The 69925-nt window shown below is 52.5% G+C and overlaps 3 protein-coding genes across 3 annotated transcripts in view; 1 reads left to right on the top strand and 2 right to left on the bottom strand.

Moving 5' to 3' along the window:
* LOC144930623 (RING finger protein 112-like) overlaps window positions 1-4573 on the bottom strand; it is a 19208-nt gene extending 14635 nt beyond the window's left edge. The window contains exons 1-3 of the mRNA XM_078853079.1: window positions 4382-4573; window positions 3385-3676; window positions 135-350 (exon numbers count right to left, since the gene is read on the bottom strand). Of these exons, the coding sequence (XP_078709205.1) occupies window positions 135-350; window positions 3385-3633 (465 nt within the window). The 5' untranslated portion in view covers window positions 3634-3676; window positions 4382-4573. The remainder of the gene's footprint in view (window positions 1-134; window positions 351-3384; window positions 3677-4381) is intronic.
* Window positions 4574-34186: 29613 nt separating this feature from the next.
* LOC144930591 (RING finger protein 112-like) lies at window positions 34187-53823 on the top strand. The gene is made up of 14 exons (XM_078853028.1): window positions 34187-34435; window positions 39796-40011; window positions 40395-40532; window positions 40799-40903; window positions 41119-41169; window positions 42266-42322; window positions 42511-42597; window positions 43569-43698; window positions 43853-43983; window positions 44190-44243; window positions 51414-51488; window positions 52362-52634; window positions 52920-53084; window positions 53614-53823. Exons 1-14 carry the CDS (start codon window positions 34187-34189, stop codon window positions 53821-53823), a joined length of 1941 nt encoding a protein of 646 aa, XP_078709154.1.
* A 14000-nt stretch (window positions 53824-67823) lies between these two features.
* The window catches only part of LOC144930622 (RING finger protein 112-like), a 19220-nt gene continuing 17118 nt past the window's right edge, over window positions 67824-69925 (bottom strand). Inside the window, exon 14 of the mRNA XM_078853078.1 lies at window positions 67824-69925. This exon is cut by the window's right edge and continues 319 nt beyond it. Within this exon, the coding sequence (XP_078709204.1) occupies window positions 69681-69925 (245 nt within the window). The 3' untranslated portion in view covers window positions 67824-69680.

The following is a 69925-nucleotide window of genomic DNA, read 5'->3' as shown; positions in this document are numbered from 1 at the left end:
TACCAGGCAGACAGGCTGACCGACATGCAATGAGGTGTGTGTACTCCCACACACGTGCAACTCTGAGCCCTCCAGCAGGAGGCAGGATGGGGCTGCTCACACCCCATCTCACTCCTGTTCCCGTTCACACCCACCGGGCTCCGGAGCCGGCGCAGCAGGTAGTTCAGCAGGAAGGATTTGCCCCGGCGCTGCCCCCCGACGATGGACACTACGCAGACGGGGGCGTCCCCCGCCCCACCCTGCTCCAGGCAGCGGCTCAGGGCCTTCTTGTCCAGGATCAGGTTCTCTTCCTCATCCAGACGCGCCAGCTGCACCGGGCGCCCCAGCTCCAGCTGAGACCCCGGCCCCTGCTGCAGGGAGAGAGCAGGGTCAGATCTGCGACCCCACCCCTGAGCCAGCCAGTCCCCTGCTCCCTGCTGGATCAGAGCCCTGTGCCCCATTCTACCCCCTGAGCCAGCCAGTCCCCTGCCCTGGGGCTGGATCAGGGGCAGCACTCCCTGGAGGGGATCTTCAGTGGGATTCTACCTGTCCCTGGAGAAGAGCGAAGGTGAGACAAGACGCTGATGATCAACAAGTGGCTCAGGCAGTGGGGCTAAGGTGGGCGTGGGGATGTTCGGCCACGGGGAGGCGTTCACGGACAGAGGACTGGTCTCCTGGGACGGACGCCACCTGAACAGGGTGGGGGATAGACTTCCGGGGTGGAGGTTGGCACAGCTGATGAAAAGGGCTTTAAACTAGGAACTCTGGGAGATGCTCATGGAACCTCCAGGCCTGATTCTCACACCGAGCGGGAGGCAGGAGGAGAGGGTAGGAGCAACGGAGAAAGGAACGACAGAGGGCAGGAGAAGAGATGAGAAGAGGAACGATAGTGCCAAGAGCACCGACGCTGAGAGTCAGGTGGCCGATACCGGCAGCAAAGCCAAGTGGAAGCAGTGAGGTGTCTGCCCAGCAACGCGATGAGCCCGGGTGACAAAAGGGAAGGAACTAAAACTATGGGTATGGGACAGGAAACCAGACACATGGTGCAATAGCAGCCATGACCGGGGTACAGGGAAGAAAGACAAAAGGCAGAGGTTGCGGAGTAGCGTTGTGTGTTAATGAAGAGGTGGAGTGGAAAGAAATGAGAAGGGATGAAATGGGTGAAACAGAATCTTTTTGGGTCAAGATCACTGTGGGGAAGAAAGGTACCAGGGGCTCCCCTGGGAGAGTGTCTTGGGTCTGCTACAGACCCCCAGGATCTGGTTTGGATATGGATGGAGACCCCTTTCATAGCTTGAATGAAATAAATACCACTGGGAATTGTGTGATCATGGGAGACTTTAATTTTTGTGACAGAGATTGGAGAAGTGCTGCTCATCATGGCAGGGCCCAGATAATCCTGGAGGTGAGACAGCTGAGAGGTTTTTTCATCAGTGACCAAAGCAACAAGAGGTGATGCCAGTTTAGATTTAGTATCGGTAAGTAGCGAGGACCGCACTGAAGAACTGGCTGTAGAGGACAGCCTTGGTTCAAGTGGCCATGAGCTAATTCCATTTAACTAAATGGAAGGATAAACGAAAACAGGTCGGCAGCTGAAGATCCTGGATTGCAAAAAATTAAGGGAATTAGGCAGGGAAGTGACCTGGCCTGCACATCTGGATGTGGACAGGGTTTGTCAAAGATGCAGGAACTCTCTGCAGTCTGCATCCAGGAAAAAGCCCATAGGGAAGGGTTGCTGAGCAAACTGGGTGAACCAGGATTTCAAAGAGGTGATTAAGAGAAAGCAGAAAGCCTCTGAGGAATGGAAACTGGGAGGAATCCATGTCGGGATAAAATGAGAACTGCCAAAGGCCAAGCAGAATTTGAACTTGCAAAAAATTTAAAACCAACAGGAAAACGTTCTTTAGCCTCATAAAGAAAAAGAAAACAAGGAAAGAAGAAGTGGGACCACTAAGCGCTGAGGATGGGGTGGAGATAAAAGATACAGGCTGCATGGGCCAACACCTAAAGATATGGGCATGGCCTCAGTTTTTAAGAAGCATAAGGAGAAGCTTGTGGCCAGATAGCTAATGAGAACAAGAATACGGGAGTAGAAATTGTCACTGAATTGGTTGAAATGGAAACCAGAGTCAAACAACTTAATGGGAGCAAACTGGGGGGCCTGGATCATTTCCATCCTCGAATATTAAGGAAATTAGCACATGAAATTGCAAGCCCAATAGCAAGGATTTCTAATTAATCTGCAAAAGTCAAGGGTAATATCTAGGGTCCTACCAAATTCACAGCCATGAAAAATGCCTCCCAGATGGTGAAATCTGGTCTTCACCTGGGAAATCTGTTATTTTGTGTGCTTTTACCCTAAACTATACAGATTTCATGGGCAAAACAGCATTTCCCAAATTGGGAGTCCTAACCCAAAAGGGAGTTGCAGGGGGAGGAGCGGGGTCTCAAGGTTATTTTCGGTGGGTCACAGTATTGCCACCCTTAATTCTGCACTGCCTCCAGACCCGGGCGGCTGGAGAGCGGTGGCTGGTGGCTGGGATCCCAGCTCTGAAGGCGGCATCCCGCCAGCAGCAGCGTGGAAGTAGGGGTGGAAATACCGTACCAGGCCACCCTTATTCTGCGCTGCTGCTGGCGGTGGCTCTGCCTTCAGAGCTGGGATCCTGGCCAGCAGCCGCCGCTCTCCAGCCACCCGGCTCTGGAGGCTTCTCGACTGAGTTTGGTAAGTTTATGGAGGGGATGGTCTGATGAGACTGCCTACCATGGCATGTAGCCCAAATGCGAGTGCCAGTAGCAAATATCCCACAACGGGCGGTGATGGGACACTAGATGGGAAGGGCTCTGTGTTACTAGAGACACCCAGGTGTCCGGCTGGTGGGTCTTGCCCACATGCTGAGGGTCTAACTGATCGTCATAGTTGAGGTTGGGAAGGAATTTCCCCCAGCTCAGACTGGCAGAGACCTGGGGGGGTTTCGCCTTCCTCTGCAGCATGGGGCACGGGTCATTTGCAGGTTTGATCTAGTATAAATGGTGGAGTCTCTGTAACTTGAAGTCCTTTAACCACGACTGGATGATGTCAGTGACTAGCCAGAGGTTCTGGGTCTATTACAGGAGAGGGTGAGTGAGGTTCTGTGCCCTGCAGCTTGCAGGAGGTCAGACTAGATGATCATGATGGTCCCTTCTGGCCTACAAGTCTGAGTCTGTGTGTCCCCTTCCCCACCCCCTGAGCCAGCCAGTCCCCACTCTGGGGCCAGATCAGGACTGGCTCCCTCTAAAGGGGACAGGCCCTACGTCCCATTCCCTGCTCCCCTGAGCCAGGCAGTCCCTGCCCTGGGGCTGGATTGGGCCCAGAATCCCCTACAAGAGAAAGCTCCTTTTCCCCTTATCCGGCCCGTCTGGTCTCACCGGCTCCGGCTCTTCCTGCTGAGGCTTGGTGATTTTCTCCACCAGGTTTCTGACACGTGTGTCTGGGATCATCCTGTCCCTGGAGAAGGGAGCCCGGCACTCCGGGCAGCGGTGCCCCTGGGCTGAGATCTGGCTCCAGTGAGTCGAGAGGCAGCCCCGGCAGAAGTTGTGGCCGCACTCGATGGAGACGGGGTCGCTGAACACGTTCCAGCAGATGGAGCAGGTGACGTCCTCCCAGAGTTGCTCCATCCCCCTGACCCCACAGGCCTGGGGAGATCCACTGGGTCAAGAGCTAGCACATGGGAACACCGGGGCTAAGACGCTACCGCAGAGGGGCTGGGAGCCAGGACTCCTGGGCTCTACTGTTAGTTTTCACCACTTGGCTGGGTAAGTTTCCATTCGGCTGTTGTGCACTGGCCACTCCCATTTTGGGGCAGGGCTGGCAAGTGTCTCTCTGCTTCTGGGGTTTTGGGATTCCTGGGGGCCCTGGGAGTTCAGGGAATGATACAGCCATTGCTGCCCCCCCACCTCCCAGTTCAGCCCGCTAGAAGCAACGACCCGCCAGGATGTGGGTTCAGCTGTGGGGTGAGATTGTACGAGCCAGCCAAGGGGCCTCGGAAACGCCAGCTGCAGTTGGTCCAGTTCTTATTAGAGGGGGGCTGTTTTGGGCCTCCTGAATCCGCCCCCAACCCCTGCTTACAGGGCACTGGGGCTTCTGGATAAATGGCATCTGGCCAGAGCAAACCATGCCAGTGCCCCTGATGTCTGACCCACAGCCTCTGCTAGCCCAGCCCTGCCCCCCCACCCCAGCTCTGCCGGTGCCCCTCACTCCCGACCTGCAGCCCCCTGCTAGCCCAGCCCTGCCCCCCAGCTCTGCCGGTGCCCCTCACTCCCGACCCCTAGCCCCCTGTGAGCCCAGCCCTGCCGGTGCCCCTCACTCCCGACCCGCAGCCCCCACCTAGCCCAGCCCTGGGCTCCCTCTTGCCCTGTAGCTCACCCTGGTGAGCAGACTCCAGCGCAGACCCTGCGGTTAATTCAATTTCTCCGGTTGTCTCTGGGTGTCCCCCACCACCTCCCTGGCTCTCTGCGTGTCTGGCTCTGCACAGAGCCCGGCTGGCCGCTGTCTGCTCAGTTCCACTTTCACTCTCTAGTTTTGTAACCCGGAGCCATGAGCGAGGCCGGGCTCTTGGGGCGGCTCCCTAGACCGGTTTGGTTCTGCAGGCCCCCAGTAGCACTGGACGGCGAATGGATCTGAGTCCTGGCACCAGTTCCCTTGACCCAGAGGGGAAAATGGGCACAGTTCAAGGAACAAGGGGCCCCACCCAAAGGGCCCCGGGAGACTAGAAACAACCATCTATGGGGCTGGAAGGAAAGTTCACAGTCTGCTCCTCACATGTCCCAGGCCTCCTGCCCAGGCCCTGGTTGCGCTGCAGTCTTACCACGGGTCAGACCTTTGCTCTGGTGGCGCCCACACGCCCTCAGGCTTAGGCACCCGCCAGCAGCCCCCCAGCAGCTCCTCTCCCTCCTCCCAGCGCCTCCTGCCTCCCAGCAGCTCCCCCTGCCACGGATCAGCTGTTCCGTGGCACTGGGGGGAGGCACGAGGGCCCAGCGCACTCAGGGGAGGGGCAGGAAGAAGGGGCAGGGGCAGAGCAGGAGTGGGAAAAAGCAGGGCAGGGATGGGACATTGGGGGAAGGGGTGGAGTGGGGGTGGGGCATGGGCAGAGCCCCCCTTGGCAGATTAGAAATTCGGCACCTATGCCCTCAGGCTCTAGGGGGGCAGGAACCCTTCTCCCCAGCATTGGTCCGCCTGGTGAGTTCATGTCCTCCGAGTATGGCCAGTGAGGCCCCTCATCAGGCGACGTCTCCCTGCCCAGCCCCCCACCACCCCGCTCTCCCCAGCCACTCACCAGGCTCAGCTGCAGTGTTACATGGGGCACGGCCAGCGTCCGGTATCCCGACTCTGGCCCCACGGCTCCTCCTGCAGGTCGACCCAGTATCCCTGGTCTCCGCTGTCCCAGCTCCCAGCTCTGCACAGCCACAGCTCAGCCTCCAGCCCAGCTCAGGCTGCTGCTTTCCCCTTAACTCTGCCCTCTTCTGGCTCAGGCAGCTCCAGCTCACACAGAGAACAGGCCTCTGGGCTCCTGACTCCCTCATTGGCCCGCCTGCCCTGTCAATCAGGCTGAGTGGGAGCTTTGGCCTCTCCCCATTGGTACTTTCTCTTCAATCCTTCCCCTTTCTTTTGGGACAGGGACAGCTAAAACCCTCACTAAGTTTGGCACATGGGCCGAGCCTGGGCACATTCCCTGGACTCTTGCCCAGGGCCTCTCCCCTCAGCACTGGTGTATCGGGGGTTGACCTGGGGAAGGGGAAATTGGTGACACCCCCAGAACTCCTTACACAGCTGGAACCACCCACTGGAGACCCCCAAACAAGGCGCTACTCACAGCACCTTGCACCTGTCCTCACTGCCCGGCTCCAAGCTCAGATGAGCTGCAAAACAGGCAGTGAGGGGGCGGGGCAGAAATTTCCCATCCAAGTGGTTTCTGGACTGGAAACCGGGATTTTTCCAGACTGTGACATTTGCCTCCCGAACGTATCAGAAAACAGTGACCGTTGGAACGACGAGTCGACGTCCCGGCACGTGTCTGTTGGGAAAAGCCACCGTGGCAAGGCCTGGCACAGTTTGGCAGAATCCAATTTTTACTTGTCTTATAATTCTGATGGATTTTGAAGCATATTTTAATTAATATAATCTGGTCATTGGGAAGTTTAGACTTGAAATTAGATGAAGGTTTTTAACCATCAGAGGAGTGAAGTTCTGGAATAGCCTTCCAAGGGAAGCAGTGGGGGCAAAAGACCTATCTGGCTTTAAGATTAAACTCAATAAGTGTATGGAGGAGATGGTATGATGGGATAACATGATTTTGGTAATTAATTGATCTTTAAATATTCATGGTAAATAGGCCCAATGGCCTGCGATGGGATGTTAGATGGGGTGGGATCTGAGTTACTACAGAAAATTCTTTCCTGGGTATCTGGCTGGTGAATCTTGCCCATGTGCTCAGGGTTCAGCTGATCGCTATATTTGGGGTCGGGAAGGAATTTTCCTCCAGGGCAGATTGGAAGAAGCCCTGGAGGTTTTTCACCTTCCTCTGTAGCATGGGGCACGGGTCACTTGCTGGAGGATTCTCTGCTCCTTGAAGTCTTTAAACCACGATTTGAGGACTTCAATAGCTCAGACATAGGTGAGAGATTTTTTGTAGGAGTGGGTGGGTGAGATTCTTTGGCCTGCGTTGTGCAGGAGGTCAGACTAGATGATCAGAATGGTCCCTTCTCACCTTAATATCTATGAATCTATATTTTCTCTCAGTTTTTACTGATTTACATTTTCACAGTTGTGAGCCCTCACGGTGTGGTGTTATGTGCGGCTGTTCCCCAGCTGCTCTATCCGAGAGGTGGCTGCAGCTCAGTGCTGGGTGAGCCATCCCTGTGCAACATTATTCATGGCTGCACCCCACCTGCCCTGCCCCAGAAGTGGCTGCATCTCCGCCCCGGGAGCTGGGTGACTGTTACTCAGCACTGGGAGAGTTGAATATTTGCTGAGGGTTTTTGTTTCAGTTCCAGAAATCCCACGTTTCTGAGAAGAGGCAGCTGCTGGGGTGTGGTCTCCGGAGGGAGAAGTAGTGGTGACTCCCTGAAGGTGTCGAGCTGACGAGGAGCTTTCTCTCCGCTAGGGCTCTGGCCAAACTGTTTAGGTCCAGGGGAGTCACAACTCCAGCACTTCCAGTGCCCATTACAGCACATGCGTTTCCACCAGACCCGGCCAAAGGGCCCGTGAGGGGAGCCGAGGAATGAAGGGTCCCTGCCCAGAGTGGGATTCTCAGAGCAGCTCTGCCGACCTGGCGCTCCTTAGGGACACGCTGGCAATGACGTCTGGGCAGGGAAGGGCTAACAACTCATTCTGGCTTCATCTGCCGCTGGTCCGGATGCCCCACACTGAGCTCCCTGGCTCGCTCTGCATGGGACTGTTACCCCAGGGCGACGCCAGGGAATCGTGTCTCCCTGTGTTTAATGTGCTTTCAATGCAGGCTGGACCACTCCTTAAACTCCCCTGGGTTTGCAGAGAGCCTGGCGCATCAGCTCTGAGAGGGGAGCAAGCTGGCCCCAATCCAGAACGTGGTGCTAACTCTGATCCCCGCTAAGGGCATCTCACTTCTCAACATCCCAATGTCTTCGCTGTGGATCCCAGGCATCGAGGCCAGAGGGCAGCGATCACACTAGGAAGAGCTGCAGAGCCATCGGTGAGAGCTGTCAGGTTTAGATGTTGTTTATCAGTAGCTGGCTGTGACACCCTCCGCCGCGTCTGTTTCCTGTCTCCCGCAGGTGGAAACCGAAAGCAGTGTGGGAACTGCTCTTTCCAAGAAACAAGCGGGTTAGCAGAATTCATACTGGCTGCAAAACTAGAGAGCAAGCAAAGCCCTCAAAAAGCCCTGCCCCGTTGCAATGTTTCTCAGGGGACGTACAACCAGCACTGAGCGGATGCTGGCGTGCAGTGGCTGGGTGACAGCTGCAGAGTCACACGGCGGTTTTCTCAGTGAGGACCTTGCTGTCACGAGAGGTTGTTCTGAAGCTGACAGCTGTAGAGGGCTCCAGGAGCATTTCCTTTTTTGGGCTTTTCCCTGCTATTGGGTACGAAACTGCTCCAGTTCACTGGTCACTTGACCAGTATCCTGCTCCTTTTTCTCCTTCAAGGGCAATCAGAGCAGGAATGTCTGCCTGTGTCTGCAGAGAGCACAAAACCGCAGCTCAGAGAGGTGTGAACTGCACCCAGTGTAACTGACACAGCGTCACTGCCTGAGTCTGCAGAGAGCCTGAGCCCATCGCTCGGAGAGGTGGGATCTGCCTGTGACACTGCGAGTTTACCCAAGGTGTCCAGGGTGAACCACTATCCCCTGCTCACAGTGTGGGAGAGAGGAGCCTGGGGCCAGTTGGGGGAAATTCACCGTTAACTCCCAGATACTGACAGCACTTACTCTCCGCTCTGGGCTCCCCAAGCCCTGCGCTTTCCCCTGCCACACACCCCTCTCTGTTGCACTAACGTGCCCCATCTCTCATCCTCTGGACACCTGCAGTGCCCCACGATCCGCTGACTCCCAGCGGCGCCCCCCACAGGTGATGGGCGTTGCCTCAGTTCCACGCTCTCCTTCACACCCGACACTTAGACGTGGCCACAGTAAAACCAAACGGAGGTTTATTTCACAGAGCTGGAGACAGAGACTCAAAAGAGTCCAAGAGAAGGGCTGGAAACACCAGGTTACTGACAAACATAAACTTCAATGCTAGCCTGCCTGTATTACCCAGCTCCTTTCCTGTCTAATAAGGGATCCCGATGCCCGTGGCCTGGCTGGCCAGGGAAGAGGGGCTGGTACCCACCTCTCATGGGACCCTCCTACGGGCAGAGCATCACCTGCGACCATGACAGATCCCATCTTGGGCCCCTTTTTCTTCTCTTATACAGGCTCAGACTGCTCAGGTCCAGGGCATTCACTTCAGCTCAGCCCCAAGAGTCCTGATTCAGAGTCTTTCCCTGGGTGCTTTTTCCTTTGTCCATGCGCAGGCCTGAGGCTGGTCCTGACTGTAAATGTGGGGCCGGGCCGGGTGGGAAGGTGTCGATTGTTCTCACTCTTGTCTGGGAAGCTGTAGCCACTCTGGGCGCCTTTGCCAGGCAAGTCTGCACCCACTTGCCAGCGCTGAGGTTTGAAGGGATGAACTTTGCTGGGGGCAGGAGAGAAAAGGGAAGGGCCGGGTTGAACTGGGGACGTATATTTACGGTTTAAGGCCTTCCACCGCTGTGTACCTCAGGCTGCATCAGTCACAGTCCCAAACAAATGGGACCCTGAACACAGTTTGTTCTGCCCCCCACCCTCACCTCCCCTCATGTCTCCCCAACTTCCTTGTCCACAGTTTGGGGTTCCAGGAGGTCAGGAAAGTCAGGGTCTCTGGTCTGTTGGCAGCACTGGGGCTCTACCCCCTGCCCTGTGATAGTGGTTCCCGCAGCTAGGACAGGGAGGCGTCACCAGTCGCTCGGCTGCTGTGAGTTCCTCTGCTCCCGCTGTAGTACGTGCAACGGCTCTCCCGCAGCTCCTCCCGCACCAGACACTGTGAGCTAAGGCTGAATCCAGCTGCTCCTTTGCTCTGCTGCCTCTCAGTTACCCAGACTGCCACTGGGCTGGCCCATCGGCTATTCCCGGGCTGCACAACTGGCTCCCCTGGTGACATGTGACTTGCCCAGGTGGCTACAAACCCCATCTTCTTGCTGTGACTTTGCAAAGAAGAACAAAGGCCCACAAGAGAGAGAATATAAAGGGCCTTGGAAGCCCCTCCATTTGGTCTGCAGCTGGCTCAAGAGACGGACTCTCCACCCCAAGGAGATGCCTGAAAGAAATTGGAACAAAGGACAGTAACCACGGGGGGTGTGAGTGATTGCTGGATGGAGTCCAGTCTGTGAAAAAAACTTATCGGAACATCTCCAGGGTGAGAATTCATCTATGATCAGTTTCTTAAATGTATTGGCTTAGACTTGCGTATTTGCTTTATTTTACTTGGTGACTTACTTTGTTTTGTCTGTTCTTACTTGGAACTACTTAAATCCTACTTTTTATATTTAATAAAAACACTTTTGCTTATTAATTAACCCAGAGTAAGTAATTAATACCCGGGGGAGCAAACAGCTGGGCAGATCTCTCTATCAGTGTTATAGAGGGTGGACAATTTATGAGTTTACCCTGTATAAGCTTTATACAGGGTAAAACTGATTAATTTGGGGGTTGGATCCCATTGGGAACTGGGTATCTGGGGGCTGGAGACAGGAGTACCTGCTTAGTGGTTTTCAGTTAAAGCCTGCAGTTTTGGGGGATGTGGTTCAGCCCTGGGTCTGTGTTTGCAGCACGCCAGCGTGTCTGGCTCAACAGGGCAGGGTTCAGAAGTCCCAAGGTGTAACAGGGAAAACGGGCTCGGAGGCAGTCTCAGCACCTCAGGTGACAGTCCCAAGAGGGTCTCTGTGACCCAACCTGTCACAATCTCCCCCTCCTCCATACAGTCACGGTCGATGTAGTTAGGCCGACGCACTGTCAGTGTAGATGCTGCGTTGCTTGCGATCCACTGTTGTGAGCCTTCCCACAATGCCCTGCACTGTCAGTTCAATCGATACAGACGCTATGAGGATGCGCATCGCCGGCACAAGGAGCAAAGTCTATCCAGGCACAAGCGAAGCAATTACTGCGGTGACTCTAGGCCAACATAAGTTAGGTCGACTTCATTTGGTCGTGTAGACACGGCCATCGTCTTGCTTTCTCTACATCTGTAGCTCTGTGCTGTGCTAGCGTTAAGCACAGCGTGGGTTCTGAGCTGGAGTTGTTCCAGCTACTGTGTAGCCTCCCCGTGGGACAGCACACCTGGTACTTCTGTGCCTGTCCAGTGGATCGGGGCTGGACGCTCCAGGGGGACACTTGGAGGATGCAGGGGTCAGTGGATGCCGAATCCTAACCCAGATATGGCCTGCGGGGCCCGGGCAGGCAGTGCTTGTCGGACCAGAAGCAGGTGGTTTCGGGGAGCTGATGCACACTAGCCCCAGACAAAAATGCTTCACGTGGAGGGCAGGGAGAGGAGAACCTTACGGCTAGAAAGCTTTTCCTAATGTTCAACATAAATTTCCCACACTGCCAGCTAAGCCGGTGCCTTCTTGTGCTGCCTATGGAGACTGTTCCATCTCCGTCCTTTTATAACAACCTAGCACATATTTGAAGCCTATTCTTATGTCCTGCCTCAGCCTCCTTGTCTCTAGGTTCTTTCAATCTTTCCTCGTAGGTCAGGTTTTCTAAAGCTCTGATAATTTTTGTTGCTCTCCTCTGGACTCTCTCCAATTCGTCCACTTCTCCTTAAAGTGCAGCACCCAGAATTCGACACAACACTCCAGCTGAGGCCTCCCCACTGCCGAGTAGAGCGGGACAAACATCTCCTGTGTCTCACATACGACTCTCCTGTTAACACAGCCCAGAATGACATTAGGGGATTTTGCAACTGCATCACACTCTTGACTCAAATTCAATTTGTGACCCACTGGAACCCCAGATCCTTTCCAGCCGTATGACCCCCTAACCAGTTGCTCCCCAGTTTGTAGCCATGCATTTGATTTTTCCCTCCAAATGCAGCACTTGGCTCTTGTCTTTATGGAATTTTTTCTCATTCATTTTGGACCAATTCTCTAATGTGTCAAACTCACCTTGAATTAAAATCCTGCCCTCCACGTAGCTAAGAAGAAACCAGCCACCACTGACAGCTGGAAACAATCCTAGCAAGGACCCTGCCCATGTGAGACTTTGTGTCAGTTGACTTGTCAGCATCTGCACGATTGTCCCAGTGAGGAAGATGATCTCACGGGCATATTTGTGTGACGCTGTCACTATCTGGAGAGCATGAGAATGGGTGTGGTATAAACCGTGAGCTAACTAGTTAGATCTTTGTATGTACTGTGCCCTGTCCAGCTATCCAGCCATGTCCCATCTATAATCCCTGTCTCTAGCTATCCCTATCAGCTCTGTCTCGATCTCTATATCTTTTCTCTCTGTCGCATTATAAGCGAGGGTGGTAGAGAGGCTACCAGTCAGGGCTGCCCGACACTTTCCATTTTAAGACCCTGTTTTCAGTTGCCTATAACTTTGCCAAACTAACCATTTGGGGTGAAATTTCCCAGGTCGGGTGTCTGCCTCCAGCTGAAGTTTTGGGGAAAGTTTCCCTAAAATCATAGAATCATAGAATCATAGAATATTAGGGTTGGAAGGGACCTCAGGAGGTCATCTAGTCCAACCCCCTGCTCAAAAGCAGGACCCATCCCCAATTAAATCATCCCAGCCAGGGCTTTGTCAAGCCTGACCTTAAAAACTTCTAAGGAAGGAGATTCCACCACCTCCCTAGGCAACGCATTCCAGTGTTTCACCACTCTCCTAGTGAAAAAGATTTCCTAATATCCAACCTAAACCTCCCCCACTGCAACTTGAGACCATTACTCCTTGTCCTGTCCTCTTCCACCACTGAGAATAGTCTAGAACCATCCTCTCTGGAACCACCTCTCAGGTAGTTGAAAGCAGCTATCAAATCCCCCCTCATTCTTCTCTTCCACAGACTAAACAATCCCAGTTCCCTCAGCCTCTCCTCATAAGTCATGTGTTCCAGACCCCTAATCATTTTTGTTGCCCTTCGCTGGACTCTTTCCAATTTATCCACATCCTTCTTGTAGTGTGGGGCCCAAAACTGGACATAGGACTCCAGATGAGGCCTCATCAACGTCGAATAGAGGGGGATGATCACGTCCCTCGATCTGCTCGCTATGCCCCTACTTATACATCCCAAAATGCCATTGGCCTTCTTGGCAACAAGGGCACACTGCTGACTCATATCCAGCTTCTCGTCCACTGTCACCCCTAGGTCCTTTTCCGCAAAACTGCTGCCTAGCCATTCGTTCCCTAGTCTGTAGCTGTGCATTGGGTTCTTCTGTCCTAAGTGCAGAACCCTGCACTTATCCTTATTGAACCTCATCAGATTTCTTTTGGCCCAATCCTCCAATTTGTCTAGGTCCCTCTGGATCCTATCCCTGCCCTCCAGCGTATCTACCACTCCTCCCAGTTTAGTATCATCTGCAAATTTGCTGAGAGTGCAATCCACACCATCCTCCAGATCATTTATGAAGATATTGAACAAAACCGGCCCCAGGACCGACCCCTGGGGCACTCCACTTGACACCGGCTGCCAACTAGACATGAAGCCATTGATCACTACCCATTGAGCCCGACAATCTAGCCAACTTTCTACCCACCTTATAGTGCATTCATCCAGTCCATACTTCTTTAACTTGCTGACAAGCATACTGTGGGAGACCATGTCAAAAGCTTTGCTAAAGTCAAGATACTATACATCCCCTGCTTTCCCTTCATCCACAGAACCAGTAATCTCATCATAGAAGGCGATTAGATTAGTCAGGCATGACCTTCCCTTGGTGAATCCATGCTGACTGTTCCTGATCACTTTCCTCTCTTGTAAGTGCTTCAGATTGATTCTTTAAGGACCTGCTCCATGATTTTTCCAGGGACTGAAGTGACGCTGACTGGCCTGTAGTTCCCAGGATCCTCCTTCTTCCCTTTTTTAAAGATTGGCACTACATTAGCCTTTCTCCAGTCATCCGGGACTTCCCCCATTCGCCACGAGTTTTCAAAGATGGCCAATGGCCAATGGCCAGTTTTCAAAGATGGCCAATGGCTCTGCAATCACAGCCGCCAGTTCCTTTAGCACTCTCGGATGCAACTCGTCCGGCCCCATGGACTTGTGCACGTCCAGCTTTTCTAAATAGTCCCTAACCACCTCTTTCTCCACAGAGGGCTGGCCATCTATTCCCCATGCTGTGATGCCCAGCGCAGCAGTCTGGGAGCTGACCTTGTTCGTGAAGACAGAGGCAAAAAAAGCATTGAGTACATTAGCTTTTTCCACATCCTCCGTCACTAGGTTGCCTCCCTCATTCAGTAAGGGGCCCACACTTTCCTTGACTTTCTTCTTGTTGCCAACATACCTGAAGAAACCCTTCTTGTTACTCTTAACATCTCTTGCTAGCTGCAACTCCAGGTGTTATTTGGCCTTCCTGATTTCACTCCTGCATACCCGAGCAATGTTTTTATACTCATCCCTGGTCATTTGTCCAATCTTCCACTTCTTGTAAGCTTCTTTTTTATGCTTAAGATCCGCTAGGATTTCACCGTTAAGCCAAGCTGATCGCCTGCCATATTTACTATACTTTCAACACATTGGGATGGTTTGTCCTTGTAACCTCAACAGGGATTCCTTGCAATACAGCCAGCTCTCCTGGACTCCTTTCCCCTTCATGTTAGTCCCCCAGGGGATCCTACCCATCCGTTCCCTGAGGGAGTCGAAGTCTGCTTTCCTGAAGTCCAGGGTCCGTATCCTGCTGCTTACCTTTCTTCCCTGTGTCAGGATCCTGAACTCAACCAACTCATGGTCAGCGGTAGCTGAGAATAAGGCTAGGAGGAGAAAATACATTGTTTTGCCCTGTGTCTTGGTTACAGGGCTCTCACTACTTCTCTGAGACTGCCTCTGGGTGCACCCCGTCATGGGCCATTATTAGCACAGACAGACACACAGCCTACCCCTCCTTTCACTGGCTGGGAGGGACAGTTCTGGGTTTCCACTCAGCAAAAGGGCCTGGCACTTTGCTCTAGCTCTTCACACAGGTGGATCCCAGCCAATCCCCCATGGCGTGGTCATTCACCTCCTCGGGAACCTGCCCCCCCGTATCTTGGCTGACACGTCCAGCATCACATCCCTGGGAACCTGCCTATTCAAAGGTCTTTCTGGGACCTTTTGCCCAGGAAGATCCCAAAGCCCTTTATGGAGTGAGGGGAGCTGCTGGTATCTGGAGATTAGGCAGGGGACTTGGTGGGCAACCGTTAGGAGAAGGCAAAAGAGGGATCCCTCCATGGGGTTCCCCACCTGGACATGTGGGGTACAGGGCTGGCTGTGCCTCACTGCATCTATGCAGGGGTCGTCCCTGTTACCTCTCCTGTGGTGGAGTCATGCCCTTGGCCTGCTTCCAGACCGATCACTCATGGATCCATTGTTTGTGTCCTAGCAGGACTGAAAACGTGCTGTCCTGCCCTTACGAGTGGTATCCAGTGACCAAACAAGCGAAGCATTGTTTATTTAGCAGCAGAAATGTGGCATTAGAGAAAAAGTTGTTAAAATAACAGCCTGTATGTATGTCTGTCTACCTAGAATCCTACCATTTCCTGATGTTAGCCCCGGTAGGTCGGGCTTCTCCAGCAGGCTCCTGTGCCCGGATCCAGTTGCCCTCCCATTGCTCTTCCACCCGCCCCAAGACTTGGGCCACATTTAACTCCTTCTGGGGTTCTTTTTTCTCCTGAATTCACAGGAATTGGCCATTCCCAGTGAAAACAATTTTGTAGGTTGGAAGGAGACAAGAACTGGGGGGAGGGATCGCTCAGTGGTTTGAGCATTGGCCTGCTAAACCCAGGGTTGTGAGCTCAATCCTTGAGGGGGCCATTTAGGGATCTGGGGCAAAAATTGGCGATTGGTCCTGCTTTGAGCAGGGGGTTAGACTAGATGACCTCCTGAGGTCCCTTCCAACCCTGAGATTCTATGAAAATCTAATAACTCTGCCATTGTTCCTTTAACATTAGAGCTGGCTGAAACTTTTGGAGACAAACTCCCGCCCCAATCCCCACCCATTAAAAAAGGCAGATTGAGCCCCAACTTCTGTTTTTGAAAGTAAAAGTTGAGACTTTACAGTTGGGTAGAAAATAGGGACAACGTGGCTGGAGGGTAACAGAGGCCTGTCTGGTTTCAAAGTAGCAGCCGTGTTAGTCTGTTTCCATGAAAAGAAAAGGAGGACACCTTATTAGAGCATAAGTGATGAAGTGAGCCGTAGCTCACGAAAGCGTATGCTCTATTAAATTTGTTAGTCTCTAAGGTGCCACAAGTCCTCCTTTTCTTTTTACAGAGGCCTGTCTGAGTCTGCAGAAAGCCTGAGATGGGAAAATACCATATACCTCTTGACAGAGGGTGTAAACTTCTAGGCCCACTACTCTGCAGGGTCCTGCGAGCCCCACCCCAGCAGTGCCTCTATGTAGCACAACAGAGGATGAACCCAGTCAATGCTGTGAATGAACTAGGGAACCCCACTGCTGTCACCAATGCCCCCTCCAGAGAAAGGAGCGGGGCAAGATGCATCATGCTCCTTTCACTTCTAATGTTGTTGTGGCCACAATATGCGGGTGTTGCCATAGGCTGGTCCACGTGCCTACAGCTCCAAAGGGCTGGATTGTGAAGCCTGGAGTGGGAAGGAACCTCTCAGTAATGCCAATTTCTCTGCCACTCTAGAGGGATTCTGGGGGGCCGCTGATATGTGACCACAATGGGGCCTGGTTCCTGATGGGGGTTGTGAGTTGGGAGGATGGCTGTGGCCAGCCCAATAGTCTGGGTGTCTATGTTGAGACGGTGCCCTATGCTGAATTTGTATGGGGATATGTGGGCTCTGGGGGTCCAAGCCATGAGCCTGGAGTCCTGAACCTTGTTAGGATAAAGATATTCAGGCCTGTCTGCAAAGGCCTGTACTTTAAGAATTTAGGAGTATTCTTATCACTTGGCTAGTTCTAGAGGTATAAAAGAAAGAATCAAAATCACTGTCTGCTGGTGTAAGGGCCTTCTCTTACTGTGACAGTCTGAGGCCCTGTTCTTAGGCTCAGGCCTTTGGCTAAGCAGCAGAGGCAGCCATAAGCTGGGAAGCGACCGGTCACATCCTCACATTCCAAACTAGTCACATTGAAATAAGGTGCTATTGAGCTGTTAGGCACTATCAGGACAGAACTGTATTCCTATCACCTCCAGAGAAAGGGAAGTGCCTAGAAAATGTAAAAGGAAACTTAGTTTGATAGCATCCTGTCTGGCAAGAACTCACTTCTCAATAGCTGGGATGTGAAATCCTCACTTCTGTATTGTCTTGTCATTATAGTTCCCACTTTGCCATTGTTTGTCTGTATAATCTCTGTCTGGTTCTGTGATTGTTCCTGTCTGCTGTATAATTAATTTTGCTGGGTGTAAACTAATTAAGGTGGTGGGATATAATTGGTAACATAATCATGTTACAATATGTTAGGATTGGTTAGTTAAATTTCAGGAAAATGATTGGTTAAGGTATAGCTAAGCAGAACTCAAGTTTTACTATATAATCTGTAGTCAATGAGGGTGTGGGTGTGGGAGATGGGAACAGGGAATGGGGGTAAGGAAATTGCAATCATGTTTTGCTAAAGGGGGAAATGGGAACAGGGAATGGGAGTAAGGAAGTTGGAATCATGTTTTGCTAAAGGGGGAAATGGGAACAGGGAATGGGAGTAAGGAAGTTGGAATCATGTTTGGCTAAGGGTAGGAATGGGAACAGGGACACAGGTGTAAGGCTCTGTGGTGTCAGAGCTGGGAAGGAGGATACTAAGGAAGGAAACTGGAATCATGCTTGCTGGAAGTTCACCCCAATAAACATCGAATTGTTTGCACCTTTGGACTTCGGGTATTGTTGCTCTCTGTTCATGCGAGAAGGACCAGGGAAGTAAGTGGGTGAAGGAATAAGCCCCCTAACAAACCTCAGGGATGAATGATGCCAGAACCTCCTTCAGCACGTTCATTCTTCTCTTCATCACTCTCCATATGTCACTGTGACCCCCCTTACATCTGTCCCTCTTCCATTCATCCAATAATGAAACTCCATTGTCTGGGGGCAGCGTGACATGACTACAGGAGAGGATCTGAGATCTACCAGCAATGCCCACAAGCCTGAGTCTGCAGAGAGCCTGAGCCAATTGCTCTGAGAAGGAGGAGCTGCTCTGTCATAAATATAAAGGGAAGGGAAAACCCCTTTAAAATCCCTCCTGGCCAGAGGAAAAATCCTCTTATCTGTAAAGGGTTAAGAAGCTAAAGGTAACCTCGCTGGCACCTGACCAAAATGACCAATGAGGAGACAAGATACTTTCAAAAGCTGGGAGGAGGGAGAAAAACAAAGGGTCTGTGGCTGTCTGTATGCTGCTTTGGCCGGGGACAGAACAGGAATGAAGTCTTAGAACTTTTAATAAGTAATCTAGCTAGGTATGTGTTAGATTATGATTTCTTTAAATGGCTGAGAAAAGAGCTGTGCTGAATAGAATGACTATTTCTGTCTGTGTGTCTTTTTTGTAACTTAAGGTTTTGCCTAGAGGGATTCTCTATGTTTTGAATCTAATTACCCTGTAAGGTATCTACCATCCTGATTGTACAGAGGTGATTCCTTTACTTCTATTAAAAGTCTTCTTGTAAGAAAACTGAATGGTTTTCCATTGTTCTAAGATCCAAGGGTTTGGGTCTCTGGTCACCTATGCAAATTGGTGAGGATTTTTACCAAACCTTCCCAGGAAGTGGGATGCAAGGGTTGGGAAGATTTTGGGGGGAAAGACGTGTCCAAACTACGTTACCCAGTAAACCCAGATAGAGTTTGGTGGTGGCAGTGGAAGTCCAAGGGCAAAGGGTAAAATAGTTTGTACCTTGGGGAAGTTTTAACCTAAGCTGGTAAAAGTAAGCTTAGGAGCGCCTGCACTCTGCCATCCCACAGCTAATGCCAAGCCGCGGAGCCCGTGGGAGGCTGTGGCCGTGGCAGGACTGGCCCTAGCGGGAGGAGGCACCGGCTGCTGCGGGGCAGGTCACGGTTGCTACCAGGAGGAGACAGAATTTGCAAGGCCGATTTATTGACGATCTTCAGAGCACAAGTCCTGAGATCAGAGTAACGACAGGGCCCTTCCCCGTCGACTTCCCAGTCACCCAAGGGGGCGCTGCAGAGCTGCAGGAAGGGCTGGATATAACCCCCTGCCCCCTGCCCTCCCCACCCCTGTAGCACCCCTGTTCTTCCATCCACCAGCCTCTCCCAGCCACGTCCCGCAGACCCCAGCAACGTGGGGCCCACACCCAGTGCTAAGGGGGGGGGGTCTATACACACCCCAGCTGGTGGGGGGCTGCCAGCTCTGCTTTCTCTGCAGCTCATGCTCAGGAGGGGGGTGCTGCTCCCATGCTATCTGTGCTGGGGGGGTTGGCAATGGGGCAGGTCACAGGCCCGTCAGCAGGAGCCCAGCAAAATGGGCACCTAGGCTCCCTGCTCTAACCCACCAGACCCCACTCCCCTCCCAGAGCTGGGGATAAAACCCGTTTCCCTCTCATGCCATGTCGTGCTGCAGTGCTGGGGCAGAGCTACCATCCTTGTTAGGTTTGTTTTCTCTGGCATTAAGCTCAGGTTAAGTTTAACCCTCTCAGTTCAGCAGGCCCAGAGCTCAGAGAGTCTCCCCCCATCCTAGGGTGATTTGTGAGATGTCCCAGAATGCACTGCTGCGGGGCGAGCTGCTTTCTCTATCAATGAGATGCGGAGGAAGATCAAATTAGAACATCACCCACGCGAGCCTTTTTTGAGAGTGGGGGAGGAAGGGCCAATATTTGCAAACAGAACAATGGGCCAGATAGTTTCTAGGAGCACCAGGGCTGCCCCCCTAAGCCAAGAAGCCTACCTGGCAGGGGCCACTAGGGTCACCTCTGGACCCAGGGCATAGCATGTCATTTTTGATCCAATGGCTGCATTTCCCAAAGCGTTCTCTGCAGGTCGGCACAGTGATGAGAGGAACCTGCAGCTCCTGAAGGGTCTTGGGCGGCTTCAGTGTATCTGGAAGGAGAGAGCCGGGGATGGAGCATAGTGGGAGGCCGAGGGAGCTGGAAAGGACAGGGGGGAGCTGGGAAAAATCTCTCCCAGTGTAACGGACTGGCCAAGCGCGTGAGCTACATCGCCGTCTAGGGGCTGCAACTCACAATGCACAGAAACGTCACAGATTCTTTGTGTGTGTGTGTGTGCTCTTGTGGCTACACAGCCCTGTGTGTTCAGAGCTCCAGGGAAGGCCTCTCCGACTCTGGAGGCATCAGCCACCCCCGGGAATAGGGGCTGAATAGCAGCCCCCTCAATCGCCCCTTAGATCCATCACACTCCCATCCCCCCTCACCATCACAGCCCCATCCAATGCGGCCCCAGCCCATGACCCAGACTTTTCCCCTGCTGGGAATGGGGTGGAGAGGCCCGGTAGGGCGATGGGGCGGATGGTGTCCGTGAAGGTGACAGGTTCCGTCAGCTGCACGAGGGCGATGTCGGCGACAGACGTCTTCTGGTTGTAGTCGCGGTGGACGACGATGCGACGCATGGGAGAGGCGCTCCCGGTTGGGAGGGAGAGCTGGTACTCTCCCAGGTGCATGCGATATGCAGAGTCAGGGAAAGAGCTGGGAGAGGAGGGGCAGAAAATACCGATCAACACCCCCTTCTGGCCCGGGCCCCTCCCTCACTCCACCTCTTCCCCTAAACCCCCACCCATCTCTTCCACCCCCTCCCACGAGCGACACCAGAAGCTGGTGGGATGGAGCAGAACGGGGTGGGGTCGGCTGCGGCTGGGTCGCTCGCTTTTGCCAGCACCAGGCGCTCCGCTAACCCCCCAGGCCAACCTGGACCTCACATCCAGAAGCACGGGGCCCCTCAAAGCACAGGGCACGGGGAAGTTGCCCCACTCTATCCTATGGATGGGATGGCTCTGACTAACGTAAGGTAGCTCACATCGACCTGACTCTGGAAGTGTCTTCCCTAACCTTTTGCTGCTGCCGATGTAAGGGCCCCACTGCGCCAACTTAATAACTCCACCTCCACGAGCGGCCTAGAGACAAGGTCGATGTAATTAGTTTGATACATGTCAATGGTGACACTGCGCTGCTTACGTCAACTGTTAATGGCTTTCACGAGCCTTCCCACAATGCCCCACACTGACAGTACAATCGATACAAGCCCTGCTGATAAGGACACGCACCGCCGACACAAGGAGCAAAGCGTAGCCACGCACAAGCGATGTAATTACTGCGGTGGCTGTATGCTGACGTAGGTTAACGTCAGTGATGCTGATGTCTTATCAGACCTGTATGTTTGCCTGAGATAGACTTTTTTGCCCTTTTGACTTTTGATACTTTTATATACTTACTAATGTAAGCGGAGTCTGAATGAGCTCTCCCCTGACATCTAGCGGTCAGCTGTGTGAAAGGACTTCAGGAGCTGATCTCATTTGCATGGACACACCCACCCTGCCTAAGTGCTCAGCATGATGGGATTGCTTGCCCAAATGATCACTTGTGTCTGGTGTTGGATCCCCAGTCTCCTTGTTATTGGGGCAGGAGTAATAAAGGGTTGTGTTACCCTTGTTGTGTGAACCGAGGGCAGCAGAACTGTACCTGGCATACCCTGATAGAAGGACTCACCCTCAACTGAATGGCACTTGCTAGGCTGGGGACATGGGTTCCAAAGTGCCATAAGAAGAAAGAGTTGGTGGTAGGTACTTGTACTTGGGTCTGGTAGACACACTATTTGACCTTTCTCTTTCCATGATATAATAAAAGACATAATTTAGACTCTATTGAGAGCCTTGTTACATGCTGCAGAGCTAAAATCACTGATAACCAGGTCTAAATAATAAACCTTCTTTGAGTCAGTGTCTCTATTGTAAGAGACTGCCCAGTGTACACTAGGAGTGAGGCTCCCTGACTAAGCTAAAATCACTGAAATTTGTGTGAAGTGGGGGACCCTGAAGACATCTTGGTGAGCGGCCAGCAGCGAAGTTGGCAGAGAGGGGTGTTAATTGGCCATTGGGGCAACTAGCGAGTGCTTGAGCAGCAGAGTGTTTGAGGTGCCTCCTTCTCCCCCCACTTCCATCCAGGGTGGGAGGTGAACTCGGCGGCTGAACCTCTGAACTCTGGGACTGCACTGGCCAAGGACAGCAACTGTGAGTGGGGTGCAGAGAAGGGACGGGCACGTTAAAGGGACTTTTGGGTTGCTGGACTTAAGAACCTGAGGGGAAAAGGACAGTGCCCAACTTACTTGGGGGTGGGTCTTTTGCTCATGGTTTATGTTTATGAATCCTAGTTGCAATGTTTCCACAAATTAATGCAGAGTTAAATCCCTCCTTTTATTAAAAGGTTTTACTACACTCAGGCCCTGTGCTTACGAGAGGGGAAGTATTGCCTCTCAGAGACACCCAGGGGGTGGTGTGTAATTGTCCCAGGTTACTGGGTGGGGGCTTGAGCCAGTTTTGTGTTGTATTGTTGAAAAGGAACCTCTAGCTATTAAACCAGGCCCTTGTCCTGCTGGCTCTACCTGGCAGAAGGGTGACACGAATCTGTGTGAACAAAGAACCAAGACGCTGTGTGTTGCTTCTGCCTAACTAGTTGGGGGGTTTAGCACAATGAGAAAAGATAAGAAACAGAGTTAAAGTGTTACCAGGTATGGTGGGAGTGGAACTTCCCCAGGCCACTGGCTAAAGTGACCTCACTCCGTTCAGTCTCAAAGGGGGCAGAGATGTGACGAAGTGGGGATTTTCCCTTGTTATGTTGTATGTGAGTCTTACTGTTGAGCCGATGAGAGTTTTACTGTTTTGCATGAATATGGTGTGTGGCTCAGTTTCCCTGTGTGCTGCACCAGTTCCTCGGTGGTGGGAATAGAGGTGTGTGACTTTGGCTGAGACCTCTGGGGCAGGTGAGGCTGCTCCAGCGGCCTGCACCTATGCTGTGACCAGTGCCCTTCGTAACCTGAGACCCATGAGGGGGATGCAACCAGGTGATGACCAGGAAGTGAGGCAAAGACAAGGAGGAGGAGCAACGGGCGTGTTGGAGGTTGGGTCGCTGGAAGCTGGAAGTCTGTTTGGGGGGACTGGAAGATGGGGAGTCCAGGCTGCCTGGTCCAGGACTCCCCAAGATGGATTTGGCTGAAAGTCACTGATGTCTGTGCCACAAGTCCTCCTTTTCTTTTTGCGAATACAGACTAACATGGCTGTTACTCTGAAACCTGTGATATCAAGGTCTGTTCTATGCTGTGTTCCTGTCAACTTATAAACTTTTACCAGCTGGCTGAGAGTCTCTTTTGACTGTGGAGTTGGAGTGCAGGGCCCTCTGTCTTTCCCAGATCCCCGCCCGGGCAGATTCATTGCAGGAAGTGCACAGCATGGAAGGGGATGCTGAATGCTCTGAGGTCAGACCCAGGAAGGTCAAAGCTGTGTAAGCTTCTTGCCCTGGCACAGGATGCTCAGAGAGAGGAGGCATGCTTTCCCAGAGTCCTGACTGGCTTTGTATGGAGTAGTTCCAGAGCATTGGTCCAGTGACTCCATGAAAGTGGTTTGTCAGACAGAGCCCAGAAAACATAACCCTCTGGTCTCCCAGAGGATATGAACCGCCTTTGGGTTACGGGGTCCCACAATTAGGGTGTAATGTTACCATGTGTAATCATAATGGTACATCCATAAAGGAAAATCCCTGAGCTTGCCGTTATGTACATAGAATCATAGGACTGGGAGGGACCTCGAGAGGTCATCTTGTCCAGTCCCTGCACTCATGGGAAGACTATTCTCTAGACCATCCCTGACAGGTGTTTGTCTAATCTGCTCTAAAAAATCTCCAATGGTGGAGATTCTACAACCTCCCTAGGCAATTGATGCCAGTAGTTAATCACCCTTAGAGCTAGGAAGTGTTTCCTAATGTCCAACCTAAACCTCCCTTGCTGCAATTTAAGCCCACTTGTCCTATCCTCAGAGGTTATCAGTCTGGGCATAAAGTCTCCCCTGGGATGTTGGGTCGATGACATTTAACCACTTTGCAGAATGTAACCTACAGGTAATATGAATACCAAGCTAAAAAAAAAATACAAATTTAAGCTGGCCACAGCCAGGAGCTGGAAATACTCCCTGATGGGTGAATGTATGGAATCCTCTGTGGAAGCAAGTGCAACCCGCACTCTCCAATGTGTCCTTTCAGACCATTACATGGGTGGTGCACCCCAAAGAACGGTGGGTGGACTGAGTACATCCCAACTGCAGCACATACACAGAAGGGTTAAAGCAGTAATTTAGTTGGTGGGTGAGGGGACACACATGGAGTCGTCACCAGAGAAGGGATTCGCGGGCAGCAGGAAACACAGGGTTGGGTGCATGGACCCTGGGGGACAGCTGGGTACCCAAATAACTGATAAGCCAAAATGTGAAACTTCAACAACAAATCAATGAACTACTGGCTCAGCAAGTGTCTGCAATGGTGACAGGATGGAGAAGGGCAGCAGAGGTGAACTGGCAGTTAACTCAATGGACAGGAAACCTGGTAATGTGGGTGGGGGATGGTTTCAGAAGGCTAACCTGGAGGGAGGTGTATATGCTCAGCTAGCAATGTTAATGAATGTCATGAGGGACACATGGGCGGGACGATGTCCTTCAGCTTTAAATCGTGAAGCTAGTCCATAGTTATCCACACTTGCCCGACACACCCATCTGCATGGAAAATAACATCCTCCACCTGTGGGTTTAGCACCTGGGTAATAGTCACCATGATACTTTGGAACAGGACGGTAACAAAGGTGGTCCCCAGGAGCCCTGTGGGAGTAAGGAGAAAGGGATTAGCTCACTGGGAACCATTGGGGGATAGAGAGGGAGGGTTGAATGGTGTAAGTTGGACAATAATCAAGTAGAGCAATGTATGTCCATGAAAGATATTTGGATGTGCCCCTCCTCAGTGGCCACAGAAGAGGAGGATCAGTGGCCTGTTGCAAAAGGGGAGTGATTAGGGTGTTGTAGATGGGGTATGATGTGTTTTGCTGGGAATGTACACGATCCTGTAATATAACACTAGGGGACACAATTATACCAGCACATGATGAAATTACACACATCTACACACTGCCATCAGTGCATGAAAAGGGGTGGCTTTTGAGAGTGCTTGTGGTGATAATGTCGTATTCAGGCCTGTATATTTGCCTGAGATAGAGTTTTGCGTCTTGTTTGCCCATTTGACTTTTCATATTTTTATATCCTTCCTGATATGTGTGTGAACAAAGACACTGTGTGTTGCTTCTGCCCAACCAGATGGGTTTGCTAGTACAATGAGAAAAGATAAGGAATAGCGTTAAAGCATTGCTGGGTTTCGTGGGAGTTTAATATACGAGTGTACACTTGCAGGACAGTCCTGCCTCAACTCCTTTCCGGAGATAAGGTCAATCTACCAGTTGGGAGGGGCGAGTGGGATGGGAGGGGTGGGGTGGCATAAGAAACACTAAAAGCCAAACAAATGCCTAGCCTTGTCCAGTACACAACCTCACTCCTTACCTCTCCCATGGGATACAAAAAAGGTGGTACCAAAGCCCCCAGACTCAAGACCCTCCAGAACAGAATATGACCACAAATTGTAAGGGGGTGGGACCCAGGGCCTGCGCTACAGGTATAATTAAGCCTGCTAAGAAGGCGGAGGTGGGGAAAAAGGAGACAAGGGAAAAAGGCTCTGTCAGCAAGCAGAGCTATTGATATGCTTGCTTGATTAACCCCAATAAACATTGCCTTGCCTGCACTTCAGATGTTGAAATGCCAATCATGATCGTGGGAAACCCAGCCTACCCCTTCCTACCATGGCTCATGAAACTGTACACAAGCAGCCTGGAAAGCAGTAAGGAGCAGTTCAGCCATGGGCTGAACAAGCGCAGAATGGTGATGGAATGTGCCTTTGGACATTTAAAAGGTCGTGTGCGTTGTTTGCTTCCGAGGTTAGACCTCAGTGAAAGCAATATCTCCATTATTATTTCTGCCTGCTGTACGCTCCATAATATCTGTGAAACAAAGGAAGAAAAGTTTCTGCCAGGGTGTGGGGTTGCAGCAGATCACCTGGCAGCCGATTTTGAGCAGCCAGATACCAGGGGAAGAAGAAGAGCCCACCGAGCAGCTCTGCATCTCTGTGAGGCTTTGAAAACCAGTGTCAGCAATGAGCCAGAATAAGGTGACACTTATCTGTGTTGTTCCTTACCAATCTGTCTCATTCAGTGCATTTTCTCCCTTGTTGACTCCACCCCCACAAACCACCATGTGTGGAATGAATAAAGAGCTTTTTTCCCCCTCAGTCTATTTTGTTTTATTATGGACACAAACATACAGACAGCAAAGAAAAGTAAGAGAGTCTTGAGCAAAAGGGCTGATAACACTATGAATCAGTGACCTGTCCTCTTCATTATTTACCACGTCCCCAAATTTTGTGTCATCAGCAAACTTTCTCAGGGATGATTTTATGTTTTCTTCCAGATCATTGATAAAAATGTTAAATACTGTAGGGCCCAAACCAGATCCTTGTGGGATGCCACCTGAAATAGCCCAGCTCAATGATAATTCCCCTTTTACAGTTACATTTTGAGGCTTAACAGTAGCCCAATTTTTAATCCATTTAATGTGTGCCATGAGAATTTTTTAATCAGAATGTCATGTGGTATATTCATTACTATCACCTTCCCCTTTCTTCCAAATGTTAGATATTATTTTTATTATTATTTTTACAGGTGCCTTCACTTCCCCTCTAAACCGGGTCAGTTTGTTAACTAGTACAACCTTCTTCCTCAGTTGTGGTATTGTGGCTTTTTGGGAATCTAGTTAGGTCTTCTTAAACGATTCCCAATCATCATTCACATTTTTCTGATTAAATTTTTCTTCCCAGTTGATTTGGCTCATAATTTGTTTTAGCTTTGTGAAATTGGTCCTATTAAAACACTATTACTGTTCTGGACTTTATTCCGCTCGCACATTAGAAATGTGATCAAGTCATCAATAACCATTAACGTTTAGTTCTTGCGATCCATTCCTCTTTATCTGTTAGGACAAAGTCTAACATAGAATTCACCCATGCTGGCCACAACACTTTTTGAGTTAGGAAATCGTCTTCTGTTATGTTCAGACATTCCAAGGATGTTTTAGTCCTGGCAGTGGGAGACCTCCAGCATATGTCACTCACATTGAAGTCCCCCATGATCACACAGTGTTTTTTCCTACACATTCCTTCCCCATAAGGAAGCAGTTGTCCTGTTCCCTCGTGTGCTTTGGTGGCTGTAGAAGATGCCAACTAGTACCCTATCTTGTGCTTTTATCTATAAGGACTTTAATCCGTAAACATTCAAAATCATTTTCTTCTGAGTCATGAGTGATGCAGAAACAGATAATGCCATATTAAAGGTAGAGTGCTCCTCCCCCGCCCCTTTTCCCCATTTGCTTCTTCCTCAGTTGATTTTAGCATTACTATTGTGTCATTCATTCCAACGGCTTTCAGATAGAATTATAAATGAACAATTCCAATTCCTCTTGTTTATTATGCAGGCTCCTAGCATTGGGTCACAGGCAATTAAAGAATTTCTTCTCTTCAAGTCCTTTGGTTTCTTGTCCTTTGTTCTGAACATCTCAGTTTCAGAGCTAGCGGAGTGCTCTTGTCGTCCCTCTTTTTACCTTCCCTGTTTGCTAGTAGTTTAACCCCCCTCCTGACACTTCTAGCCAGTCTGTCCCAGAGCAGATTGGTCCCCCTTCTGCAGAGATGGAGGCCATCCAAACTGAATAGCCCCCTGTCACTATAGACGGTGGACCAATGTTCCACAAAACCAAACCCCTCCACCCTACACCACTTTCCTAGCCAGTGGTTCTGTTGTCTGCTTGTCCCTTTGTAGAATCTTCTTCCAATTCTTCTGAGAATTGATTCTCCAACAAGCATTGTCCATCTTGCTTGGACGGTTGGAGGACTCTTTGTGGGTGAGCTTGATTTCTTTACAGTTTGGGCCAAGCTGCCATTTGATACATCTCTCCATTTCCTCAGACCAGCTGGATCTTCAGAGGGATCTTCCCTAGTTTCAACATAGATGACCTAGAATTGATTGAAACTTCCAGCAGTGTGCAATTTCTCCCAGTTCTCTTCTCTGTGGTGGCCACAGCCTGCCCATCCTCATCTATCTCCAACGGTGTAGAAAGCCACCAAGACCTCCTGCCTGTGGTGGTTATGAGTCACCAGGCCTCTTCTCTGATTTCCTCTCTCTCAGATTCCTTGGTGGCCAGCTCCTTTCTTCCTTGAACCTGGGCTACTGGTGTTTCCCGAACACGGCTGTCTAGCTGCTCCTCAGTTTCTCTGACTCTTAGCATCTCAGTTTGTCCCTCAAATCCAAGATTCGTGTCCTCCAGCCACCAGCATGGACTCCATGCACATGTAAGCTGGGGATTTGTCCCAATGTAGTAGGGGGATTTCTCTACGTACACACATCCTGGCTGAACTGAGTGACGAAAGGATCTGTGTCCCTGACCAAAATCACTTCACCCTGATCCCTGCCCACCCTTGACTTTCCCTTTGGGCACCAGGTGAACAGGACTCGCATCACACAGGGAGATCTCAGCCCAGAAGATCCTGGGAGTTTATCTCAATCTCTCCATGGGCAACTCTGGCCAGGGACAAGGGTGCCCCTACTCCAGGACATTCCTAATTCACCCTTTCAACCCATAATCACTGCAGTTCACTTCAACATGGACAAAACATACTTACCGCTAAACCGTTTCTTTGGGGCTTGCAGGGTAAACCCCACGATGAAATGGCTTGGGTGAGGTTCAGTGAAGCAGTCTGTAAAGTGCAATGAACTTTACAGTTAAAACAAATTTATGAGTCTGGTTTCTTTTTCTGGGGGCTGGATGTGCTGCTCGGACATTGCTGGGGGGCACCCCCAGTCTACGGAGGCGGTGAAGCTGTGTGACTTAACCTGGAGGAAAAGTGAGACCGCCCAAGGGGGTCTGGTACGCTGACAGGTTCTTCCTAGAGATGGTTCCAAAACTGGGGCCAGAGCACAGATACTGGGGCTCCGTGACACGGCTGTCCTGGCAGGACCTCCCCCTGCACCCCAGCTGTGGCCTTTAGTGCCCTCTTGACCAGCCACATCCCCCTCAGAGGTGCAGAGCCATGGAGAATGAACTGCAGGGGACGATTCCACCCCCCGGAGGGTGGGACAGACAGGAACAGGCATGGGCAGTGTGCGCTGAGCAGGGGCTGGGTTTGCAACGTAGCCCAGTCAATCCCCAGTCAGGTGACGCAATGTCCAGCACCTGCAACGTGATGTGTAAAGGGGTACAGAGGAAGAGGTTTGCTGTGTGTGACGAAGTGGGAATGTTCTTAATGTTTTCTCTGAATACTGTGTGGGTGCCTCAGTTTCCCCCGGGCATTTCTTAAGTATCTAGGTGGTGGGATAAGGGGGTGTGATTGTTGCAGAGCCCTGGAGGGCAGATGTGAGGCCGTCTGCACAGAGACCCTGTCTCCTGGCGACTGATGGCCTGGCCCTTCCCCCCTGCAAGGTGCCAACTGAAGGTATTGGAGAACAAAGAGATCAGGTGGCCTCCTGGCCCGGGACAGAGAGAAAGGCCGGAGGAGGAGATGGAGAGGGTTGTCAGTTTCGAGATGGCTGGGGGGACGGGGGGAGGCCCAGAACCTGGGTGTGGGCTCCCCGCCCCCCAAGATGGACCTGACGGAGTGGTCCTGTTCTCTGCACCTACAAGCTCTGTTTGGGACTGTGTTCCTGTCGTCTAATAAACCTTCTGTGCTCCTGGCTGGCTGAGAGTCCCGGGGAATCGCAGGAAGTGGGGGTGCAGGGCCCTGACTCCCCCACACTCGCTGACACTGGGTGACCTGGGATGTCTCTGCATCTAAAGAAAAGCTCATGCTCTGTTCCTGACATGGAAATGGAGATAAATGGAAGGGGGCTGTTGTTCCCTCACGGAAGCTCAGGAGAAAGGGGCAGGGCTGAAGAGAACTCAGGATCCCGAGACTGACAGTCCCCAGGGCCAATGGGGTGATGCAAATGCTCCCGGTGAGCCTGATGGACAGGGCAGCAGGCCAATGAGGGAGTCAGGAGCCCAGGGACCCCTCCTCCGAGTGAGCTGGGGCTGCCTGGGGCAGAGAAGGGCAGAGTTAAGGGGACAGCAGCAGCCGAAGCTGGGCTGAGGGCAGTGCTGGGGAGCTGGAGCTGGGGCAGGGCAGACCAGCCGTGCTGGCAAGGAGCCAGGGCTGAGCTACAGCGGGAGCCGTGGGCCCAGAGCTGGGATCGGGGGGCAGAGCCATGCGACACCACACCAGAGCCAAGCAGCTGAGGAGAGCGAGGGGGGAAGGGAGCAGAAGGCCCGACTCGGGGGTGGGGGGCGTGACCCAGATCGGGGGCTGATGCTGGGGAGAAGGGTCCTGCCACCTGCAGCCTGCGGGGGTGTAGCCGGGGCCAGAGCCGTGTCTGACCCCGGTGTCACCGCAGTGCAGGAAGAGCGGGGAGGCCTGGGATGGGTGAGGAACAGACGCTGACCTTTCCTTACGCCCCAGAGACAGATGTGTGTGGTGTCCCCATGCCCACAGGGCGGGGCCCCTTGCTCCTTTAACCTGTCTCACTTTACCTGCTTTTCCTTATTGTTTCTTGCTGTTTTAATAAATTGTATTTGGTCTGAACTTACTGCAGGGACAGTGGGCCAGGGAAGTGGCTTTTGTGGAGCGAGCACCCTGGAGTGGGGACACCCTGGCCCTTGCCCTAAGTGACCGTGACAAGATTGGGGGTCGAGCCCCCCAGGACCTCTGGGCCCAGCTCTGTGGGGTTACGAGAACACTGGCGCGTGGGAGAGGGGAAGGGGAGCCCTCGAGGGCAGGCAGGCCTCCGGTTGAAGGGATATAGGGTGAGGACTAGGATCCTTTCCCTGTCCGATTCCACCGGGGCCCTGCAGAAGCCAGGAAAGTTCTCCCCAATCGTGGGACCATTCCCCCGCTTACACAAGCGCCCCCTTGGCAAAGGGCTCTAGGGAAAGCCCTCAGTCATGCCCACGGCATCCAGTGACCAAACCCAGACGCTGAAAATGAAACTGAGTGGGGAGTGGCCAGCCCGTCACTCTGCAGAGAGACACGCAGAGAGCCAGGGAGGCAGAGGGGAAAAGTCAGAGACAAACGGAGAATTAACCTCGGAGTCTGTGCTCGCGTCTGTTCACCAGGGTGAGATACAGGAACAGAGCTGGCTGAGGGGGAGCCCAGGGGTGGGCTAGCAGGGGGCTGTGGGTCAGGAGTGGGGGGCACCGGCAGAGGTTGGGGGGAGCCCGGGGCTGAGCTAGCAGGGGGCTGTGGGTCAGGAGTGAGGGGCACCGGCAGAGGTTGGGGGGAGCCCGGGGCTGAGCTAGCAGGGGGCTGTGGGTCAGGAGTGAGGGGCACCGGCAGAGGTTGGGGGGAGCCCGGGGCTGGGCTAGCAGGGGGCTGCGGGTCGGGAGTGAGGAGCACCGGCAGAGGTTGGGGGGAGCCCAGGGCTGGGCTAGCAGGGGGCCGTGGGTCGGGAGTGAGGGGCACCGGCAGAGGTTGGGGGTAGCCCAGGGCTGGGCTAGCAGGGGGCTGTGGGTCGGGAGTGAGGGGCACCGGCAGAGGTTGGGGGGAGCCCAGGGCTGGGCTAGCAGGGGGCCGTGGGTCGGGAGTGAGGGGCACCGGCAGAGGTTGGGGGGAGCCCAGGGCTGGGCTAGCAGGGGGCCGTGGGTCGGGAGTGAGGGGCACCGGCAGAGGTTGGGGGTAGCCCAGGGCTGGGCTAGCAGGGGGCTGTGGGTCGGGAGTGAGGGGCACCGGCAGAGGTTGGGGGGAGCCCAGGGCTGGGCTAGCAGGGGGCCGTGGGTCGGGAGTGAGGGGCACCGGCAGAGGTTGGGGGGAGCCCAGGGCTGGGCTGGCAGGGGGCTGTGGGTCAGGAGTGAGGGGCACCGGCAGAGGTTGGGGGGAGCCCGGGGCTGGGCTAGCGGGGGGCTGTGGGTCGGGAGTGACGGGCACCGGCAGAGGTTGGGGGGAGCCCAGGGCTGGGCTGGCAGGGGGCTGTGGGTCGGGAGTGAGGGGCACCGGCAGAGGTTGGGGGGAGCCCGGGGCTGGGCTAGCAGGGGGCTGTGGGTCAGGAGTGACGGGCACCGGCAGAGGTTGGGGGGAGCCCGGGGCTGGGCTAGCGGGGGGCTGTGGGTCGGGAGTGAGGGGCACCGGCAGAGGTTGGGGGGAGCCCAGGGCTGGGCTAGCGGGGGGCTGTGGGTCAGGAGTGAGGGGCACCGGGAGAGGTTGGGGGGAGCCCAGGGCTGAGCTAGCAGGGGGCTGTGGGTCGGGAGTGAGGGGCACCGGCAGAGGTTGGGGGGAGCCCAGGGCTGGGCTAGCAGGGGGCTGTGGGTCAGGAGTGAGGGGCACCGGCAGAGGTTGGGGGGAGCCCAGGGCTGGGCTAGCAGGGGGCTGTGGGTCAGGAGTGAGGGGCACCGGCAGAGGTTGGGGGGAGCCCAGGGCTGGGCTAGCGGGGGGCTGTGGGTCGGGAGTGAGGGGCACCGGCAGAGGTTGGGGGGAGCCCGGGGCTGAGCTACCAGGGGGCTGCGGGTCGGGAGTGAGGAGCACCGGCAGAGGTTGGGGGGAGCCCAGGGCTGGGCTAGCAGGGGGCCGTGGGTCGGGAGTGAGGGGGCACCGGCAGAGGTTGGGGGTAGCCCGGGGCTGGGCTAGCAGGGGGCTGTGGGTCGGGAGTGAGGGGCACCGGCAGAGGTTGGGGGAGCCCGGGGCTGGGCTAGCAGGGGGCTGTGGGTCGGGAGTGAGGGGCACCGGCAGAGGTTGGGGGGAGCCCGGGGCTGGGCTAGCGGGGGGCTGTGGGTCGGGAGTGACGGGCACCGAGCAGAGGTTGGGGGGGAGCCCAGGGCTGGGCTGCAGGGGGCTGTGGGTCAGGGTGAGGGCACCGGCAGAGGTTGGGGGGAGCCCGGGGCTGGCTAGCAGGGGGCTGTGGGTCAGGAGTGACGGGCACCGGCAGAGGTTGGGGGGAGCCCAGGGCTGGGCTAGCGGGGGGCTGTGGGTCGGGAGTGAGGGGCACCGGCAGAGGTTGGGGGGAGCCCAGGGCTGGGCTAGCGGGGGGCTGTGGGTCAGGAGTGAGGGGCACCGGGAGAGGTTGGGGGGAGCCCAGGGCTGAGCTAGCAGGGGGCTGTGGGTCGGGAGTGAGGGGCAACCGGCAGAGGTTGGGGGGAGCCCAGGGCTGGGCTAGCAGGGGGCTGTGGGTCAGGAGTGAGGGGCACCGGCAGAGGTTGGGGGGAGCCCAGGGCTGGGCTAGCGGGGGCTGTGGGTCGGGAGTGAGGGGCACCGGCAGAGGTTGGGGGGAGCCCGGGGCTGAGCTAGCAGGGGGCTGTGGGTCGGGAGTACTCTGAGATAGCGCGTAGGTTGGGGGGAGCCCAGGGCTGGGCTAGCAGGGGGCTGTGGGTCGGGAGTGAGGGGCACCGGCAGAGGTTGGGGGGAGCCCGGGGCTGGGCTAGCAGGGGGCTGTGGGTCGGGAGTGAGGGGCACCGGCAGAGGTTGGGGGGAGCCCAGGGCTGAGCTAGCAGGGGGCTGTGGGTCAGGAGTGAGGGGCACCGGCAGAGGTTGGGGGGAGCCCAGGGCTGGGCTAACGGGGGGCTGTGGGTCGGGAGTGAGGGGCACCGGCAGAGGTTGGGGGGAGCCCAGGGCTGGGCTAGCAGGGGGCTGTGGGTCGGGAGTGAGGGGCACCGGCAGAGGTTGGGGGGAGCCCAGGGCTGGGCTAGCAGGGGGCTGTGGGTCGGGAGTGACGGGTACCGGCAGAGGTTGGGGAGAGCCCGGGGCTGAGCTAGCAGGGGGCTGTGGGTCGGGAGTGACGGGCACCGGCAGAGGTTGGGGGGAGCCCAGGGCTGGGCTAGCAGGGGGCTGTGGGTCAGGAGTGAGGGGCACCGGCAGAGGTTGGGGGGAGCCCGGGGCTGAGCTAGCAGGGGGCTGTGGGTCGGGAGTGAGGGGCACCGGCAGAGGTTGGGGGGAGCCCAGGGCTGGGCTAGCAGGGGGCTGTGGGTCAGGAGTGAGGGGCACCGGCAGAGGTTGGGGGGAGCCCGGGGCTGAGCTAGCAGGGGGCTGTGGGTCGGGAGTGAGGGGCACCGGCAGAGGTTGCGGGGAGCCCGGGGCTGGGCTAGCAGGCGGCTGTGGGTCGGGAGTGAGGGGCACCGGCAGAGAAGGGGGCAGGGCTGGGATAGTAGGGGGTTATGGGTTGGGAGTGAGGGGCATTTGCAGAGCTGGGAGGGGGACAGGGCTGCACTCCCGGGCTCCAGGTAACCCAAAACCCCATGAGCAGAGAGGCACTTGCCAGCCCTGCCCCAAAATGGGAGTGGCCAGCGCACAACCGTGATTGGAAACTTACCCAGCCGAGTGGTGAAAACTAACAGTAGAGCCCAGGAGTCCTGGCTCCCAGCCCCTCTGCGGTAGCATCTTAGCCCCGATGTTCCCATGTGCTAGCTACTAACCCAGTGGATCTCCCCAGGCCTGCGGGATCAGGGGGATGGAACAACTCCGGGAGGACGTCACCTGCTCCATCTGCTTGGACGTCTTGAAAGACCCCTTCTCCATCGAGTGCGGCCACAACTTCTGCCGGGGCTGCCTCTCGACTCACTGGAGCCAGATCTCAGCCCAGGAGCACCGCTGCCCGGAGTGCCGGGCTCCCTGCTCCGGGGATAGGATGATCCCAGACACACACGTCAAAAACCTAGCGGAGAAAATCGCGAAGCCTCTGCAGGAAGAGACTGAGTTGGTGAGACCAGACAGGCCGGATAAGGGGAAAAGGAGCTTTCTCTTGTAGGGGATGCTGGGCCCAATCCATCCGCAGGGCAGGGACTGGCTGACTCATGGGGGCAGGGGATGGGACACCAGGCCTTTCCCCTTTAGAGGGCACCAGCCCTGATCTGGGCCCAGGGTGGGGACTGGCTGTCTCAGAAGGGTGAGGAAGGGGACACACAGACTCATAGACTGGTAGGCCAGAAGGGACCATCATGATCATCTAGTCTGAACTCCTGTACATTGCAGGCCACAGAACCTCATCTACCCGCTCCTATAATAGACCCCGAACCTCTGGCTGAATTACTGATGTCCTCAAATCATGATCGAAAGAATCCAAGTTACAGAGACTCCACCATTTACTCTAGTTCAAACCTGCAAGTAACCCGTGCCCCGTGCTGCAGGGGAAGGCAACCCCCGCACCCCAGGTCTCTGCCAATCCAACCTGTGGGCAAATTCCTTCCCAACCCCAAATATGACGATCAGCTAGACCCTGAGCATGTGGGTGAGACCCACCAGCCCGACACCTGGGAAAGAATTGCTTATAGTAACTCAGAGCCCTCCCCATCTAGTGTCCCATCACTGGCCCTTGGGGATATTTGGTACGAGCCTTCACACATGAGCCATATGCCTTTGTAGACAACCTCATCATACCATCCCCTCCATAAACTTGTCACGCTCAGTCTTGAATCCAGTTAGGTTTTTTGTTCCCCTTGGGAGGCTGTTCCAGAACTTCACTCCTCCGATGGTTGGAAACCCTTGTCTAATTTCAAGGCTAAACTTGTTGCTGGCCAATTTATAGCCATTTGTTCTTGTGTCAAGGTTGGTGCTTAACTTAAATCACTCCCCTCCCTCCCTGGTATTTATCCCTCTGTTGTGTTTCTAGAGTGCAGTCATAGCTCCCCTCAGCTTTCTTTTGGTTCGGCTAAACAAGCCGAGCTCTTTGAGTCTCCTCTTCTAAGGCAGGTTTTCCAGTCGTTGAATGATCCTAGTAGCCCTTCTCTCTACCTGTTCCAGTTTGAATTCATCTTTCTTAAACGTGGGAGACCAGAACTGCAAACTCTGCTCCAGATGGGGGCTCACCAGTGCCTTGTATCATGGCAATAACACTTCCTGTCTCTGATGGAAATACAGTACCTCACCTAGTACATCCTAGGGTTGCATCAGCCTTTTTCACGGCCACATCCCATTGGCGGCTCATAGTCATCCAGTCATCAGCCAATAAACCCAGGTCTTTCTCCTCCTCTGTCGCTTCCAACTGAGATGTCCCCACCTTGTAGCACAAATTCTTGTTGTTAGTCCCAAAATGCATGACCTTGCACTTTTCACTATTCAATTTCATCCCATTTTTATTATTCCAGTTTCAAGGTTGTCCAGATCGTCTGTACGATATTCCGGTCCTCCTCCGTACTGGCAATACCTCCCAGCTGTGGGTCATCCCAAAATTTGATCAGCACACTCCCACTCTTTGTGCCTAGGTCATTAATGAAAATGTTAATAAGATTGCTCCCAAGACCGATCCCCGAGGAACTCCACTAGTAACCTCCCTCCAGCCTGACAGTTCACCGTTCAGTTTGACCCATTGTCGTCTCCCTTTTAACCTCTCCTTACCCACCTTTCGATTCTCATCTTAATTCCCATCTTCTCCAATTTAATTTTCCATGTGGCACTGTATCAAATGCCTTACTGAAATCCAGGCAGATTAGATCAACTGCGTTTCCTTTGTCTAGAAAATCAGTTATCTTCTCAAGGCAAGAGATCAGGTTGGTTTGGCATGATCTACCTTTTGGAAAGCCAGAATGTATTTTATGCCAATTACCATTTATCTCTATGTCCTTAACTCCTGTCTCTTTCAAACCTTCGTCCAAGACCGTGCATACAATTGAGGTCAAACTCATGGACCTGTGGTTTCCTGGATCACTTCTTTTCTCCCTTCTTAAATATATGTACTATATTAGCCATTCTCCCATCATGGGATACAAGCCCTGACTTTTACAGATTAATTACAAATCCTTGCTATTGGGCTTGCAATTTTGTGTGCCAGTTTCTTTAATATTCTTTGGTGGAGATGGTCCTGACCCCCCAGTTTGGTCCCATTAAGCTGTTTGAATTTGGCTTCCATTTCAGCCAATTCAGTGACAATTTCTACTCCCGTATTCTTGTTCTCATTAGCCATCTTGCCACAAGCATCTCTGTAAGCTTATTAAAAACGGAGGCAAGATATTTGTTTAGCTGTTGGGCCAAACCCATGTAACCCTTCTTCCAGGTGGAGCCAGCAGCAACCAGGGCCGGGTTCAATATCTCGGGGTTTCTTTTCAACAACATAACACAGAACTGGCACGAGCCCCCACCCAGTGACCTGAGAAATTTACACACCACCCTTGGGAGCCTCTCAGAGGCAAAACTTCCCCACTTGCAAGCACAGAGTCTGAGTGTAGAAAAGAAACTTTGAATAAAAGGAGGGAAGTACCTCGGCATTAATTTGGGGAAAACACCACAAACAGGGTTCATAAACATAAACCATGAGCAAAAGACCCACCCCAAGTAGGTTGGGCAGTGCCCTTTTCCTGCAGGGTCTTAAGCCAGCAACCCAAAATTCCCTTTAACGTGCCCGTCCCTTCTCTGCACCCCATTCACAGTTGCTGTCCTTGGCCAGTGCAGCCCCAGAGTTCACAGGTGCATCTGCAGGGTTCACCTCCCACCCTAGGTGAAAACGGGACGGGGGAGAGAAGGAGGCACATTACTCGCTCCGCGGCTCGGGCACTCGCTTGTCACCCCTATCGCCGATTGCCGTGCCTCTCTGTGGGGCTCTGCTCTCTGGCCCTCTCTTCCAGCCGCCCTGCTGGCCGCTTGCCACCCCTCTCCGCCAGCCGCCCTGCTGGCCACACCAAGCTGACTTCTGGGCCCCCCACTTCACACAGCTCTCAGTGATTTCAGCTGTTCGTGGGGGAGCCTGACGGCTGGGGCACACTGGGCAGGGTCTTGCATCAGAGACACTGTCCCAAAGCAGATCTAATACATTGACCTAGGTATCAGCGATTTCAGCTCTGCAGCCTGTAACAAGACTCTCAACTGAGTCTCACTTAGCTCTGTTATTACACAGTGGAGAGAGGAAGGGACAAGTGTTTGGGACCCTTAGGCAAGGCCCACAACACACATACATGTGTGTGTGAGTATGAGTGTGAGTGTGTGTGTGTTCCATCGGGGTCGGCCAGGTACAGTTCTGCTGCCCTTCATGCCCCAATGACAAGGAGACTGGGGATCCAACACCAGCCAAAGGTGACCATTTGGGCAAGCAATCCCATCATGCTGAGCACCTAGGCAGGGTGGGTGTGCCCATCCAAAGGAGATCAGCTCCTGAAGTCCTTTTCCACAGCTCACCACCCGATGTCAGGGGAGACCTCATTCAACCTCTGCTTACACCTATATCTGTAATCTCCACCCCACCCTCAGTGCTTAGTGGTCCCACTTCTTCTTTCCTTGTTTTCTTTTTATTTATAAGGCTAATTAACCTTTTAGTGTTTGTTTCAATTCCCTTTGCACGGTCTAATTCTGCTAGGCCTTTGGCAGTTCTCAGTTTTCTCTCCACTTTCTGACCTCCAGAAGGCAGCTTTCCTTGCTGATCCATCCCATCTTCCATTCCTCGTAGGCTTTCTGCTTTCTCTTAATTTCTCTTTGAGATCCTGGTTCATCCAGTTTGGTCGGCAACCCTTTTTCTGGATGCAGACTCCAGAGAGTTTCTGCAATTTTGACTTAAAGTAATTCCAAGCCTCTTCCACATCCAGATCCTTGAGGTTTGCAGGCCATCCACTTCCCTAATTCCCTTAATGTTTTACAGTTTGGCCTTTTGAAATCCAGGACCCCCGGCTGCCAACCTGATTTCCTTTATCCTTCCATTTAATTTAACCTGAATAGCTCATGGTCACTCGAACCACGGCTATCCTTTACAGCCAGTTCTTCAGTGCGGTCCTCGCTACTTACCAATACTAAATCTAAACTGATCTCACTTCTTGTTGCTTCGGTGACTACTTGGTGAAGAAATCTGTCAGCCGTCACATACAAAAATATCCAAGCCCTACCATTATTAGTAGCTCTTCTCCCCCAATCTCTGTCTGGAAAACGAAAGTCTCCCATAATCACACAATTCCCAGTGGTATTTATTTCATTCAAACTATCCATGGGGTTTCTATCCACCCCCAAACCGGATTCTGGGGGTCTGTAGCAGACCCGAAGCACTGTCCCAGGGGAGCCTCTGGTAGCTTCTTCCCCACAGTGATTTTGACACAAATTGATTCTGTTTTATCCATTCCATCCCTTCTCGTTTCTTTCCACTCCACCTCGTCATGAGCAGACAATGCTACTCCACCACCTCTGCCTTTCTTCTTTCTTTCCTGTAATCCAGCCATGGCTGCTACTGCCCCATGGTTCTGTTCACCCGATAATATCTGTTTTCCCGTCCCGCACCCATAGTTCTACTTCCTCCATTTTGTCACCCAGGCTCCTGGCATTGCTGAGCAGACATCTTGCTGATTCTGCTTGGCTTTGCTCAGATTTCTCACGCGGGTAGGTACAGTCATTTTACTGCCAGTATCGGCCACCTGACTGTTAGTGTAGGTGCTCTTGGCACTATTGATCTTCTTCTCGTGCGTTCTCCTTCTCTCTGTCGTTCCTTTCTCCATTGCTGCGCCCTCTCCTACTTGATTTGCCTCCCGCTCAGTGTGAGAATCAGGCCTGGAGGTTCCATGAGCATCTCCCAGGGTTCCTAGTTTAAAGCCCTTTTCCTCAGCTGTCCCAACCTCCACCCCAGAAGTCTATCTCCCTCCCCACGCAGGTGGCATCCGTCCCATAACCAGTCGTCTGTCTGTGAACACCTCCCAGTGGTTGAACATCCCCAAGCCCTCGTTAGTCCCAGTGCCTGAGCCATCTGTTGATTATCGGCATCTTGTCTAGGCTTCGCTCTCCTCCTCCAGGGACAGGTAGCATCCCACTGAAGATCACTTTAGCCTCCATTTCTTTATATGTCTTCCCTAGCCTGGCACAGTCTCCCTTGATGTGTTCCAGCAAGAATCTAGGGGCATTTCCCCTCCAGAGAGTTCTGGCTCTGATGCAGCCCCAGGGCAGGGTGACTGGCTGGTTTGGGGGGGTGGGAATGGGGACCGGGGCTCTGATCTCGGGCACTGACTGGGTTGGGGCTTGGGAAGGGTCACGGGGCTTTGGTGCAGGGGACTGGCTAGCTCAAGGGGGTGGGAATGGAGCATGGGGCTCTTATCAGGGGGCCATGGGACAGTCTCTCTTGGAGGGTGGGGTCCCAGGTCTGACCCTGCTCTCTCCCTGCAGCAGGGGCCGGGGGCTCAGCCGGAGCCGGGGCACCCGGTGCAGCTGGTGCGTCTGGACGAGGAAGAGAACCTGATCCTGGATGAGGAGGCCCTGAGCCGCTGCCTGGAGCAGGGTGGGGTGGGGGATGCCCCCGTCTGCCTGGTGTCCATCATCGGGGAGCAGCGCCGGGGCAAATCCTTTCTTCTGAACTACCTGCTGCGCCGCCTCCGGAGCCCGGTGAGTGTGAACGGGGCAGGAGTGAGCTGTGGGTGTGAGCGGCCCTATCCTGCCCCCTGCTGGCAGGCTCAGAGCTGCACACGTGGTTGTGAGCAGCCCGCCCCCCACCATGTCCAGTTAGCTCGGGCCATGGCTGGACCCTAACGCGTCTGTCGGCCTGTCTGGAACACAGCGTGTCTCTCTCTCGTCTAGACAGCCGTGGGTCTGTTTGTCTATCAGATTACGATCACACCCCTCACCACGTATTCCTCCCTGCCCCACACTAGCACAATTAACCCCTGCCCCCCTCCCAGGGTTTGCAGCCCAGGGTAGGAGGGGGGTATCAGTCACTCTCCTCCCCCATGCTGCACTGACCTCTCCCCCACCATGTTCCCTCCCAGCAGGACGCGAGGGACGGGTCATGGATGGGCCGGGAGGATGAGCCCCTGGAGGGGTTCGAGTGGCGTGCGGACGAGGAGCGAGTCACCAACGGGGTGTGGGCGTGGAGTCAGCCCTTCTGGGTCCCGGCCAAGTCGGGGAAAGTAAGTGGGGGCATTGGGGGTGCACAGGGAAGGGGGAGGAGGCCATGAGGGGGCTGGGAGAAGGAAACCAGGTGGAGAGAGAACAGGGGGGAATGGAGAAGAGACAGAAGTAAAGAGCTAACCCTGGGGGACTTCTGGGGAAGTTGAGAAGGAGATGCCAGGGGCCATGGGGCCTGAGCAGGGGACAGGCTCTGGGGGCGGAGGGGCCGTGGGTGGCTGGACAACGCCGGGAGCTGACCTGGGACGCTCACTCTTGGCCCCCCCAGGTGGCCGTGCTGCTGGTCGACACCGAGGGCTCCATGGACATTGAGAGCAACAAGGAGACCAGCATCAAACTCTCTGCCTTTTCCATGCTGCTCAGCTCCTACCAGGTTGGGGGGCTCCCCGGGGGGTGCTGTGCTGCAGGGAGCAAGGTGGAGGCTCAGTGGGGGGTGCTCTCCCCTGGGGGTCAGGGCCGGCCCCAATGCCCCAGTGAGGCGCTAGGGGGCGCTGTGCTGCAGGGAGCGGGTGACGTGGCTGGGAAGGGGCCTGGGGCGGCCGTCCCTGCTCGTTGCTGTAGCTCTGTCTGTCTCGTGATTATCTGCAGATACTGAACACTGGCTGTCGGGTGAAGGACCCGGATCTCGAATACCTGGAGGTGAGGCCGGGCAGTGCAGAACGTGGCCGGGCCAGGTTCTCCCCTTATGCCCACAGCGTTATTATCCCTCCCCATAGCTCCTGTGGGGAAACTGAGGCCCAGAGAGAGAAACCGACTCTCCCACGGTGACGTGGGCCTCTGGAGTCAGCACTGTCACCACACGGCCCAGCCTGGCTCTCTGCTCCCAGGTATCCGGCGTGGGCCACTGGGCCAAAGTTAGGACCCCTCCCTCCCCTCCAGCCCAGCTCTGCCATTGGTGGGAAGCTGCTGGGGCCAGGTCCTGGGGCGGTCGCTCTGTCCCCCTGCACTGCTTGTCTTTTCTCTCCAGCCTCTTACCCAGCCCCAGCCCCGCTGGGTCGAGCCTCTGTCAGTCGCACCCTTAGCAACATCACTGCCACCTGTGGTATATGGCGTGTCCTGCCCCTGTACTGAGCCCTGGGGGGATTCTCTGTTCAGGGGAGGGGTTGGCTTGGGAGGGTTTTATCTGTCCTCGCTGCCCCGGGTTCTGTCATTGGCAAAAAACTGGTTCACGCAGAGATATGGAGGCCTAGTCAGAGCTCAGGGAAATGCTACGTGCTGACATTGTTCAAGGCATGAGCAGAGCCGTGGTTTGACCCCTGGGGCTGTGCAAAGGAAGTTGGAAGCATCCATCAGCCCTAGGCAATGGGGTGTTTGTGGAGTGGAACCCCTTTGTAAAAGGACCCCAAATTTCGATCACTGACTCCCCCCCGCATTCCTCCCTCACCTCCATGGAGAACCTTGAGAGAAGGAGAAAGCCCTGAAACCGGATAGAGGAGGGGTTGTGCATTGACAGTCCTCCCCGCCCGTGCCAGACCCTCATGTCCCACAGCCTCCCTCTCACTCCCATGGCCGGGTGCAGCTTCTTTCTCTCTGACCCACTGAAATCGTCTCTGTCCATCTCACATTTTATTTTGCGCTCGCTGGGCCTCGCTCTCTGCCCTGGGCAGAGGGAGAAGCTCAGGTGTGGGGGTGGGGGGTGATCAGGCCCCTTTCTGTCCACAGGGAGGATCATTTCCCCCCAAACTAAACACCTCCCAGGTCCCAGACTCACCCCGCCCCTCTTTTCTCTCTGCAGATGTTTGTGCAGGTGGCCGAAGTGGTGGGAGAGGCCTATGGACTGGAGCCCATTCAGGTGAGACGGCTTCTCCCCCATCACCTGCTCTGCCCCATGTATCCCCACACTGCACCCCTCCTCCACTCCACAGCATGCTCCTGCCCCTTGCACCCCAGCCCCACTCCTGAGGGGTTGAGGTTTCCCCAGCAGACACTGTCCTTCTCCACGTCCCAGTGTCCCCCCCACTCCTCAACTCTCCCCTGCAGCACCTGGACCTACTGGTGCGGGACTGGAGCAGCTCCCGGGTCCTCGGAGCCCAGGGTGGGGAGCAGCATCTGAGACACGTCAGACAGGTGAGTGTGGGGCTTGGGGGGGATGGGGAATGGGACCCAGGGCCTAGTTGTGATCCAGACCCAGTGTTGGGGACTGGCTGGCTCAGGGGTTGGGGAATGGGACACGGGGCCTTTTCCCTCTCAGGGGCTGGTAACCCCATCCTTTGTAATGGTTGTGTGACAAATCCCATTATAAGACCCCTTTAAAGTTGCTTATAACTTTGCCAAACTTTAACTGTTTGGGCTGAAATTTTCCATGCTTGTTCTCTGCCGCCAGCTCAATTCGCGGATGCTCCCTCCAGCTGTTTCTGAGAATGAGGCTAAAAAAAACTAATTGTTTGGCAATATTGAAAGAAAATTCTGATGTTCCGGTTTTTTTTTTAAACATCTCTATCCTCCCCGCCCTCCCCGCTGCAGAGTAAGGACTCTAAATTTGATGGGGGGTGGGGTGGCCAGTGTGTCAGGCATAGGCAGAGTCCGTCTACACAGACCATGCTCCACCCCTCCCAGCTCCACATGCCGCCCAGACTGAGCATGGCCCCGTCCCCACAGAGCGACCCAGCACGCTCCAGCCTCGGGCTGCAGGAGCAAAGCTGGACTTTCCCTGCAAGTGCTGCTCCAGGCCAGGCACCAGAACTGAGAGGGGACCTCCTGTCTCTCCCATGCTCTCAGTGAGCCCAGGTGGCGGGAGGAGGAAGCTGCTTGATTGCAGTGTGGAGGGGAGAAAAGCCAGAGCAGGAGGAGGGAAAGGAGCAGGGTGGGACAAGGCATCTGGATAGACTGGGAATGGGGTAGGGGGTGCGAGGAGGCTGAGCCCTGGGACTCACTCCTTTCTCTTCCTGCCGTCCCCTGCCTTGTTCACTGCACCCCTTCCAATTCCTACCGCAAACGAGGCCGGGCTCCTCCAGACCCTCTCTGACTGCCTGGCAGGTCTGGCTAATGTTAACACAGGTTTTTGTGTGTGAATGTAACGATTCCCCCTGTCTCGGCAGAAGCTGGAGGCGAGGTCCCCTTGCAAACACCCCAAGGCCCTGGAAGCACTGAAGAGAAGCAGCAGCTGCTGTTATCTGATGCCCTTTCCTGGCGAGCGGATCACGATGGGGAGCGAGGGAACTCTCAGAGGTAATGGACCCTGGTCATTGGCTCTAAGCCCCCTGCCATGTGCAGAGCAATGTGATTGGGGCGCTGATCATGCCTACATGTGGAAGGTAGAAAGTAGGGGCATCAGACAGGCCCTATATTCCACCACCATTGTCCATCTCTCTCCCCTTTGCAGACATGGGTGAGAATTTCCGGGAGAGCCTGAGGGACTACGTCACCACCCTGGTGAGCTCGGCCAGTCAACATGTCCAGACAGACCGGCATCGGGAGATGCTCACCGGGACACAGCTCGCTGCCAAGATAAAGGTGAGGACTGGCCAGCTGTGCTGGAGGGAGCAGGAAGGGGATGCTCTCCCCTTGCAGTCAGTAATGACCCCAATACCCCCAATTCCCCAGCTGCCCCACCCCAGAGGTGGCTGCATCTCAGCGCCAGGGGAGCCATCTCCATGTTCCCAACCTTTCTAAGCCTTGTGGAGTCTGTGACATGGTGATTTCTTTTGGTTCCTTTTCAGAATTTATCTGATGTGATGAAGAAACATCGCTTCGGCTTCTCCTCTCCCTGTCAGGTATTGTCTCTGCCTCTGACCTGATCGCAGGGTGTCTCCCCTCTGTCGTTCATGCCAGGGCTGGTGAGGTGCTTGGAACTGGGGCCATCCTACTGGAGGTGACTGGGAAAGGGTCTCGGGTTCTCGGACTCCAAGGTAGAAGAATTTGACTAGACTAGAGGGTGGCTGATGCTGATGCTGGTGGCTGATGCTGGAGGGTGTGACTGGTTCGGTCTCAGAGACCCCCTTGGGACTGTCACCTGACGTGCTGGAATTACCTCTGAGCCCATTTTCCACTGCCAGCCTGGGCCTCCAGAACCCTGCCTTCTTGAGCTAGACACACTAGCCTGCTGCAACACAGACCCAGGTCTGGGTCCATGCCCCCAAAGCTGCAGACTTTAACCAAAAACTGCTCAGCAAGTCACCTATCTCCAGCACCCAGACACCCAGCTCCCAAAGGGATCCAAACCCCAAATAAATCTGTTTTATTCTGTATAAAGCTTATACAGGGTAAACTCATGAATTGTCTGCCCTCTATAACACTGATAGAGAGGTATGCACAGCTGTTTGCTCCCCCAGGTATTAATCACTTACTCTGGGTTCATTAATAAAGAAAAGTGATTTTATTAAGTAAAAAAAGTAGGATTTAAGTGGTTTTAAGTAATAACAGACAGAACAAAGTAAGTTACCAAGCAAAATAAAACAAAACACACAAGTCTAAACCTAATACATGAAGAAACTGAATAAAGGTAAATCTCACCCTCAGAGATGTTCCAATAAGCTTCTTTCACAGACTAGATTCCTTCCTAGTCTGGGCCCAATCCTTTTCCCTGGTACAGTTCTCGTTAGTTCCAGCTCAGGTGGTAACTAGGGATTTCTCATGACTGGCAGCCCCCTTTGTTCTATTCCACCCCCTTTTATATCTTTGGCACAAGGTGGGAATCCTTTGTCTCTCTGGGTTCCCACCGTTCCTTCTAAACGGAAAAGCACCAGGTTTAAGATGGATTCCAGTATCATGTGACATGTTCACGTGTCCTGTGAGACTTCAAGCCTCCATTCTTCCCGGCCTGACTTATAGGAACACAGGAAGGCTTTCAAGTAAACAGAGCCATTTACAACCAATTGTCCTAGTTAATGGAAGCCATCAAGATTCCAAACCACCATTAATGGCCTGCCCTTTGCATAGTTACAATAGGACTTCAGAGTAAAACTTCATAATTCTAACTTCAGTTATAAGAATGATACGTTCATACAAATAGGATGACCACACTCAGTAGATTATAAGCTTTGTAATGATACCTTACAAGAGACCTTTTTGCATGAAGCATATTCCAGTTACATCATATTCACTCATAAGCATATTTCCATAAACATATGGGGTGCAATGTCACTAATACTGGAGGGGTTGCCCAGTCTACGGATATATCTCCAGTTCATGAGGCCCGTAACATCAACACGCCTGTCCCCAGGCATGGAGACACACCAGCCCTGTGTGTGTCGGCATGTGAATAACAGCAGTTTATCAGAGCTGGCCCAAAAGTGACGATTTTGGTTTGGTTTTTCATGCAGAAACCATTGAGGTGCCCACAAACCCCCCAAATGTTTCCATTTGGCAACGCTGCCAAGGTGGCTCCTGGGAACTGTTGTTCATGCTCCTCACATGCCCCATTCTCCTCTATGGGTTGGTGTGATGAAGGAATAGTCACCTCTCATGAGTGCCTCCTGCCAGCTGGGGCGATCCTGCATTCTTCCCATTTTCTGTTCCCGGTGCTCCCTGTTGGCAGTTGCCTTAGTCAGGGGTGGCTCAGCCCTCCGGCTAAGTCACACATAGTCTGAGATACACGAAGGAGCCCCTTTCAGGGTAACACAGTCCAACAAACGGCTGGCCCTCTGTGGGGGCTTGAGCCTCATCTCTGGGCCTGTTTACACTCTAGCATCTAGCCCCTTTCTCAGGCTCTAAAACTAAACTTGCCCCCTTTTCAGGGCTTTGGCCACTGCGCCAGTGGCCGGCTGGGGCCATAGGCTTGCTCACTACTCCAGGTCGCAACTCAGGAACCCTGCAAGTAGCAGCCACCTGCTGCTTTCATTACTAGTTGCTACTGCTGCGTTTCCTGGGGTGCTTCCCACTCTGTCCCATCACCTTCTTGGGTTCTCTCTCTGTTCCCTGTATGAGCAGGGTCTCCCCTAGGCCTCCTTGCCTGGAGAGTTTCTCCATCTCTGTCCTGAGTTCTCAGGGTCTTCTCTCAGGCCTCTTCACCTGCAGAGTTTCCCAGACCTATCCCTGCGTGAGCAGGGTTCCTTCCCCAGTCTCTTTCCCTGTGGAGTCTCACAGTCTTTTAGTCTTTCTTTACCCTTCTGGTCCCAGCCAGCGACAACCCGGCTCACCCCTGCAGCTCCTTTTAACTGAGCCTGCCACACCCTGATTGGCTGCTTCCCTGCAGCCTTTCTAGGCAGGCCTGAGGTTCCACACTGATTGCTCCTTTTCCTGGGGTGGAGTGTGCCACGACTGCAGTCCTAACCTGGGCTTACAAATGCGTGTAGATGCTCCAACCTTAGGTTAACAACCCCAGGGGCTGCTAACTCAATTCCTACTAACTCTGGCCTTACATCGCAGTGGAGACTTACCCATAAGCACGGACTGCAAAGTGCTCTTGGGTTTCAGCCTCAGATCGCCTGGGACAGGTGCTACCCAGGCCCTCTTCTAGAGGAGAATTTGTGGTGAGAGGGGTGCAGTTTATGTCCTTGGGGGGGGGATAGACCAGCCTAGCCATTCTGGAATGACTACTCCGCAATAGCCACTCCACAATAGTGCCACAGCAGAGACTGTTCCGGAGTCATTGTGTTCCCCGGTCGATTTAGGGCCCCCCCGCCTATACCCTAGCTAGGGTTCAAGGCGTGACCCAGTCAATTTAGGGCACCCTCGCCCTTTCTCTACTGAGGTCTCAGGGTGTAAGACACATAAGAACATAAGAACGGCCACACTGGGTCAGACCAAAGGTCCATCTAGCCCAGTGTCCCGTCTGCCGACAGTGGCCAATGCCAGGTGCCCGAGAGGGAATGAACAGAACAGGGAATCATCAAGTGATCCATCCCCTGTTGCCCATTCCCAGCCTCTGGCAAACCTATTGGTACCCACGGGGCTCAGGAAGAAACCGGGTCAATTTAAGTACCCACCCTTTCCCCTCGGGGCTCCGGGCTGTACGGGTCTGCGGTACCTTTTCCCAGCGAAAGTCTTACACAGTTGTGCTCTTTACATTCATTTATTAACAACACACACAGAATACATATACCAAGCAACTCTTATATGCTCACCACTCCCAATATATGGAGAAATTTCATCAATGGTGAGTCAGGATCCTCTCATGGGGGGTTCCCGGTGCCCATACATGTCACGGTCTTGCAGCGGGTAGGATGTTTTGCAGCTTGATGTTGTACTGCTCTCCGGAGTTGATTCCCAAAGAGCATTGTTTTTTCATTTACATCTATCGGTAAAATTAGCTCCCTCTTTCAAATTTACTAAACCTGTCACAATATCCCACACCCCTAAATAACAGAATTTTTAACCAATTACACCCTGGCACCTATGTGTCCTTCTTCCTGCCCAGGTTCTTTACATTTTCTCTTTCATGCCCAAATGGTAACTTAGGTGTGACCTTCTCTGTGCAGAGGGTCAGCATAAAAACATGGCTCACAGCTTATTTTACAAAAACGAGACAAGCCATTTACAACACACACTTTGCTTCTCTACAAAAGAAAAAGGACACTAAACTATCTAAACTACTACATGCCACAAGGGGCCACAACAGTGGTCCCCTTAACCCACCCAGCAATATTGTTAACCTATCCAACTATACTCTCAGCCCAGCAGAAGAATCTGTCCTATCTCGGGGCCTCTCCTTCTGTCCCTCCACCCCCATGAACATGATACAGTTCTGTGGTGACCTAGAATCCTATTTTCGAAGCCTCCGTCTCAAGGAATATTTCCAACACACCTCTGAACAACATACTAACCCACAGAGACCTTCCTACCAACACTACAAAAAGAAGGATTCTAGGTGGACTCCTCCTGAAGGTTGAAACAACAGACTGGACTTCTACATAGAGTGCTTCCGCCGACGTGCACGGGCTGAAATTGTGGAAAAGCAGCATCACTTGCCCCATAACCACAGCCGTGCAGAACACAATGCCATCCACAGCCTCAGAAACAACTCTGACATCATAATCAAAAAGGCTGACAAAGGAGGTGCTGTTGTCATCATGAATAGGTCGGAATATGAACAAGAGGCTGCTCAGCAGCTCTCCAACACCACTTTCTACAAGCCATTACCCTCTGATCCCACTGAGAGTTACCAAAAGAAACTACACCATCTGCTCAAGAAACTCCCTGAAAAAGCACAAGATCAAATCCACACAGACACACCCCTGGAACCCCGACCTGGGGTATTTAATCTGCTACCCAAGATCCATAAACCTGGAAATCCTGGACGCCCTATCATCTCAGGCATTGGCAAACTGACAGCAGATTGTCTGGCTATGTAGACTCCCTCCTCAGGCCCTATGCTACCAGCACTCCCAGCTATCTTCGAGACACCACTGACTTCCTGAGGAAACTACAATCCATCGGTGATCTTCCTGAAAACACCATCCTGGCCACTACGGATGTAGAAGCCCTCTACACCAACATTCCACACAAAGATGGACTACAAGCCGTCAGGAACACTATCCCCAATAATGTCACGGCTAACCTGGTGGCTGAACTTTGTGACTTTGTCCTCACCCATAACTATTTCACATTCGGGGACAATATATACCTTCAGATCAGCGGCACTGCTATGGGTACCCGCATGGCCCCACAGGATGCCAACATTTTTATGGCTGATTTCGAACAACGCTTCCTCAGCTCTCGTCCCCTAATGCCCCTACTCTACTTGTGCTACATTGATGACATCTTCATCATCTGGACCCATGGAAAAGAAGCCTTTGAGGAATTCCACCATGATTTCAACAATTTCCATCCCACCATCAACCTCAGCCTGGACCAGTGCACACAAGAGATCCACTTCCTGGACACTACGGTGCAAATAAGGTGGGGGGAGGGATAGCTCAGTGGTTTGAGCATTGGTCTGCTAAACCCAGGGTTGTGAGTTCAATCCTTGAGGGGGCCATTTAAGGATCGGGGCAAAAATTGGAGATTGGTCCTGCTTTGAGCAGGGGATTGGACTAGATGACCTCCTGAGGTCCCTTCCAACCTGGATATTCTAAGATTCTATGATGGTCATATAAACACCACCCTATACCGGAAACCTACTGACTGCTATACTTACCTACATGCCTCCAGCTTTCACCCAGACCACACCACACAATCCATTGTCTACAGCCAAGCTCTGCGATACAACCGCATTTGCTCCAACCCCTCAGACAGAGACAAACACCTACAAGATCTCTATCAAGCGTTCTTACAACTACAATACCCACCTGCTGAAGTGAAGAAACACATTGACAGAGCCAGAAGAATACCCAGAAGTCACCTACTAAAGGACAGGCCCAACAAAGAAAATAACAGAACGCTACTAGCCATTACTTCAGCCCCCAACTAAAACCTCTCCAACGCGTCATCAAGGATCTACAACCTATCCTGAAGGACGACCCATCACTCTCACAGATCTTGGGAGATAGGCCAGACCTTGCTTACAGGCAGCCCCCCAACCTGAAGCAAATACTCACCAGCAACCACACACAACGCAACAAAAACACTAACCCAGGAACCTATCCTTGCAACAAAGCCATTGCCAACTGTGTCCACATATCTATTCAGGGGACACCATCATAGTGCCTAATCACATTAGCCACACTATCAGAGGCTCGTTCACCTGCACATCTACCAATATGATATATGGCATCATGTGCCAGCAATGCCCCTCTGCCATGTACGTTGGCCAAACTGGATAGTCTCTACGTAAAAGAATAAATGGACACAAATCAGACGTCAAGAATTATAACATTCAAAAACCAGTCGGAGAACACTTCAATCTCTTTGGTCACTCAATTACAAACCTAAAAGTTGCAATTCTTCAACCAAAAAACTTCAGAAACGGACTCCAACGAGAGACTGGTGAATTGGAATTAATTTGCAAACTGGATACAATTAACTTAGGCTTGAATAAAGACTGGGAGTGGATGTGTCATTACACAAAATAAAACTATTTTCCCTTGTTTATTTCCCCCCAACTGTTCTTGTCAACTGCTGGAAATGGCCCACCTTGATTATCACTACAAAAGGTTCCCCCCGCCCCCCGCCGCTCTCCTGCTGGTAATAGCTCACCTTACCTGATCACTCTCATTACAGTCTGTCTGGTAACACCCATTGTTTCATGTTCTCTGTGTATATAAAATCTCCCCACTGTATTTTCCACTGAATGCATCCGATGACGTGAGCAGTCGCTCATGAAAGCTTATGCTCAAATAAATGTGTTAGTCTCTAAGGTGCCACAAGTACTCCTTTTCTTTTAGCTTATTTTATGTTTGTTGAGTCTCCTTCTCTATCCTCCCTAATTTCACAGCACCTGGCTGTTTCTACTTTACAACCTGGGTGGTTATAACTCTCGTTAGGGGCATTCCTGGGGAGGGAATACTTTGTCAGCAGCAGAAAATTCTCTTTTTTTTCACGTTTAGTGGTGAGATCTCTGAGTTTCGCCCAAAGCTGGTTTAATATGGGGGGTTGATCAGGTCTCAGACCAACAATTGCTCCTCCACAACAAGAGTTTACCCAGCCCAGAATAATACCCCTCCCCCCAGCAAAAAAGAGCTGAGATTCACACCCAAACCACCTGCCCCCTGATGATCAATAAAAGCCCCCACACACCACCAGACCCGTGAGAACCGGCGTCACTGATGTGCTCTCGGGCGTCAGCCTCAGGCCGAGCCCGGCTGGGACAGGGGTTTGCAAAGTCTTTGGCTAGAGGAAAGTGCTGCAAGGGCAAAATGCAGGTCGGGGTGGGGAAGGGAGCCGAGGCTGGGCTGCCGTTAGGGAACAAATTGGAGACCAGGGGCACCAGACGCCGAAAGCGGCCGCCATGCCACCTAGTGGCATCTCTCTGTTACGTGAGGCTGCTGCGGTGGAAGCTTCAGCCACTAAATGGAGTCGGGGCCCCATGAACTGCGGCTCACCCCGGTCTTGTCCCCCCGGCACAGATGGCCATCACCTTCCACAACCAGAGAGTCGTGGACAGCGCCCGCACAGACCACGCTGTGTTTCTGAGGGAGAAGGTGAGTTCAGGGGGCGGAAGGGTCTGCGCCCCCAGCCAGAGGAACCCCAGAGGGAAACATCCCGGCCAACCCCGTGGGCTTTGGGCTTTGGGGAGGAGACGGGAGCTCATATCTCCAGCTCCCAGGGTGCTTGTGGAGATTGGTGAATCCAACCCATGTACAGTGGAAGCCCTGATCTCAGTCACAGGAGTGAGGGGAAGTTTCTGTGCTGTAGCTGGGGGGTCCATGGGTGAGACAGGGTCACACACCCGCCCCTTCTAACAGCCTGGGCCCCTCCTCTCCCCCTCCTCTCCCGCTCCACGCAGGACGGCCTGTCCCGGCGCATGGTCGACTGTCTGACGATGGATCTGAGCGCAATGGCAGAGCAGTTCGAGGAGCAGCGCAGGTGGCTGCTGGGGCGGTGCCGGGAGGAGATGAGGGAGCCAGAGAAGGAGACCCTGCTGATGGCCCTAGAGGAGGAGATGACTCAGGAGGCCGAGACTTTCCTGGAGACCTACCGAAGGCGCTATCAGCATCACACCACCAACCAGAGAGCCATGGACAGAGCCCGCAGAGACCACGCTGACTTTCTGAGGGAGAAGGTGAGTGAGAGGGGTTGTGGCCCCATGCAGGGGAACCCCAGGGAACCTTCCCAGCCATCCCCATGGCCTATGTTTTTTTGGAAGGAGATGGGACCTCGTATCAGCTTCTGAGGTGGCTGCAGAGATGGGAGACCCCAACCCCAGTACAACAGGCATCCTGATCTCAGGCACGGAGTTCGGGGGAAGTGGCTCTCCTGTAGCCAGAGGGTCCATGGGTGAGATGGGGCCGCACACGCACACCTTGTAACAGCCTTGTGTCCCCCCTCTCCCACTTCTCTCCCGCTCAACGCAGGACGGCCTGTCCCAGCGCATGGCCGACTGTCTGACGGTGGATCCGAGCGCAATGGCGGAGCAGTTCATGGAGCAGCGCAGGTCGCTCCTGGAGCAGTGTCAGAAGGAGATGAAGGAGCCGGAGGAGACCCTGATGACGGCGCTAAAGGCGGAGTTGACTCGGGAGGCCGAGACCTTCCTTGGGACCTACCGAAGACGCTATCAGAGTCACAACATCAACCAGAGAGTCATGGACAGAGCCCGCCAAGACCACGCTGACTTTCTGAGGGAGAAGGTGAGACAGGGTGAAACTGTGCTCCAGCCCGGGGAACCCCAGGGAAACATCCCGGCCAGCCCCGTGGGTTGTGGGTTGTGGGGCAGGAGACAGGAGTTCATATCTCCAGCTCCCAGGGTGGCTGCAGAGATGGGAGACTCCAACCCATGCACGGGGGGGGCTCTGATCTCGGTCAGGGGGGTGGAGAGAAGTTGCTGTGCTGTAGCCAGAGGGTCCATGGGATAGACGGGGTTCAACCCCCACCTTCTAACAGCCTTGGGCCCCCTCCTCTCCGGCTCCACACAGGACGGCCTGTCCCAGTGCATGGTCGAGTGTCTGAAGGTGGATCCGAGCGCAATGGCGGAGCAGTTCATGGAGCATCGCAGGTCACTGCTGGACCGGTGCCGGGAGGAGATGAAGGAGCCAGAGGAGACCCTGCTGACGGCCCTAGAGGTGGAGCTGTATAAGGAGGCCCAGACCTTCCTGGAGACGTACAGAAGGCGCTATGAGCATCATGCCTTTAACCACAGAGCCATGGACAGCGCCCGCCAAGACCACGCTCTCTTTCTGGGAGTGAAGGTGAGTCTGTGGGGTGGGGGGCTGGGCCGCAGCTAAGGGAACCCCAGAGAAAAATCCAGGCCAGTCCCACGGGCTATTGGCTGTGGGGCAGGAGACAGGAGTTCATACGTCTGGCTCCCAGGATGGCTGCAGAGATGGGAGACTCCAGTGTAGAATGGGGGCTCTGATTTCAGTCAGGGGGTTTTGGCCAGTGCCCGGCACAACCCGGGACCCAATCTCAGTCACAGGGGAGGTGGGAAGTTGCTGTGCAGGGGAGGGGGAAAGTAGAGGGTCCTCCAGTGAGATGGGGTCACACACCCCTCCTTCTAACCGCCTTGGGCCCCCCCTCCACTCCCACATAATGTAGGATGCCCAGTCCCAGCACATGTTCAGCTGTCTGATGGTGACGCCGAGTGCAATGGCGAAGCAGTTCGTGGAGAAGCGCAGGTCACTGCTGGGGCGGTGCCGGGAGGAGATGAAGGAGCCGGAGGAGACCCTGCTGACTGCGCTAGAGGAGGAGCTGACTCGAGAGGCCGACATCTTCCTGGAGACCTACAGAGAGCGCTATCTGTATCACTTTACCAATCTGGGCCAGAAGTTGGGGCAGGGGCTGATATTGTTGTTGGCAGCGAAGTCAAGTTTTCGTGACTGAGGCTGCAGAGCTAAGCAGCAGCTGTTAGGGTGGGGCTGGGGGTGGGAGTGGGAGTGGGGTGGACACTACAGCCAGGATGTACATGTGCAGGGAGGTGGGTAGCAACATCGGGCAGCAGGAAACGGCGAGAGCTGCAGCTGCCCACATCGACAGGGCATCACCATCGACACAACAGTTGGACCGTGAGCCCCTGCTCTGTGATTTTCACTAAAACACCTTCCAGGGAGGCCTCCAGCCGGGATGGGAAGCCATCAAGGCACAGAAAATTCACATCTGCCCTCAGAAGTTAGTCCCAGTAGTTATCCTCCCACAGTCTGGATTACAGTGGGAAGGAAAAGAATGGCTTAAGACACACCTGTCAGCTATCACTTCAGAGCTTAGTTGAGCTGGGCGAACTATGGGGATTTTTGTTCTCTGGTATGAGGGAGTAGGGAGCATTAACCTTTTAATGTTGCATGGGAGTTTTACTAGTCTACTTGTAGGCATTTTACTAGCTGCTTGTAGGCATTGTGTGTATCCTCTTTGCAACTGGTTGTGAACTTGAATGTTCTTTCCAGGGTACCATAGTTTTCTACAGAACTTCTGAATTCAACTAGGTTAAAATATATAAAAGGAGAAGAATTTTTTCAATATTTTTATTAATCTTTTTCTAAAACAAAAAAGCAAATTCCTCCTGTGCTGGCTGAGGAAAGTCGTGGTTTCATTTACCTTCAGCTTTACATTTACAGTTCTCTGAAGAGGTTTAGCGAGTAGCTCAGTGGTTGGTGAGCCTGTCGGGAGGAGAGGCAAATTCATGCACAGGTATAGTGTGTGCACATGCTGTAAAAAGACATCAGCCTCTGCCCCCCTCCATCTCTGCCTTCCCCAGGATTGCTGGGCCTCCCCCAATCACCTGCTAACTGTAGTTTGTTCGACTTGAACAGTCCCTGTTTAGTAACCCCCTAAAGTTCGTTTCAACTCCTCATGCAAATAAAAATTAAATTAAATTAAATTGAAAAAAACCCAGTATCCCAGATAATGTCACGGCAAACCTGGTGGCTGAACTTTGTGACTTTGTCCTCAACCATAACTATTTCACATTTCGGGACAATGTATACCTTCAAATCAGCGGCACTGCTATGGGTACCGGCATGGCCCCACAGGATGCCAACATTTTTATGGCTGACTTAGAACAACGCTTCCTCAGCTCTCGTCCCCTAATGCCCCTACTCTACTTGCGCTACATTGATGACATCTTCATCATCTGGACCCGTGGAAAAGAAGCCCTTGAGGAATTCCACCATGATTTCAACAATTTCCATCCCACCATCAACCTCAGCCTGGACCAGTCCACACAAGAGATCCACTTCCTGGACACTACAGTGCTATTAAGGGATGGTCACATAAACACCACCCTATACCGGAAACCTACTGACTGCTATGCCTACCTACATGCCTCCAGCTTCCATCCAGGACACACCACACGATCCATCATCTACAGCCAAGCTCTGCGATACAACCGCATTTGCTCCAACCCCTCAGACAGAGACAAACACCTACAAGAGCTCTATCAAGCGTTCTTAGAACTACAATACCCACCTGCTGAAGTAAAAAAACAGATTGACAGAGCCAGAAGAGTCCCCAGAAGTCACCTACTAAAGGACAGGCCCAACAAAGAAAATAACAGAACGCCACTAGCCATCACCTTCAACCCCCAACTAAAACCTCTCCAACGCATCATCAGAGATCTACAACCTATCCTGAAAAATGATCCCTCGCTCTCACAGATCTTGGGAGACAGACCAGTCCTCACTTACAGACAGCTCCCCAACCTGAAGCAAATACTCTCCAGCAACCACACACCACACAACAAAAACACTAACCCAGGAACCTATCCTTGCAACAAAGCCAACTCTGTCCACATATTTATTCAAGTGACACCATCATAGGACCTAATCACATTACCCACACCATCAGGGGCTCGTTCACCAGCACATCTACCAATGTGATCTATGCCATCATGTGCCAGCAATGCCCCTCTGCCATGTACATTGGCCAAACCAGACAGTCCCTATGCAAAAGAATAAATGGACACAAATCTGATATCAGGAATCATAACAATCAAAAACCGGTAGGAGAGCACTTCAACCTCTCTGGCCACTCAGTAACAGACTTAAGGGTGGCAATTTTGCAACAGAAAAGCTTCAAAAACAGACTCCAATGAGAAACTGCTGAGCTTGAATTAATATGCAAACTAAATACCATTAACTTGGGTTTGAATAGAGACTGGGAGTGGCTGGGTCATTACACATATTGAATCTATTTCCCTATGTTAAATATCCTCCCACTTTCTTGTCAACTGTCTAAATGGGTCATCTTGATTATCACTACAAAAGTGTTTCAGTTTGGAGCTGTCTGGAGAGATAGAAGAAGGCCCAGAACCTGGGTCTGGGTTTCCCACCCCACCGCCTAAGATGGACCTGACTGTGGGGTCCTGTTTTCTGGACCTACAAGCTCTGTTTTAGACTGTGTTCCTGTCGTCTAATAAACCATTTGTTTTCCTGGCTGGCTGAGAGTCACAGTGAATCACAGGAAGTTGGGGGTGCAGGGCCCTGACTCCCCCACGCTCTGTGACATCTGGCTGTTCTGAAAAATTGAAAAAAAATGGCAGATTGAGAAGTCTAAAAAATTCCATTTAGGATCAAATGAAACATTTTGTTTGAGCTGAAATTAGAGGGTTTTTTTTTTCAGTTTCAAGCAGAGGTTTTTTGTTTTTATTTTTTTTCTTTAATTTTTAATTTTAAAAAAATGGAAGTAAATTTCAAAACTGAACATCATTTGGAACTGGAAAAATTGTAATGTTCCATTTTGAAAATGTCAACATGGGATTTTTGGAATTTTGGCTGTTATTTGTTTGTTTGTTGAACAAGTTGGCAAAACAGACAAAAAAAATCAACCTGTTTTGTTGTCTCTCAATCTACTTTTTCACTGGGGGTGGGGGGGGGGGTAAGAAGGGGAGTTTGGGCCCAAAAGCTTCCGCCATCTCCAATGTTAAAGGGAGAGTTATTAGCTTTGGTTATCAAATCCAGAATTATTAGCTTTGGTTCTCATTCTGTTCTCCCTCCAACCTACAAAATTGTTTTAATTGGGAATGGCCAATGCCTGTGAATTCAGAAGAACAAAGGACCCCAGAAGGGCTTAAACGGGGCCCCACTCTTGGGGCGGGTGGGGAAGCAATGGGAGGCAACTAGGAGGAGCACTAGGAGGCTGCTGGAGAAGCCAGATGTTCCTGGGCTAACATCAGGGGATGGTAGGACTCTAGGTAGACAGACATGCAATAGGCTGTTGTTTTAACAACATTTTCTCTTATGCTACATTTCTGCAGCTAAATAAACAATGCTTCAGTGGTTTGGTCACTGGATACTGCTGGTTACAGACTCCTGAAGGGCAAGACAGCACATGCTAATCCCATTGGTTCCGCTAGGACACAACTGTATATCCATGGGGGGCTCGGTCTGAGAGCAGGCCAAGGGCACGACTCCACCCCAGAGGTAATGGGGACAAAGCCTGCAGGGATGCACTGGGGTGCAGCTAGCCCTGTACCCCATATGTCCAAGGGAGGTTACCAGGTGGGGAACCCCATGGGGGAATCCTTCTTCCTCCTTCTCCTGATGGTTGCCCACCATGTCCATGCCTGAGCTGCTGGCATCAGCAGCTCCCCTCGCTCCATGAAGAGCTTTGGAATCTTCCATGACAAAAGGTCTCAGAAAGACCTTTGAATAGGCAGGTTCCCAGGGATGTGATGCTGGGTGTGATAGCCAGGATACTGGGAATAGGTTCCCAGGGAGATGCATGACCAGGCCACGAGGGATTAGCTGAGATCCACCTGTGCAATTTGCTAGAGCGAAGTCCCAGGCCCCTCTGGTGAGTGGAAACCCAGAGCTGTCCCTCCCAGGCAGTGAAAGGAAGGGCAGGCTGTGTGTCTGTCTGTGCTATGAATGGCAGGTGCCAGGGTGCACCCAGAGATGGTGTCAGAGCAGCAGCGAAAGCGAAACCATGACACTTGGGAAAACAAAGTCTTTCCCTCTCCTAGCCTTATTGTCGGCAACTCCTGGCCTATTTTAGTGGAAACTTTCTCCAAATTTCAGCTGGAGGCACATAACCCCAGGTCAATGTCTGCAACAGCAGTAGAGGATCCAGTCCCAGAGACCCAAACGGAACCAGTCCCAGAACCAGAACCAGCGGAATGACCAGCACCAGACCCATTGCCAGCACTGAATCCAGTACTTGCAACCTCAACACCACAGGGCCCCACCAAACCTGAACCGTCAGCAACCCATAACCCTACACAAGAGGCTCAGCCGGAGCCTGAACCCCAACATAGTGTCCCAGCGGAGAGTGGTTCACAGTCAACGGAAACAGCCTCATCCCCTACATCGCTTCCAGAGGGACCAAGCATAGGTCCACAATTAAATGAGGAACTGATGTCTCCAGCATCAAGGGAAGAGTTCCAGACCAAACAGGAAGCAGATGAAACCCTCCAGAGAGCTTTCTCAGCTCTTCTCAGCTCTTCTAATCAATCCAGGTTTGTTGTAGAAAAAGGACTTTTTTACAAGGAAACTCTTTCTGGTGGACACCAGGAAGACTGGCATCCTCAGAGACAGTTGGTAGTTCCAACTAAATACCGGGCCAAGCTCTTCAGCTTAGCCCACAATCACCCTAGTGGCCATGCTGGGGTGAACAGGACCAAAGACCTTTTGGGGGGAGTCATTCTACTGGGAGGTAATGGGCAAGGATGTTTCTACCTATGTCCGGTTTTGTGAAGTATGCCAAAGAGTGGGAAAACCCCAAGACCAGGTCAAAGCCCCTCTCCAGCCACTCCCCATCATTGAAGTTCCATTTCAGTGAGTAGCTGTGGATATTCTGAGTCCTTTTCTAAAAAAGACACCCAGAGGAAAGCAGTACATACTGACTTTCATGGATTTTGCCACCCGATGGCCGGAAGCACTAGCTCAAAGCAACACCAGGGCTAAAAGTGCGTGCCGGGCACTAGCAGACATTTTTGCCAGGGTAGGTTGGCCCTCCGACATCCTCACAGATGCAGGGACTAATTTCCTGACAGGAACTATGGAAAACCTTTGGGAAGCTCATGGGGTAAATCATTTGGTTGCCACTCCTTACCACCATCAAACAAATGGCATGGAACTTTGGGGGCCATGATACATAAATTCGTAAATGAGCACTCCAATGATTGGGACCTAGTGTTCCAGCAGTTGCTGTTTGCCTACAGAGCTGTACCACATCCCAGTTTAGGGTTTTCCCCATTTGAACTTGTATATGGCCGTGAGGTTAAGGGGACATTACAGTTGGTGAAGCAGCAATGGGAGGGATTTACACCTTCTCCAGGAACCAACATTCTGGACTTTGTAACCAACCTACAAAACACCCTCCAAACCTCTTTAGCCCTTGCTAAAGAAAAATTACAGGTTGCTCAAAAAGAGCAAAAAGCCTGGTATGATAAACATGCCAGAGAGCGTTGTTTCAAGGTTGGGGACCAGGTCATGGTCTTAAAGGCGCTCCAGGCCCGTAAAATGGAAGCCTCGTGGGAAGGGCCATTCACAGTCCAGGAGCGCCAGGGAGCTGTTAATTATCTCATAGCATTCCCCACCTCTAACCGAAAGCCTAAGGTGTACCATATTAATTCTCTAAAGCCCTTTTATTCCAGAGAATTCAAGGTTTGTCAGTTTACAGCCCAGGGAGGAGACGACGCTAAGTGGCCTGAAGGTGTCTACTATGAAGGGAAAAGTGCTGGTAGTGTGGAAGAGGTGAACCTCTCCATGACCCTTGGGCATATGCAGTGACAACAGATCAAGGAGATCTGCACTAGCTACGAGCTAATGTTCTCAGTCACTCCAGTCACCCCAGGACTGACTGAACGGGCATACCACTCCATTGACACAGGTAATGCTCACCCAATTAAAGTACAACCTTACCGGGTGTCTCCTCAAGCTAAAACTGCTATAGAACGGGAGATCCAGGATATGTTACAGATGGGTGTAATCCGCCCCTCTGAAAGTGCATGGGCATCTCCAGTGGTTCTAGTTCCCAAACCAGATGGGGAAATACGTTTTTGCGTGGACTACCATAAGCTAAATGCTGCAACTCGCCCAGACAACTATCCAATGCCACGCACAGATGAACTATTAGAGAAACTGGGACGGGCCCAGTTCATCTCTACCTTGGACTTAACCAAGGGGTACTGGCAGGTACCGCTAGATGAATCCGCCAAGGAAAGGTCAGCCTTCATCACACATCTCGGGCTGTATGAATTTAATGTACTCCCTTTCAGGCTGCAAAATGCACCCGCCACCTTCCAAAGACTTGTAGGTGGTCTCCTAGCGGGATTAGGAGAATATGCAGTCGCCTACCTTGACGATGTGGCCATATTTTCGGATTCCTGGGCAGACCACCTGGAACATCTACAAAAAGTCCTTGAGCGCATAAGGGAGGCAGGACTAACTGTTAAGGCTAAGAAGTGTCAAATAGGCCTAAACAGAGTGACTTACCTTGGACACCAGGTGGGTCAAGGAATTATCAACCCCCTACAGGCCAAAGTGGATGCTATCCAAAAGTGGCCTGTCCCAAAGTCAAAGAAACAGGTTCAATTCTTCTTAGGCTTGGCCGGTTATTACAGACGATTCGTACCGCAATACAGCCAAATCGCCGCCCCACTGACAGACCTAACCAAAAAGAAACAGCCAAATGCCGTTCAGTGGACCGAAGAGTGTCAGAAGGACTTTAACCACCTTAAAGCAACACTCATGTCTGACCCTGTTCTAAGGGCCCCAGACTTTGACAAACCGTTCCTAGTAACCACAGATGCGTCCGAGCGAGGTGTGGGAGCAGTTTAAATGCAGAAAAGACCTGATCAAAAATTCCACCCTGTAGTGTTTCTCAGCAAAAAACTGTCTGAGAGGGAAAGCAACTGGTCAGTCAGTTAAAAAGAATGTTGCGTCATTGTCTATGCCCTGGAAAAGCTACGCCCATATGTTTGGGGACGGCGTTTCCACCTGCCAACCTACGATGCCACGTTACAGTGGCTTCACACCACCACGGGAAATAACAAAAAACTTATTCGGTGGAGTTTAGCTCTCCAAGATTTTGATTTCAACATCCAACACATCTCAGGAGCTTCTAACAAAGTGGCTGATGCACTCTCCCATGAAAGTTTCCCAGAATCAACTGGTTAAAATCGTCCTTGAGATGTGGAAAATATTGTTAGTCTTTATGTACTTGTTAGTATATTTAGAGGTGCATGTGTCTTATTAACTCTGTTTTTTTCCTAGAGCTCCAGAAAGAAATCCCTGCCAGTGTTTCACCCTAGCTGAGATTTGGGGGGCGTGTCATAAATATAAATGGAAGTTTAAAGCCCTTTAAAATCCCTCCTGGCCAGAGGAAAAATCCTCTTACCTGTAAAGGGTTAAGAAGCTAAAGGTAACCTCGCTGGCACCTGACCAAAATGGCCAATGAGGAGACAAGATACTTTCAAAAGCTGGGAGGAGGGAGAAAAACAAAGGGTCTGTGTCTGGCTGTATGCTGCTTTTGCCGGGGCAGAACAGGAATTGTATCTTAGAACTTTTAGTAAGTAATCTAGCTAGGTATGTGTTAGATTGTGATTTCTTTAAATGGCTGAGAAAAGAGCTGTGCTGAATAGAATGACTAACCCTGTCTGTGTGTCTTTTTTGTAACTTAAGGTTTTGCCTAGAGGAATTCTCTATGTTTTGAATCTAATTACCCTGTAAGGTATCTACCATCCTGATTTTACAGAGGTGATTCTTTTTTTACTTCTATTAAAAGTCTTCTTGTAAGGAAACTGAATGCTTTTTCATTGTTCTAAGATCCAAGGGTTTGGGTCTGTGGTCACCTATGCAAATTGGTGAGGATTTTTACCAAATCTTCCCCAGGAAGTGGGGTGCAAGGGTTGGGAGGATTTTGGGGGGAAAGACATGTCCAAACTACATTTCCCAGTAAACTCAGATAAAGTTTGGTGGTGGCAGTGGAAATGCAAGGGCAAAGGGTAAAATTAATTTGTACCTTGGGGAAGTTTTAACCTAAGCTGGTAAAAGTAAGCTTAGGAGGCTTTAATGCAGGTCCCCACATCTGTACCCTAGAGTTCAGAGTGGGGAAGGAACCTTGACAGCTCCAATCTCCCCTGCCTCAATTACAGTTCTGGGCTTCCCATCTAGAATGTATCTTTCTATTTCCTCAGGAACACCCTCTAAGAACTGAGCCATTTGCATTAGGAAGGGCAAATCTTCTGGAGATTTAACACTTGCTCCTGATATCCAGGCATCCCAATGTTTCACAATGTGGTAGGCATGTCGGGTAAATGACACCTCTGGTTTCCACCTTAGAGCTCTGAACCATCGACGGGAATGCTTGGGTGTTAGCCCCATTCTGACTCTTGCCTTGGTTTTAAACAGTTCATACTTGTTCATGTGTTCCTTAGGCATTTCATCCGCCACCTCAGCGAAGGGTCCACTGAGCTGCGGTCTCAGCTCTACCATGTATTGGTCGGTAGAGATGCTGTACCCAAGGCAGGCCCTTTCGAAGTTTTCTAAGAAGGCCTCGGTATCATCGCTTGCCTTGTAAGTGGGGAACTTTCTGGGATGGGAAGTGGTACCTGGAGAAGGATTGCTAGGGTTTGTTGGTATATTCTGCTGAGCCTTTGCCTTCTCCATCTCCAGTGCATGCTTCCTCTCTTTTTCCTTCTCCTCCTCCACATGCTTCCTCTCTTTTTCCTTCTCTTCCAGTTCTTTGTCCCTTGCCTCCACAGCTCTCCTGTGGGCAGCCTCTTGGGTTTTTTTCTGCCTCTTTCGCTGCCTCCATATCTTTGTCCTTTGCCTCCATTTCTTTGTCCTTTACCTCCATAGCTCTCCTGTGGGCAGCTTCTAGGGCTTTTTCTGCCTCTTTCACTGCCTCCAGTCTGATTCATTCCAATTTGTGTTGTGTCTTGGTTTCTGCCATCTTTGCCTCTCTGGTTTTAACTAACTTTACACCCAAGAGAGAGAAATAAAAGAAACAAACAAAAAAACCTTGGCTTGTAAAATTTTGCTGTGCTGTAATATGATACCTATATTCTCTGATAGTGATTGTCAGCCTACAGAAAAATCCTAACACCTTTGTCTCCAGGCAAATAGACAGAAAACTCCTCTAGTTGCTCTTAGGTAAAAAAAAAAAAAAACTTCTTCAGGTCTGTGAAGACTAATGAATTTCCCTGCAGGAGGTTAACTGCCCTGCTTTTAGGTAGAGAAAACTCCAGCTCAAAAAAGACAATTCCCTTTTGTCTCTGCTCTGGCCCCCAAGCAGAGACAACAAAAAAAACCCAACAACTCTAACTGCTTTCAGTTTAAAATTTGGTTTCAAGCAGCCCAAAGGAAAAAAATATTTCCTTTTAAAATCTGTGCTTCTGGTTCAAAAAATCTCAAATTGATCTCAAAATGATTTCAAGTTAATCCCACCGCTCTGCCACCATGTCAAGGTTCCTTCCCCACTCTGAACTCTAGGGTACAGATGTGGGGACCTGCATGAAAACCCCCTAAGCTTATTTTTACCAGCTTAGGTTAAAATTTCCCCATGGTACAAACTATTTTACCTTTTGCTCTTGGACTTTTTTTGGTGCCACCACCAAGCGTGTAACAAATATATAACAGGGAAAGAGCCCACTTGGAAATGTCTTTCCCCGCAAAATCCTCCCCAAACCCTACACCCCCTTTCCTGGGGAAGGCTTGATAAAAATCCTCACCATTTACATAGGTGAACACAGACCCAAACCCTTGCATCTTAAAAACAATGAAAAAAGCAATCAGGTTCTTAAAAGAAGAATTTTAATTGAACAAAAAGTAAAAGAATCACCTCTGTAAAATCAGGATGGTAAATACCTTACAGTGTAATCAGATTCAAAACATAGAGAATCCCTCTAGGCAAAACCTTAAGTTACAATAAGACACAAAAACAGGAATATCCAATCCATTCAGCACAGCTTATTTTCTCAGCCATTTAAAGAAATCAGAATCTAACGCATCTCTAGCTAGATTACTTACTATGTTCTAAGATTCCATTCCTGTTCTGTCCCCGGAAAAACCATCACACAGACAGAGAGAGCCTTTGTTTCTCCCCCGCTCCAGCTTTGAAAGTATCTTGTCTCCTCATTGGTCATTGTGATCAGTTGCCAGCAAGGTTATCCTAGCTTCTTAACTCTTTACAGGTGAAAGGGTCTTTCCTCTGGCCAGGAGGGATTTTAAAGGTGTTTACCCTTCCCTTGATATTTATGACAGTCCCTGTGGGACAGCACACCTGGTAGTTCTGTGCGTGTCCAGTGGATCGGGGCTGGATGCTCCAGGGGGACACTCAGAGAACACTGGGGGTCAAGGGCTACCTGTGGGGCCCAGGCAGGCAGTGCTTGTGAGGGTGGAGGCTGGTGGTTTTGAGGAGCTGATCCACACTAGCCCCAGACAAAAATGCTTAGGTGGTGGGAGATGTTAGCACGAGAAAGTTAGGAAAAACTGACAGAAGCACAATCCCGGGTTTTTTTGGCAACTGAATCACATTCTTGAACCATATTCAATTTGTCATCCACTGTAGCTCCTGATCCTTTCCAGCCGTATGATCACCTAGCCAGTTATACCCCAGTCTGTAGCCCTGCCTTTGATTTTTCCTTCCTAAGTGCGGCACTTGGCCCGCGTCTTTATGGAATTTCATGTCGTTCATTTCAGACCAATTGTTCCATGTGTCAAGATCACCTTGAATTCAAATCCTGCCCTCCACATAGCTAAGAAGAAACCAGCCACCACTGAGAGCTGGAATGGCCTAGCAAGGCAGCGTGAGGATGGGTGTGGTATAAACACCTAGCTAACTAGTTAGAGCTACCTATGGACTATGCTCTTTCCAGCTATCCAACCATGTCCCCTCTCTACAATCCCTGTCTCCAGTTACCCTATAAGCTCTATCTCGAGCTCTATATGCTTTATCTCTATCTCTTTATAGGTGAGGATGGTAGAGATGCCACTAGCCAAGGCTGCCCAACACTTTCTATTTTAAGACCTTGGTTTCAGTTGCCTGTAACTTTGCCGAACTGTAACCGCTGGGGCTGAAATTTCCAGGCCGGGCGTCTGCCTCCATCCAAAGTTTTGGGGAAAGTTTCTCTAAAATGGGTCAACAGTTGCTGAGAATGAGGCTAGGAGGGGGAACGACTTTGTTTTGCCATGTGTCATGGTTACAGGGCTCTCACTGCTCCTCTGACACTGTCTCTGGGTGCGTCCCATTACATGCCATTAGCAGACACACATAGCCTGCCCTTCCTTTCACTGGCTGGGAGTGGGAGGGACAGCTCTGGGTTTCCACTCACCAGAGGGGCCTGGCACTTTGCTCTAGCTCTTCCCAAAGGTGGATCCCAGCTGATCTCTCATGGCCTGGTCATTCACCTCACAGGAACCTGCCCCCCAGTATCCTGGCTGACATGTCCAGCATCATATCCTTGGGAACTTGTACATTTCATGGCCTTTCTGGAACCTTTTGCCCTGGAAGATCCCAAAGCCCTTTATGGAGCGAGGGGAGCTGCTGGTGCCAGCTGCTCAGCCAGGGACATGGTAGGCAACTGTCAGAATAAGGCAGAAGAGGGATTTCCCCATGGGGTTCCCCACCTGGTAACCTCCCCTGCACATGTGGGCTACAGGGCTGGGTGCACCCTCAGTGCAGCCCTGCAGGCATCATCCCCATTACCTCTCATGGGCTGGAGTCGTGCCCTTGGCCTGCTCTCAGACCGAGCCCCCCATGGCTGGGTAAGTTTCCATTGGGCTGCTATGAGTTGGCTAATCCAATTCTCTGGCGAGTGCTAAGGAAAAGGCACTTCCTGCTGTACCCTCTGCTGGTGGGGTTTTGAGTTCCCTGGGGGCCCGGGAGGGCAGCACCCCAAACTCTAATGGGAATGATACAGCGGTTACTGAGCTCAGCCCACTGGAAACACCCGACCCGCCGGGCAGTCTCAGAAATGCCCGCTGCCATTGCTCCTGTTCTTATTGCAGGCGGCCTGCCTTGGGCATCCTGAATCTCTCCCCCAGCTCACAGGGCCCCGGGGCTCCTGGACAAAGCGCAGCCGGCCAGAGCACACCACCCCGGCCAGGCATTAGCCACAGGAAGGGAGAGGGGATTGACGGAACGTCACTGGAGCAGACCTGGGCACCAAGCCTGGCAGTTCTGACGGCCAGAGCCAGCTCTGCTCCGCCTCCTGGCAGGTCTCGGACTGTCCTGCTGCTGAGATACCCTCAGCCATGGATCTTAGCTCTGCCAGTGCCCCTCAAACCCAACCCCCAGCCCCCTGCTAGCCGAGCCCTGGGCTCCTCCTTTCCCCACCACAGCTCTGCTGCTGTAGCTCAACCTGGAGAGCAGACTCAAGCGCAGACCCATTTGTCTCTGATGTTTTCCCTGCCTCCCTCGCTCTCTGCATCTCTCTCTGCACAGAGTAACGGGCTGGATGCTCCCGCCTCAGTTTTTATTTCAGGCTCTAGCTTTGGTCACTGGATGCCCTGGATGTGGCTGAGGAATCTTGGTTCGTCTCCCTTGAAATATTTTAGGAGGGGACAGTTGGTGCAAGGGTGGAGCCCTGGGCAGGTTCCCTGGACCCTTGGCCAGGGCCTGGACCCTCAGCACTGGTGAGGGACATTGGGGTATACTGGGACTAAGGTTTGTACTTGGGGTCCATATTTTTGAGCTTACCCTGCGGGCAACCCGCCTGGACAAGAACCAGGTGTGGGGTCACTCTGATGACGTGGATGTTGGCCAAGGCGGGGTGAGAGCCCTGGACGGAGATGGGGGGCAAAGATGGAGGGGCTTCACAGCCGTGGCGGGAATAACTCTTTGGGTGGTAGAGACATGGCTGGTACATAAAAACCCGCAACCCCCTTGCATCTAGAAGAGTTGAGTGAAGAGCTGGAATTGCCTTGGCTAGGCAGAGCTCACCACAAAGGCCAGTTTTCCGGCCCGGGACAAGTAGACTGAACGGCAGAGCAAAGCAGCAGCTGGATTCAGCCATAGCCCAACAGGGTTCGGTGGGGGAACCGCCATGGGAAAGCGTACTACAGCGGGAGCAGAGGAGTTCACGGCAGCCATCCATGGCAGCCTAGCGACTCCCGTGAGGCCTCCCTGTCCTAGCTGCTGGAACCGCGATTGCTGGGCAGGTGATAGACCCCCAGAGCTGCTCATGGGCCAGAGGCCCTGATTTTCCTGAACTCCCAGAAACTCAAACTGTGAGTGAAGAAGTGGGGAGCCCTGAGCTGAGGGTGGGGGCAGAACAAACTGCGTTCAGGGTCCAACTGCTGGGACTGTGACTGATGCGCCCTGAGGTACACAATGGTGGATGGCGTTAAACTGTAAATATACGTCCCCAGTTCAACCCGGCCCTTCCCTTCCCTTTGCTGCCCCCAGCAAAGTTCATTTCTTCAAACCTCTGCAATGGAGAGTGGGTAGAGACTTGCCTGGCAAAGGTGCCCAGAGTTGTTACAGATTCCCAGATGACTGGGGGCAGAGAGAGGAAGGGCTCGACCTCGACCTGGCCCTGGTAGCTGCCGATGCCGCTGGCAGAAGGGGGCACATACAGCAAAATTGTAACGTGCTTCCTTGAGTCCAAATGGAACAGGCTAAAGCAGGTTACCCCACCTAAACCAAGCTCCTTGCATCTCGGACCAGCACCGCTGGGCCCCCTCTTGCCGAATCGCTGCCCCTTTGCTTCAGCGGTGAAGGATACAGGGGCATCCATTTACCTTCTCCTTCTACCCACCGAAAGTTTGTTCAGCCTGAAAGTCAGGAGCATGTTCCCCTCCCGCCATGGTTTATTCTCCAGCATGATGACCCCATAGCTTTGTGTTACCTTCATATGTCCATGGGGCATGCATGAGGCTGGCTTACAAAGTTTAATTGACGTCAACGGAGGTGGACTGACAAATGTACGTCCTACATCTGGCAGAAACTTGTCTGCTGACCCTGCCTTTATTCAGACTTGAAAATGTGTTTTCCATATGCACATATGCGCGTAGCTCCTCACCTCATGACAGGGCCGACATTTCACACAGATATCAATACCGTATGCTCCTGGGATGCATTTGATGCATTACAAGACACTATTTGTGGCTAAATACCATGACAGCGGTGTGTTAGGTGCAGCGAGTTTGTCCGGCCTGTTAGGAGTTGCTGACACAGGGCACTGAACCCGCTGCCAGCAGGTACCGATGGGCCTGGGTGTCACACAGTCATTGGAAGTTTTCAGGAGTGGGTTCGACCAATGTCCCTTCTTAGAATCTGTGGGCAACAGCTGCCCCGCTGTGGAGTGGTTTGTGGTTGACATGTCTGGGCCACGCTACAGCCCTGTCACCACATTCATCACCCACAGATTGGGCTGGGGGGTGGACTGTTCAGATCAGATCCCGGACAACTAGAAAAAGTCTAATGTAGTGCCCATCTTTTAAAAAGGGAAGAAGGAGGATCCTGGGAACTACAGGCCAGTCAGCCTCACCTCAGTCCCCGGAAAAATCATGGAGCAGATCCTCAAGGAATCAATCCTGAAGCACTTACACAAGAGGAAAGTGATCAGGAACAGTCAGCATGGATTCACCAAGGGAAGGTCATGCCTGACTAATCTAATCACCTTCTCTGATGAGATTACTGGTTCTGTGGATGAAGGGAAAGCAGTGGATGTATTGTTTCTTGACTTTAGCAGTATTCTTGTCAGCAAGTTAAAGAAGTATGGGCTGGATGAATGCACTATAAGGTGGGTAGAAAGCTGGCTAGATTGTCGGGCTCAACGGGTAGTGATCAATGGCTCCATGTCTAGTTGGCAGCTGGTATCAAGTGGAGTGCCCCAAGGGTCGGTCCTGGGGCCGGTTTTGTTCAATATCTTCATAAATGATCTGGAGGATGGTGTGGATTGCACTCTCAGCAAATTTGCGGATGATACTAAACTAGGAGGAGTGGTAGATATGCTGGAGGGCAGGGATAGGATCCAGAGGGACCAAGACAAATTGGAGGATTGGGCCAAAAGAAATCTGATGAGGTTCAATAAGGATAAGTGCAGGGTCCTGCACTTAGGACGGAAGAATCCAATGCACCGCTACAGACTAGGGACCGAATGGCTAGGCAGCAGTTCTGCGTAAAAGGACCTAGGGGTTACAGTGGACGAGAAGCTGGATATGAGTCAACAGTGTGCCCTTGTTGCCAAGAAGGCCAATGGCATTTTGGGATGTATAAGTAGGGGTATAGCCAGCAGATCGAGGGACATGATCATCCCCCTCTATTCGACATTGGTGAGGCCTCATCTGGAGTACTGTGTCCAGTTTTGGGCCCCACACTACAAGAAGGATGTGGAAAAATTGGAGAGAGTCCAGCGAAGGGCAACAAAAATGATTAGGGGTCTGGAACACATGACTTATGAGGAGAGGCTGAAGAAACTGGGATTGTTTAGACTGCAGAAGAGAAGAGTGAGGGGGGATTTGATAGCTGCTTTCAACTACCTGAGAGGTGGTTCCAAAGAGGGTGGATCTAGACTGTTCTCAGTGGTAGAAGAGGACAGCACAAGGAGTAATGGTCTCAAGAAGCAGTGGGGGAGATTTAGGTTGGATATTAGGAAAAACTTTTTCACTAGGAGGGTGGGGAAGCACTGGAATGTGTTACCTAGGGAGGTGGTGGAATCTCCTTCCTTAGAAGTTTTTAAGGTCAGGCTTGACAAAGCCCTGGCTGGGATGATTTAATTGGGGATTGGCCCTGCTTTGAGCAGCGGGTTGGACTAGATGACCTCCTGAGGTCCCTTCCAACCCTGATATTCTATGGTTCTATGATTTTATGATCAGGTGGGCCTTATCAGACTGCTCGTCCATGCCGTCCTCCTCCTCCCCTTGGCTGGCGGTGCCCTCGGCCCGGTTCTTATCCTTCTGGGCGATCTTCTTACCAACTCCCCATCCCACGCCCCCACCCATGCACCCCCCAGCCACGGCACCCGCCCCAGCACCAATGGCCACCGCCTCAGCGATGCCGAGCACCGCAGCTTCAGCAGCAATGGCACCAGCGGCAATTCCCG

Source organism: Lepidochelys kempii, chromosome 6 (genome assembly GCF_965140285.1).
Source record: "Lepidochelys kempii isolate rLepKem1 chromosome 6, rLepKem1.hap1, whole genome shotgun sequence".
Lineage (NCBI taxonomy): Eukaryota > Metazoa > Chordata > Testudines > Cheloniidae > Lepidochelys > Lepidochelys kempii.
This window is presented reverse-complemented; position numbering and strand designations above follow the sequence as displayed.

Bases quoted from the DNA above. Each gene is read 5' to 3' on its own strand.
- LOC144930591 (XM_078853028.1), top strand. From the start codon at position 34,187: ATGGAACAACTCCGGGAGGACGTCACCTGCTCCATCTGCTTGGACGTC. The intron at 34,436-39,795 runs GTGAGACCAGAC...CTCTCCCTGCAG, and splicing joins TGCAGGAAGAGACTGAGTTG to CAGGGGCCGGGGGCTCAGCC. The intron at 43,699-43,852 runs GTAATGGACCCT...TCCCCTTTGCAG, and splicing joins GAGCGAGGGAACTCTCAGAG to ACATGGGTGAGAATTTCCGG.